Source organism: Leuresthes tenuis, unplaced genomic scaffold (assembly GCF_036924035.1).
Source record: "Leuresthes tenuis unplaced genomic scaffold, fLeuTen1.0.hap1 SCAF_10, whole genome shotgun sequence".
Taxonomy (NCBI): Eukaryota; Metazoa; Chordata; class Actinopteri; order Atheriniformes; family Atherinopsidae; genus Leuresthes; species Leuresthes tenuis.
In genome coordinates this window covers 27,020,277-27,092,365 of record NW_027325364.1, presented here as the reverse complement: position 1 = coordinate 27,092,365, position 72,089 = coordinate 27,020,277, and the positions used below count along the sequence as shown (strand labels likewise).

At 43.0% G+C, this 72,089-nt stretch overlaps 6 non-coding genes across 6 annotated transcripts; 2 read left to right on the top strand and 4 right to left on the bottom strand.

The window, feature by feature from the left end:
• Positions 1 to 23,024: 23,024 nt before the first annotated feature.
• Positions 23,025 to 23,138, top strand: LOC140317247 (U5 spliceosomal RNA). The gene has a single exon (XR_011917578.1). It is a non-coding gene; the product is annotated as a U5 spliceosomal RNA (small nuclear RNA).
• A 3,263-nt stretch (positions 23,139 to 26,401) lies between these two features.
• Positions 26,402 to 26,585, bottom strand: LOC140317145 (U2 spliceosomal RNA). The gene has a single exon (XR_011917488.1). It is a non-coding gene; the product is annotated as a U2 spliceosomal RNA (small nuclear RNA).
• A 308-nt stretch (positions 26,586 to 26,893) lies between these two features.
• On the bottom strand, positions 26,894 to 27,007 carry LOC140317223 (U5 spliceosomal RNA). Its single transcript, XR_011917556.1, has one exon. It is a non-coding gene; the product is annotated as a U5 spliceosomal RNA (small nuclear RNA).
• Positions 27,008 to 44,740: 17,733 nt separating this feature from the next.
• LOC140317246 (U5 spliceosomal RNA) lies at positions 44,741 to 44,854 on the top strand. Its single transcript, XR_011917577.1, has one exon. It is a non-coding gene; the product is annotated as a U5 spliceosomal RNA (small nuclear RNA).
• A 3,256-nt stretch (positions 44,855 to 48,110) lies between these two features.
• LOC140317144 (U2 spliceosomal RNA) lies at positions 48,111 to 48,294 on the bottom strand. Its single transcript, XR_011917487.1, has one exon. It is a non-coding gene; the product is annotated as a U2 spliceosomal RNA (small nuclear RNA).
• A 308-nt stretch (positions 48,295 to 48,602) lies between these two features.
• On the bottom strand, positions 48,603 to 48,716 carry LOC140317222 (U5 spliceosomal RNA). The gene has a single exon (XR_011917555.1). It is a non-coding gene; the product is annotated as a U5 spliceosomal RNA (small nuclear RNA).
• Between the last annotated feature and the right edge of the window lie 23,373 nt (positions 48,717 to 72,089).

Below are 72,089 nucleotides of genomic sequence, written 5' to 3'. Positions count from 1 at the left end.
TGCCAAAAGCGGGTAAGCTGCGAATGACCTACTAAATATCAACAAAAGTGGGGGCGGAGGTCTTCGGATGCAAGTGGGTGTGAATATCCCACCATACAAGTATGGTGGAGAGGAAGCTGTGAATGGCCGACCATAGTAAAAAGCGGGTGAGAAAAGGTGCGAATGTCCAATCATACATGATCAAAACAGGGAGCGGAGGTGTTTGGCTGCGACAAGGTGTGTATGTCCACCCATAATTAATAAAAAGCGGGCAACAAGTAGGTTTGAATACCCATCATCAAAAGCAGGAGTGGATGTGTTCGGCTACAAGAAGGTTTGAATGTCTGACCATAGTTTGTAAAAAGCGGGTAAGAAAAGGTTCGAGTGCCCGAACATACACCATCAAAAGAGGGAGCGGAGGTGTTCCGCTGTAAGACGGTGTGAATGTCCAACAATAGTTGGTAAAAAGCGGGTAAGAAAAGGTTAAAATACCCGACTGTACACAATCAATAGCGGGAGCGGAGTTGTTCGGCTACTAAAAGGTGTGAAAGTCCGACCATGGTTTGTAAAAAGCGGGTAAGAAAAGGTGCGAATGCCCGACAATGTATGATCAAAAGAGGGAGTGGAGGTTTTCGGCTGCAAGAAGGTCTGAATGTCCAACCATAATTTGTAAAAACCGGGGAAGAAAAGGCTCGAAAGCCCGACTATACACCATCAAAAGTGGGAGAGGAGGTGTTCAGCTTCAAGACGGTCTGAATGTCCATCAATAATTGCTAGAAAACATGAAAGAAAATTTTCGAATATCAAACTGCACATGATCATAAGCAGGAGAGGAGGTGTTCAGCTGCAAGAAGGTGTGAATGTCTACCCATAATTACTGAAAAATGGGTAAGAAAAGGTGCGAATGCCTAACCATACATCATCAAAAGAGGGAGCGGAGGTGTTCCGCTGTAAGACGGTGTGAATGTCCGACCATAGATGGTAAAAAGCGGGTAAGAAAAGGTTAAATTACCCGACTGTACACAATCAAAAGAGGGAGCGGAGTTGTTCAGCTAAGAGAAGGTGTGAAAGTCCGACCTTGGTTTGTAAAAAGCGGGTAAGAAAAGGTTTGTATGCCCGAATATACACCATCAAAAGCGGAAGCGGAGGTGTTCGGCTGCAAGATATTGTGAACGTCCGACCAAAGTTTGTAAAAAGCAGTTACGAAAAGGTTCGAATATCTAACCAAACATAAGAATGAGTCTTTTCCGCTGTAGAATGCCCGACTATAGACCATCAAATGCGGGAGCGGAGGTGTTCGGCTCTGAGTAGGTGTGAATGTCCGACCATAATTGCTGAAGAATGTGTTAGAAAAGGTAAGAATGCTGGACCATACATCATCAAAAGCGGTAGAGGTGGTGTTCGGCTGCAAAAAGGTGTGACTGTTCGACTAAAGTTTGTAAAAAGTGGGTAAGACAAGGTGCGAATGCCTGACAATGTATGATCAAAAGCGGGAGCGGAGGTGTTCAGCTGCAAGAAGGTCTACATGTCCATCAATAATTGCTAGAAAACATGAAAGAAAATTTTCGAAAATCAAACCGCACATGATCATAAATGGGATAGGAGGTGTTCAGCTGCAAGGTGTGAATGTCCACCCATAATTCCTGAAAAATGGGCAAAAAAAAGGTGTGAATGCCCAACCATACATCATCAAAAGCAGGAGTGGAAGTGTTCGGCTACAAGAAGGTGTGAACGTCCAACCAAAATATGTAAAAAGAAGTTAAGAAAAGGTTCGAATATCCAACCAAACATAATCAAAAGCGGGAGCAGAGCTGTTCGACTGCAAGTAGGTGTGAATGTCAGATCATAATTTGCAAAAAGCTGATGAGAAAGGGTGAGAATGCCCGACTATACATCATCAAATGCGGGAGCGGAGTTGTTCGGCTGTGAGTAAGTGTGAATCTCCGACCATAATTGCTGAAAAATGTGTTAGAAAAGGTAAGAATGCCGGTCCATACATCATCAAAAGCGAGAGAGGTTGTGTTCGGCTGCAAGTAGGTGTGAATGTCCAGCCATAATTACTCACAAACGGGTAAGAAAAGGTAGTATTGCCAGACCATATATGATCAAAACAGGGAGCGGAGGTGGTTCAGCTGCAAGAAGGTTTGAATGTCAAACTAAATTTCAAATATATTAACAAAAGCGGGAGGAGAGGTCTTCGGATGAAAGTGGTTGAAAATTTCCAACCATAATGTATAAAATGCGGTGAAAAAAAAGGTGTGATAGAACACTAAAAGGTGGAGCGGAAGTGTTCGGCTGCAAGAAGGTGTGAATGTCCGACTATATTTGGTGAAAAGCAGGTGAAGCAAGGTCTGAATGCCCAACCTTACATCATCAAAAGCAAGATCAGAGTTGTTAGGCTGCAAGAAGGCCATAGTTTGCCAAAAGCGGGTAAGGTGCGAATGTCCGACTAAATATCAACCAAATTTGGGGCGGAGGTTTTCGGATGCAAGTGGGTGTGAATAGCCGACCATAGTTTGGAAAAAGCGGGTAAGAAAAGGTTTGAATGCCCGAACATACACCATCAAAAGAGGGAGCGGAGGTGTTCCGCTGTACGAAGGTGCGAATGTCCGACCATACTTGGTAAAAAGCGGGTAAGAAAAGGTTAAAATACCCGACTGTACACAATCAATAGCGGGAGCGGATGTGTTCGGCTACAAGAAGGTGTGACAGTCCGACCATGGTTTGTAAAAAGCGGGTAAGAAATGTGGGTAAGGTGTGAATGTCCGACCATAATTGCTGAAAAATGTGTTAGAAAAGGTAAGAATACTGGACCATACATCATCAAAAGCTTGAGAGGTGGTGTTCGGCTGCAAGAAGGTGTGAAAGTCCGACAATGGTTTGTAAAAAGCGGGTAAAAAAAGGTTCGAATGCCCGAATATACATCATCAAAAGCGGAAGCGGAGGTGTTCAGATGCAAGAAGGTGTGAACGTTGTTGAGGTCAACCTGTACCTCTTTCCGAGTCCGTTGATGCAGTGAAGGAGGAAGACAGATGCGACGATATAAAAATCAACACAGTTTTATTTGCGCAGTTTGCAAAGTGCGGAGAGCAGTTCAGTACACCACATGCGAACAGCACAAAGTACGGAAAAGCTCTGTCTTTGTCTAGGAGTGTGATGTTATATACACTTGTATTCAGTCTCCTCCTTATGAAATGTGTGTGCGTCAATATCTTGTCTCTTCCTCTATGTGTGTGCGTGTGTGTGCCTGTATAAGGCGTTACTTTCAGAAGACCGTTGTGTGTGCGGTCCTAGTTTCACCACATGTCTTTCTCAGAGATATCTCCTTATAAAGCTGCTGTTCAAGCACAGAAATGAGCAAGCCGGTTATACAGGATATCACCTTATACAGCTATCCTCACTCACAATACCCCCTTTTGATCTCTATTAAGAGATCACACAAATGGCTGAGTAACAATACATGACTAAAAATAAATTGAAAAACCCCACGCCCCCTTTTGATAACAACAAGATGATCACACAATCTCCGACATTCTGATGATATCATCTTCATCTGTATCAGGATCGGGAGGGTTCAGCAGTGGCATTACCAAAGGGGAGGGAGCCTTCCCCTCTATAGTGGTAGTTATAAGTCTAATGGCAAGTGAACGGATACATGGGATACAGCAGCAACCACAAGTCACCAAAATAGCGACGAATATAGCAAGAGATACAAAAAGTGACATTATCAGAGTCTTCCATTTCCCAAACACCTTGGTCAGCCATTCATCCAGCGGATTGTCAATCCCCGAGTGTTCATGCATTGTTTTGGAGAGCGTACGCAATCCTTCTAGGGCCTTTGATACCGAACCATCTGGAGCCGTATTATTGGGGATAAATGTGCAACACATGTCACCAAACATGGCACAAACACCACCTTTTTCCGCTAACAACATGTCTAAGGCCATCCTATTTTGCACCGCCATGAGCGAGGTGGGAGCTGTCTGTTCTGCCAAACCTGCAACAGCATCCCTGGTCAAATTGGTCAGTCGCAACACGTTATAATGTACATAATTAATCCGATCCACATTTTTATTCGGAGTCACCGGAAAGAAGGCCGCTATAATAGGAATATTCTCGAATCCTGCCGCAACTTGATCAGCCAATTTAAATTCGTTAGGAACTCCACGTGGTACTCCTATAGCATCCATGTAGGTGGGGTTATCAACTGATAAATCAAAATTGTGTGTGCTGCGCCGTGTAAGAATATGGCGACGTCGTCGGCGAGTCAAAGCCGCACTGCTGTCCCGTTCCCCATGTAAATGTCTTAACCTATCTCCTAACAGGATAAGAGGAGTACGTAATCTGACCATCGCGCAAACCCCCGTGCTGTGAGGTGGGACCCTGACATGTAATTTAGGTTGTCCACAATAGAAATACAATCCTGCTCTCGCCCACCCTCCTAATTCATTACCTGGCCTCATCCCCCGACACCATGAGGGATCTATAGCGCCTAACTGAACATCGGGTGATGGCTTGGTATGATTAACCGTGCAGCGTGGGGTTGTAATGTTAAAGCACACATAAGAACCATTACCCTTCTCTGGCGTAAATGGGCCAACTATAGTCTTGTTGCTAATTGGTGGGAAAAGACTGCCCAGAGTCTGGCAGCTTGTCTCTCTGCCCCAAGTGAGATTCATCATACATTGATACCCTGATGTGTCATTAGTGATGAGAGGAGCTGGGACGGTAACCAGTTTAGGGCGCGCAGACGCACAGGCCACGCAATCTCCTTTACTATTTTCCTGAGCAGTTTGAGCTACCCAAGATAGCCATAAATTTTCCTCTGAGACGCCAGTGGCCATACGCACTACATCTGCGGGTTTCAGTTGAGAAAAGTCAATTACCTTAAACTTAGAATTGCTGTCTTGGATTACCGATTCGGCCAGTTTCTTATCCTGTCCAACTGGTGGGTTTACAGTTGTGTCTGGCGAAGGGGTGCTAGTTAAATTGACTGGTGGTGTGATGAAATTGACTTTTACAAAAGCCTGAGGGTCATTACCTGGGGTCTCCACCCCGAGAATGAAATACACTGTTTTGTCATGATTTTGCCCTTCCGGGTGAAATCCGCCTGTCATTTTATCAATTGATAACATGAGAGGGTTCAGACCTTGCTTATCATTAACCCATCCTTCTCTGGCTAAGGCGACTTTCGCAGCTTTGGTTGCATTCCCATACGTATAAGTGGGCGTCCATGGCCCTGTATAACCCACCGCCTGACCCCACGAGTGGCACAGACGCTTCCACCACGTGGAGCCACCTGGCGTTCGGCGCCTTGCGCAATCTTCACTTACAAAGGAGTCAGCACAGAGATAAACATCATATCCTCTCCAACCCGCTGCATTGCCTCCGCATTTAATAACGTCGCACAAATCGAATTGAAACGCTGTGGTGGAGCCTACTGTGTAATTCAACTCCAAGCCGCCATATTGGTTCAAACAAAAATCTTGTTTTTGAGTTTGTCGTTTGGGTCGTTTGTGTTCAGGACTGGGTTCACATAACCAGAAGATCAGGGGGACAATCACGCACGCGATGGCTGCACAACATGTGAGAATTTTCCAACTCCCAAACAATAACATTCTAATATGTTTCACTGTGTCTCAAGTATGATAAAAATAGCAAGCAAAACTTTCTTGGTAAGTCAGACCTTATCTATCAGAGTGCTCTAGGCGGGGTTACCCCTAGAGGAGCTTAAAACCTTATAGTTTGTCAACATTACCCAACTCCTTAGCAAATAGCAAACCTTAACATGATTATAATTTGGTATGACCTGTAAGAGCAAGTTTAAGCAAAGCCCAAGCAAACACGATTATGATTAAAACAAATCCAAAAATAACACAATTCAACTGAGATGCCGTCATCTGGAGTCGTTCTTCGGAGGAGATTTCACTTTCTCCCGATGAGGGTTGAGTTGGAGCCCGGGTCTGACACCCGTCCTGCTCGTCAATGATGTCGTTGCAAGGAGGCAGAAGTGTACTACTTCTGCCTGCAAAATGCCACCAGGGGATTATTCTGCCCCTTGTTGGTTGGTGGTCTTTTCCTCTGTACCAGCCGGTACAGTGTGCAAATCTTTCAGCGCCTGGTGAGTCGCTGCTAGGGAGCGTTGAGGTTCCTCGGCTGCCGCACACTGGCTCCAATGGAACCACGTATCACCTTTCCCTTTGACTCGGACTGCGTGGGAGGTCCTCTCGGTCACCTGATAGGGCCCTGTCCACCTTGGCTCCGACCACTTTCTTTTGATGACCCTCAGCAATACCCACTCAGCCTCTGGAGCCGGCGCTGGTTGGCCCTCTCCTCTGCTACTCGCCACCTGCTTTGAAAATTCTGCAACGAGACTTTGGAGTTCATGGAAATACATTTTGTGGGTTAGGTGTTGTTCAATATGTCCTGTTCCTGGCAACTTAGATTGAGGTCCAGGAAAAGCTCTCCCTGTCTGGAGCTCATGTGGTGTAAACCTTGTGGACTGATTAACAGAGCTCCTGATGGACATTAAGGCTAAGGGCAACGCATCTAGCCAATTCATTTTGGTCTGTGCACAGATTTTAGCCAATTTGCTCTTCACTGTCTGATTCATTCTCTCAACCTTACCCTGTGATTGTGGATGGTAGACAGTACCAAACTTGTGTTTTAGCCCTAGCATGGCCTCAACCTGTTGCAACTCTTGGTTTTTGAAGTGAGTGCCGTTGTCTGACCTGATCCTTTCTGGAAATCCATGCCTGGGGATATAATGGTTGATCAGAAATTTTATTACCGACTTACCATCCTCTTTCTTGGTAGGCCATGCTTCAGGCCATCCTGAATATGCGTCCACACACATCAGAATATACCTATACCCTTTCACCGGTGTGATCATGTCTGTGTAATCAATGATGATTTCTTTCCCTGGCTTTACCTCCAATGGATAACGTCCAGGGTGTGGTTTCACTGTTGGTCTGACATTGTACTTTAGACACTCCTCGCATGACCCCACAAAATGTTTGGCCATGTCCTTTAGGTATGGATGCCACCAGTGCTCTAGATTTCTCATCATTTGAGCTACCCCCACATGTCCTACTCCATGTGCCTCCGCCAACGCTGTCTGTCTGATCCCTGGAGGTAGTATAGGTCGTCCATCTGGGCCCCTCCAGAGGCCGTGTACTTCTGTCGCCCCTCTCGCTTTCCATAATGTCTTTTCTTGTGGAGAGGCCGCAGCTTGCTCAGCTATCAGTGCGGTCATGTCTGTGTCTTTCTCTGTCTCAGCGCACATGAGGATCGCCTTCACCACATATCCTGCCGCGGTTTTAGCTGCCCTATCTGCTGCGTCGTTTCCCTTTTTTGTAATTGAGTCATTTTTCTCATGGCCCTTACATTTGATAACAGCTACTTTGCTCGGGAGTAGTAGGGCCTCCGCTAGCTCTTTCATTTCTGCCTCATGTCTGATGGGTTTATTTGTTGCGGTTAGAAATCCAGCCCTCAACCACTGTTTCAGTTCCACATGTACTGCTCCTGCTGCATAGGCTGAATCTGTGTAAATGTTTACTTCCTGCCCTTCCCCTAGCCTCAGTGCTGCTATTACTGCCAGTACTTCTGCTCTTTGTGCTGACTGCTGTCCTTCCAGTCTCTCTGCTTGTCGTGTGATCAGTTCCCCTTGGACGTCCTCTACAACTGCATATGCTGCTTTCAGTCCTTCTCGTTCATCCCTGAAGCAACAGCCGTCTGTGTACAGTTCTCTGGCCCCTGGTATCGGTTCTGTTTGTAGGTCCAGTCGTACTTTCTCCTCTTTCTGCACTCTGTCCGTACACTCATGTGGCTCACCTGTTCCTAGCTGATCTGCCATGTTTATGCCTTCATGAGTGAAAGTCAGGTTTGGTGCCTCGAGAATTTTGCTCAGTCGTCTTTGTCTCAGAGCAGTCAGCGTAAAAGTCTGTGAGTTCACATAGGCCACAACGCTATGTGTGGTCAGAATGTGCAGTTGATGTCCCATGACAATGTGTGCAGTTTTTTGAATGAGCTTTGCTATCCCTGCTGCCTGTTGTGTACACATAGGATGGCGCTTTTCCATATTGTCTAGCATCACACTGATATACATTAGTACTACTCTCTCACCTCCTTTTCTCTGGAACAGGACGCCATTAGTGCAAAGTTCTGTTCCAGAGACATCCAAGTAGAATGGTAAGCTATAATCGGGTATAGCTAGGTCTGCTGCTGTGGAGAGGGCCTGTTTTAGTGCAATAAAGGCTTCCTCCGCCTCCTGAGTCCAATTCAGGGTCGCTGACAGGTTGCGCATGCCTTGTTCTTTCACTAGGGCCCGCAGAGGTCTAGTTAAGCCGGTGTAATTGGCTATGTAAGTCCTACTATAGCCCGTCAACTCTAAGAAAGACAACATGTCCTTTACCTTCACTGGCTTAGAGTGATGGAGAATAGTAGACCTGTGCTGAGGGGAGAGCCCTGCTCCTTTTTGGGAAATTTGCCTGCCCAAAAACGCTACCTGCCGCCGTGCAACCTGAAGTTTGGCTTTGCTGACCTTGAACCCTGTTCTTGCAAGATGTAAAAGGACATTTTTAGTTGCTTCCAAACACAGAGCCGCAGTGGGCGCTGCCAACAACAAATCATCTACATACTGAACGAGAGTCACCTGCTCTGGTAGTGGGCAATCACTCAGGATATCTTTTAGAACCTGGTTAAAAATCCCTGGGGACAAAGCGAACCCTTGTGGCAGCCTGGTGTACTGTAGCTGCTTGTGCTGATACGAAAACGAGAAAATGTGCCTGCAGTCTTCCGCCAAGGGAAGACAAAAGAATGCATTAGCCAAGTCAATGCAGGTAAACCACTAAATTTTCCTGATACCAATCTGTCTGTAACCCATCATAAAATAGAGTAACATGGGGGGAATCTGGAGGTGAGACATAGGGTTCGAGTTGGGAAATCCAGGGTTTCCACTGGAGGTAAGCCGAGAGGATACCACGCCGCTCAGATGTTTCCGGCTGTAATAGACCCCAGTATATGTCCGCGTATTGTTCATTCACTGGCTGCACAAGATATTGACCAGTGATGTTCTCCATCGGTCCAGAGCACGGCAAATGAGATCCATCAGGCATGACAACAACCAGGCCATCGGCGCTGCAGAGTATCGTGGCCCCCAGTTTTATCAGGAGATCTCTTCCCAGCAAGTTCATCGGTACAGAAGGTGAATGTACAAATGGATGTGTCACAGTCTGTTTTCCCACCTGGGTGAGTAGCGGCTTAGTGAACGGCAGTGTCTTTTTCTCCCCAGAGAAGCCCATAAGCGTGATGGTATGCGATGACAGGGAACCAGATGGTACAACTTTCAATGTGGAACATGTGGCTCCAGTGTCAACCAAGAAAGGCAGATCTTTTTTCTCAATCTGAACTGACAGCATCGGTTCTGCCGTAGTGATGCTGTCTGAGAGTCTCTGTGGGGTGTGTCAATACTGACCGGACTGGTCAGAGTTCTCCCCATTGTCCCACAATGGGAACTGACCAGCAGCAGCTGCTCCCCAAGGCTGCTGAGGATACATAGGTGCAGTAACAGGAGGTCCGGAGCCGCGACCCCTGCCTCTCCCAGGAGGACCACTATCCACACCTTTCTGTGCTCTTGGATTATGTGGGCAGTTTCTTATCCAGTGATTAGGGTCTCCACAGAGATAACAACAACGAGTCTCCCCTGACTGTCCTCTTCCTGTACCGCCCCTTAGTCCCCGACCTCTTGCCCCAAAGCCTCCACCCCGCATTGGTCCTCCCCCATGTCTTCTCCCGCCTGATGGGGGCTGCGGTACCCATGGTGGGACCGGAAATAAATCAGGAACCTGTGGTGGCTCGGCAGCTAACATGACCTTCGCAGCTTCCCCTTTTTGTTTTTTATTTTTATCATTACATTTCTGTCTAGCTTCCGTTAACTGTAATTTTAACAGCTGAACCTGCAATTCTTTTAAGTCATCCTGTTCCTTCTGCGTATTATCTTGAGCACGGGTGAGGTGGTGTATTAAGTGTTTCTCCCAGACATGGGATTCACTACCGAGCATGTCCGGGTTATTAACCATGGCTGTTTTGACATTCTCCGGCACTCCTTCCAGTATAGCCTGTCTAAACCACTCTCTCTGAGCTCCAGCTTTCCCTGGGTGGCATCCTGTGTGTTTCAACCATAAATCCTTGCTCTGATCCACATACTCCCTGGGATTTTGTTTGGGGTCCCATCTCATCTTTGGCATTACGGTGGCGTTAGGTAGTGGATATTTTTCTCTCATTGCTTTCCCTATTTCAGTGCTATGATGCGTGAAGGGGGTGCCATCTGTCACCCTGTCTGTATGAGCGATAGTCTCAATTTCTCTCATGTCCCCACCCGTCATGCATCGTCCTGCAATAGCTCTAAAGTCCCCTAATGCCAATTTCTGTCCTGCCGTCAGAGAATCCAATTTGCTGAGCCACAAATTTCCACCCTCGGCTACAGGTGGTAATTTCTCCACTATGGCCTGTATGTCCCCTATAGTGAATGGTCGGTACTGGTCACCTTGTCCTGGTACTGCTGTTAGTGGGTACATTGTGACCGGAAGGATTGTCCCACCACGTCGGCGCTGGCTAACTCTTCTGCCTATCGTATCTGTCAGTTCCTCTGCCACCTTCATTCCTTTCTCTACACTTCTCACCAGTCCGTCCCTTTTTTGACAGAGCTCTTCTATCTCTCTCCGACATAACTCATCTAGCTCTCTCTCTTTCCTGACGGCTGAATCTTCCTCCTCTTCCCTCCATGATCCTGCCAAGCTAAAACTTACTGGTACTTCTTGTCTTTCACCTTCCCACTGTCCCTTTCCTTGAAAAGAAGCTGTCCCTGCTGCTTCTGCTTCCTCCTCACAATCTGAAATCTCACTTCCCCTCATGACCTGCCTCCGTGGCTGTGGTGTGACTTTTCGTTTTACCGTGTGCTGTGGAGCCTGTTCTCTTGCCTGTCTCTGCGAGAATGGGTCTGGGGGCGCCGAAAGGTTATCACCTGTGAAGGGGTTATATGAGGATTTGGACGTCGTCCCTGTCCTTACGGACGTCTCAGAGATTGATGCTGTAGGAGTGGCTGCACCTGCTTCAGTCACACTGTCACTTACAAGTGTCTCTTCTGAGGCTCCAACCTGAAGTGTACCACTAGTCACATATAGTGTGGGATATAACCCTGGTGTCGGTGCAGCAGGCGGTGCATATGGAGGTGGGCATGTAGGAGTGTCAGGTGCAGTTACCATTTGTTTGCCTCCTGGTTTTCCTGCGTTCTCATGGAGATGTCTCACACTTTACCAGAAGACCGCCAGCTCAGACCAGCCCCGTCGTCGCTCCTCCTGCTCTTTCGCCTCCTTTTTTAATTTTGAACGTTGCAGCACACCTGCCTTTTGTCCCTGCTCTGCCAGCTCTTCTTTCCTCACCTTACATTCTTTCTCCTTTTCCCACAACCAGGCCCCTAACGGACCGGGGTCTGACATTTTCTTGCCCTTATATCTCACCAATTGTTCCACTTGTCCCTTCATGTCGGCTAATTTCCTGTCCCTACCCTTTTTAGGTAACACTGCCCCTGCTGCTTTTAACGTATTCTCTAACTGCAGCTCGAGGGGCCTCCAGGCACCCGTACCTGGGCCCCATCCCCCATCATCTATTTCCCTGTCAAACTCTCCCTCCATTTTACTTCTCTTTTTCTAAATTCTGAGGCCAGCCGGTTTGTATGACGTACGTCCGAGCAACAGGCCTTGTAAGGTGATGATTTATTAACGGCCAGTCAGTTTGTATGGCATAACACCTGAGCAACTGACCCTTTTGACAAACCAAGCCACTTGTGTTAACACCGCTAGGTTTCAATGGCTCAGACAGATTACGTTATCACCGTTAGGTTTCCTCTGTCTGATTGTCGAGTTTGTCAAGACACCGTTTTATGTACCCATTCACCTTTAGACACCTCAGAATTTTATTCTTCCCACAGCCCGCTTCTCCTTATTTCTCTCAAACAAATACAAAACACACAAAACACGTTAAAATCTTCACACACTCTTTCAAAATGCACTTATAGAAAAAATACCTCAGGAACCCTGTTCCTGTACTCTAGTATAGGGGACTCTAGCCCCAAACAGACTTCAAGAATTTATGAGGAGTATAACCTCAAGGGACTCTAACCCAACTCCGTAGAGTATACTACTTTAGGGGACTCTAACCCCAGGGACTCAAACCCAGTAGAATTCGGGGTGTCTTCACCTCCCCGGGACTCTAACCCAGCAGCCTCTCAGGCTTCCGGTTCCTCGTCAGGCAACCGGTGGGGTCCGCCACGACCAAAGACAGTCTGTTTTATCCTCTTTTTATATTCACTTTTCTCTTATAATTTCACGCAGTTATCAACATTAACTCTTATCGTCTTTTGCTGATTCAATCACCAGTTTCAGGACAGGACACGTTGTTTTAAGATATTCAATATGCAGAGTTTGATAAAACAGGTTCTGCTTACCTCTGTGTTAACGTGCCGGCTCGTGTCCCGTCTCTGTCACCGTGAAGGAATCTTTTATCTGAATGAACTCCGTCCTCTCCTCACCACATCCCGGACGAGCCCCCAAAATTGTTGAGGTCAACCTGTACCTCTTTCCGAGTCCGTTGATGCAGTGAAGGAGGAAGACAGATGCGACGATATAAAAATCAACACAGTTTTATTTGCGCAGTTTGCAAAGTGCGGAGAGCAGTTCAGTACACCACATGCGAACAGCACAAAGTACGGAAAAGCTCTGTCTTTGTCTAGGAGTGTGATGTTATATACACTTGTATTCAGTCTCCTCCTTATGAGATGTGTGTGCGTCAATATCTTGTCTCTTCCTCTATGTGTGTGCGTGTGTGTGCCTGTATAAGGCGTTACTTTCAGAAGACCGTTGTGTGTGCGGTCCTAGTTTCACCACATGTCTTTCTCAGAGATATCTCCTTATAAAGCTGCTGTTCAAGCACAGAAATGAGCAAGCCGGTTATACAGGATATCACCTTATACAGCTATCCTCACTCACAACGTCCGACCAAAGTTTGTAAAAAGCAGTGAAAAGCGAGAAAAAGCATTTCGTGAGTTCTGCATGATTTGGGATTTTGCTTATAAAATGCATTACTTCACTCAAACTATGTTAAAACTGATTTGTCCTTCATATTTACCATGTCTAGAAATATTTAAACAAAAAAACAACGTTGTACTTTGCAGTAAAAGAAAGAGCAAATCTAAAGTTTCAGGAATCCGAGTATAAGCCTGCTTTCATGAGTTCTGCACGATTTCGGATTTTGCTATAAAATGAATTGCTTTGCTCAAACCAAGTTAAAACTGCTTTGTCCTTCCATATTCATCAATGTCTAGATCGACTTCAACAAAGAAAAACATTGGACTTTGCAGTAGAAGAAGTTGAAATCCATCTACACATTGATAAATATGAAGGACAAAGCAGTTCCCACTTGCCCATAAGAAAATAAGCTTATTCTCGGATTCCTGATCCTTCAGTGTTGCTCTTTCTTCTACTGCAAAATACAATGTTGTTCTTTGTTGAAGTCGATCTAGACATTGATAAATATGAAGGAAAAAGCAGTTTTAACTTGGTTTGAGTGAATGAATTCATTTTATACATAAAATCCGAAATCGTGCAGAACTCATGAAAATAAGCTTATTCTCGGATTCCTAAAACTTTTGATTGGCTCTTTCTTTTACTGCAAAGTACAACGTTGTTTTTTTGTTTAAATCTATCGAGACATTGATAAATGTGAAGGTAAAAGCCGTTTTAACATAGTTTGAGTGAAGGAATTGATTTTATAGATAAAATCCCAAATCATGCAGAACTCCTCAAAAGGGAGGTATGGCTTAATCACAAGTGTGGCTCTTTCTCATTCAGGGTAATATGAGGAAGTTTATGCTTGAAATATATGTAGAAATGGGTACATATGAAGGACAAAGCAGTGTTAACTTAGTTTGCGTGAAGAAATTCATTTTATACATAAAATCCGAAATCGTGCAGAACTCATGAAAATAAGCTTATTCTCGGATTCCTAAAACTTTTGATTTGCACTTTCTTTTACTGCAAAGTACAACGTTGTTTTTTGTTGAAATCTATCTAGACATTGATAAATACCAGCCGAAACTCTGCTGCCGCTTTTGATAATTTATGGTTGGGCATTCTTACCTTTTCTTACCCGCTTTTTACAAATTATGATCTTACATTCACACCTACTTGCAGTCGAACACCTTCTCATCCACTTATGATCATGTGCGGTTGGGCTTTCGCACCTTTTCTTACCCATTTTTCAGTAATTATGGGTGGACGTTCAGACCTTCTTGCAGCCGAAAACCTCCGCTCCTCTTTTGATCATACATTGTCGGGCATTCACACCTTGTCTTACCCGCTTTTTACAAACTTTAGTCAGACATTCAAACCTTCTTGCAGCTGAACCGCCTCCGCTCCCTGTTTTGATCATATATGGTCTGGCAATACTACCTTTTCTTACCCGTTTGTGAGTAATTATGGCTGGACATTCACACCTTCTTGCAGCCGAACACAACCTCTCCCGCTTTTGATGATATATGGTCCGGCATTCTTACCTTTTCTAACACATTTTTCAGCAATTATGGTCGGACATTCACACCTACTCACAGACGAACACCTCCGCTCCCACATTTGATAGTGTATAGTCGGGCATTCTCACCCTTTCTCATCAGCTTTTTGCAAATTATGATCTGATATTCACACCTACTTGAAGTCGAATAGCTCTGCTCCCGCTTTTGATTATGTTTGGTTGGATATTCGAACATTTTCTTAATGCTTTTTACAAACTTTGGTTGGACGTTCACACCGTCTTCCAGCCGAACACCTCCGCTTCCGCTTTTGATGATGTATAGTCGGGCATTCGAGCCTTTTCTTACCCACCTATTACTTACTATGGTTGGACATTCAAACCTTCTTGTAGCCGAACACATCCGCTCCTGCTTTTGATGATGTATGATTTGGCATTCGCACCTTTTCTTACCCATTTTTCAGTAATTATTGGTTGGACATTCAGACCTTCTTGCACCTGAACACCTCTGCTCCCGCTTTTGATGGTGTATAGTCGGGCTTTCGAGCCTTTTCTTCCCCGATTTTTACAAATTATCGTTGGACATTCAGACCTTGCAGCCGAAAACCTCCGCTCCCTCTTTTGATCATACATTGTCGGGCATTCGCCCCTTGTCTTACACGGTTTTTACAAACTTTAGTCAGACATTCACACCTTGCAGCTGAACCACCTCCATTCCCTGTTTTGATCATGTGTGGTCTGGAAATACTACCTTTTCTTCCCCCGTTTGTGAGTAATTATGGCTGGACATTCACACCTACTTGCAGCCGAAAAACCACCTCTCCCGCTTTTGATGATGTATTTTCCGGCATTCTAGTCTTTTCTATCACATTTTTCAGCAATTATGATCTGACATTCACACCTACTTGCAGTCGAACAGCTCTGCTCCCGCTTTTGATTATGTTCGGTTGGATATTCAAACCTTTTCTTAACTGCTTTTTACAAACTTTGGTCGGACGTTCACACCTTCTTGCAGCCGAACACCCCCGCTTCCGCTTTTGATGGTATATATTCGGGTATTCGAACCTTCTCTTACCCGCTTTTTACAAACCATGGTTGGACTTTCATACCTTCTTGTAGCCGAACAACTCCACTCCTGCTTTTGATGATTTATGGTTGGACATTCGCATCTTTTCCTACCCATTTTTCAGTAATTATGGGTGGATATTCACATCTTCTTGCAGCTGAACACCTCCTCTCCCGCTAATGATCATGTAAGGTTTGATATTCGAAAATTTTCTTTCATGTTTTAAAGCAATTATTAATGGACATTCACACCTACTTGCAGCCGAACACCACCTCTCCCGCTTTTGATGATGTATGGACCGGCATTCTTACCTTTTCTAACACATTTTTCAGCAATTATGATCTGACATTCACACCTACTTGCAGTCGAACAGCTCTGCTCCCGCTTTTGATTATGTTTGGTTAGATATTCGAACCTTTTCTTAACTGCTTTTTTACAAACTTTGGTCGGACGTTCACACCTGCTTGCAGCCCAACACCTACACTTCCGGTTTTGATAGTGTATATTCGGGCATACGAACCTTTTCTTACCCGCTTTTTACAAACCATGGTCGGACTTTCACACCTTCTCTTAGCTGAACAACTACGCTCCCTCTTTTGATTGTGTACAGTCGGGTATTTTAACCTTTTCTTACCCGCTTTTTACCAACTATGATCGGACATTCACACCGTCTTACAGCGGAACACCTCCGCTCCCTCTTTTGATGGTGTATGTTCGGGCATTCGAACCTTTTCTTACCCGCTTTTTACAAACCAGGGTCGGACTTTCACACCTTTTAGTAGCCGAACAACTCCGCTCCCGCTATTGATTGTGTACAGTCGGGTATTTTAACCTTTTCTTACCCGCTTTTTACCAACTATGGTCGGACATTCACACCGTCTTACAGCGGAACACCTCCTCTCCCGCTTATGATCATGTACGGTTTGATATTCGAAAATTTACTTTCTTGTTTTAAAGCAATTATTGATGGACATTCAAACCTTCTTTTTGATGGTGTATAGTCGGGCTTTCGAGCCTTTTCTTCCCGGTTTTTACAAACCATTGTCGGACTTTCACACCTTCTTGTAGCCGAACAACTCCGCTCCCGCTATTGATTGTGTACAGTCGGGTATTTTAACCTTTTCTTACCCGCTTTTTACCAACTATGGTCGGACATTCACAATATCTTGCAGCCGAACACCTCCGCTTCCGCTTTTGATGGTGTATATTCGGGCATACGAACCTTTTCTTACCCGCTTTTTACAAACCAAGGTCGGACTTTCACACCTTCTCTTAGCTGAACAACTCCGCTCCCTCTTTTGATTGTGTACAGTCGGGTAATTTAACCTTTTCTTACCCGCTTTTTACCATCTATGGTCGGACATTCACACCGTCTTACAGCGGAACACCTCCGCTCCCTCTTTTGATGATGTATGGTTAGGCATTCGCACCGTTTCTTACCCATTTTTCAGTAATTATGGGTAGACATTCACACCTTCTTGCAGCTGAACACCTCCTCTCCCGCTTATGATCATGTGCAGTTTGATATTCGAAAATTTTCTTTCATGTTTTCTAGCAATTATTGATGGACATTTAGACCTTCTTGCAGCTGAACACCTCCGCTCCCACTTTTGATGGTGTATAGTCGGGCTTTCGAGCCTTTTCTTCCCCGGTTTTTACAAATTATGGTTGGATATTCAGACCTTCTTGCAGCCGAAAACCTCCACTCCCTCTTTTGATCATACATTGTCGGGAATTCGCACCTTTTCTTACCCGCTTTTTACAAACCATGGTCGGACTTTCACACCTTTTAGTAGCCGAACAACTCCGCTCCCGCGATTGATTGTGTACAGTCGGGTATTTTAACCTTTTCTTACCCGCTTTTTACCAACTATGGTTGGACATTCACACCTTCTTACAGCAGAACACCTCCGCTCCCTGTTTTGATTATGTATGGTTTGACATTCGCACCTTCTCTCACCCGCCTTTTACTATGGTCGGCCATTCACAGCTTCCTCTCCACCATACTTGTATGGTGGGATATTCACACCCACTTGCATCCGAAGACCTCCGCCCCCACTTTTGTTGATATTTAGTCGGTCATTCGCACCTTACCCGCTTTTGGCAAACTATGGCCTTCTTGCAGCCAAACACCTCTGATCTCGCTTTTGATGATTTAAGGTTGGGCATTCAGACCTTGCTTCACCTGCTTTTCACCAAATATAGTCGGACATTCACACCCACTTGCATCCGAAGACCTCCGCCCCAAATTTTGTTGATATTTAGTCGGACATTCGCACCTTACCCGCTTTTGGCAAACTATGGCCTTCTTGCAGCCAAACACCTCTGATCTCGCTTTTGATGATGTAAGGTTGGGCATTCAGACCTTGCTTCACCTGCTTTTCACCAAATATAGTCGGACATTCACACCTTCTTGCAGCCGAACACTTCCGCTCCACCTTTTAGTGTTCTATCACACCTTTTTTTCACCGCATTTTATACATTATGGTTGGAAATTTTCAACCATTCTCATCCGAAGACCTCTCCTCCCGCTTTTGTTAATATATTTGAACTTTAGTCGGACATTCAAACCTTCTTGCAGCTGAACCACCTCCGCTCCCTGTTTTGATCATATATGGTCTGGCAATACTACCTTTTCTTACCCGTTTGTGAGTAATTATGGCTGGACATTCACACCTACTTGCAGCCGAACACAACCTCTCTCGCTTTTGATGATGTATGGACCGGCATTCTTACCTTTTCTAACACATTTTTCAGCAATTATGGTCGGAGATTCACACCTACTCACAGCCGAACAACTCCGCTCCCGCATTTGATGGTGTATAATCGGGCAATTCTCACCCTTTCTCATCAGCTTTTTGCAAATTATGATCTGACATTCACACCTACTTGCAGTCGAACAGCTCTGCTCCCGCTTTTGATAATGTATGGTTGGATATTCGAACCTTTTCTTAACTGCTTTTTACAAACTTTGGTTGGACGTTCACACCTTCTTGTAGCCGAACACATGCACTCCTGCTTTTGATGATGTATGGTTGGGCATTCGCACCTTTTTTTTACCCATTTTTCAGGTATTATGGGTGGACATTCACACCTTCTTGCAGCTGAACACCTCCTCTCCCACTTATGATCATGTGTGGTTTGATTTTTGAAAATTTTCTTTCATGTTTTCTAGCAATTATTGATGGACATTTAGACCTTCTTGCAGCTGAACACCACCTCTCCCGATTTTGATCATGTATGGACCGGCATTTTTACCTTTTCTAACACATTTTTCAGCAATTATGGTTGGAGATTCACACCTACTCACAGCCGAACAACTCCGCTACCGCATTTGATGGTGTATAGTCGGGCATTCTCACCCTTTCTCATCAGCTTTTTGCAAATTATGATCTGACATTCACACCTACTTGCAGTCGAACAGCTCTGCTCCCGCTTTTGATTATGTATGGTTGGCTATTCGAACCTTTTCTTAACTGCTTTTTACAAACTTTGGTTGGATGTTCACACCTTCTTGTAGCTGAACACATGCACTCCTGCTTTTGATTATGTATGGTTGGGCATTCGCACCTTTTTTTTTACCCATTTTTCAGGTATTATGGGTGGACATTCACACCTTCTTGCAGCTGAACACCTCCTCTCCCACTTATGATCATGTGTGGTTTGATTTTCGAAAATTTTCTTTCATGTTTTCTAGCAATTATTGATGGACATTTAGACCTTCTTGCAGCCGAACACCACCTCTCCCGATTTTGATTATGTATGGACCGACATTTTTACCTTTTCTAACACATTTTTCAGCAATTATGGTTGGAGATTCACACCTACTCACAGCCGAACAACTCCGCTACCGCATTTGATGGTGTATAGTCGGGCATTCTCACCCTTTCTCATCAGCTTTTTGCAAATTATGATCTGACATTCACACCTACTTCCAGTCGAACAGCTCTGCTCCCGCTTTTGATTATGTTTGGTTAGATATTCGAACCTTTTCTTAACTGCTTTTTACAAACTTTGGTCGGACGTTCACAATATCTTGCAGCCGAACACCTCCGCTTCCGCTTTTGATGGTGTATATTCGGGAATACGAACCTTTTCTTACCCGCTTTTTACAAACCAAGGTCGGACTTTCACACCTTCTATTAGCTGAACAACTCCGCTCCCTCTTTTGATTGTGTACAGTCGGGTAATTTAACCTTTTCTTACCCGCTTTTTACCATCTATGGTCGGACATTCACACCGTCTTACAGCGGAACACCTCCGCTCCCTCTTTTGATGATGTATGGTTGGGCATTCGCACCTTTTCTTACCCATTTTTCAGTAATTATGGGTAGACATTCACACCTTCTTGCAGCTGAACACCTCCTCTCCCGCTTATGATCATGTACAGTTTGATATTCGAAAATTTTCTTTCATGTTTTCTAGCAATTATTGATGGACATTTAGACCTTCTTGCAGCTGAACACCTCCGCTCCCACTTTTGATGGTGTATAGTCGGGCTTTCGAGCCTTTTCTTCCCCGGTTTTTACAAATTATGGTTGGATATTCAGACCTTCTTGCAGCCGAAAACCTCCACTCCCTCTTTTGATCATACATTGTCGGGCATTCGCACCTTTTCTTACCCACTTTTTACAAACCATGGTCGGACTTTCACACCTTTTAGTAGCCGAACAACTCCGCTCCCGCGATTGATTGTGTACAGTCGGGTATTTTAACCTTTTCTTACCCGCTTTTTACCAACTATGGTTGGACATTCACACTTTCTTACAGCAGAACACCTCCGCTCCCTGTTTTGATTATGTATGGTTTGACATTCGCACCTTCTCTCACCCGCCTTTTACTATGGTCGGCCATTCACAGCTTCCTCTCCACCATACTTGTATGGTGGGATATTCACACCTACTTGCATCCGAAGACCTCCGACCCCACTTTTGTTGATATATAGTCGGTCATTCGCACCTTACCCGCTTTTGGCAAACTATGGCCGTCTTGCAGCCAAACACCTCTGATCTCGCTTTTGATGATGTAAGGTTGGGCATTCAGACCTTGCTTCACCTGCTTTTCACCAAATATAGTCGGACATTCACACCTTCTTGCAGCCGAACACTTCCGCTTTTAGTGTTCTATGAGGCATTCACATATTTTTTTTCACCGTATTTTATAGATTATGGTTGGAAATTCTCACCCACTCTCATCCGAAGACCTCTCCTCCCGCTTTTGTTAATATATAGTCGGGCATTCGAACCTTTTCTTACCCGCTTTTTACAAATTATGGTCGAACATTCACACCTACTTGCAGCTGAATACTTCCGCTCCACCTTTTAGGTATGTATGGTTGGCATTTGCACCTCTTTTTATACTGATTGCTGAAGATTAAGTTGTTCTTTCTCAAACTACAAAATTTTTTTAATTGTTGAAACTTGATTTGAAGTGGATAAATAAGGAGGACAAACAGTTTTAAGTCAGGCTGATAGAAGGAATTAATTTTATAGCAAAATCTGTATTTCGTCATATGTCGAGAGATGCTTATTGCTGAAGAAGTTCTTTCTCATTCTACAAAGTACAACGTTGTTTATCGTTGAAACTTGAAAAGACATGAATAAATATGAAGGACAAAGCAGTCTTAACTTGGTTTGAGTTAATGAATTCGTTTTATAGGAGAATCCGAATTCGTGCATAACTCATAAAATAGAGCTTATTTTCGGATTCCTGAAGAATGAGTCTGGTTCTTTCTCATAATACAAAGTTTGTTGTTTATTGTTGAAACTTCATCAGAAGTGAAGAAATAAATGAATGTCTATCAACAAATGTGGGATCTAAACTCTAGTGCTTCCTCTAAAACAATTTCCTTTCTCAATTTAGAAATGTGTGTGTGTAAGTCACAACACCCGTGACACCAAAACGGCTTTCTTTTCTCTACACTCTTTTCACTATGAGCACACACACCAAATCAGAAAGGCTTTTTTCTCTCTTTTCTACATTATGGACTGTGGGGACACAAAACCGCTCTCTCTCTTTTTTTTTTTTTATCGTGTGCCAGGGCGTTGTCTCACGTATTAGATTATGCTTAAGATACGAATGGGTTTATCAGTCACATCAGAATCCATACATACTGATCCTCCCGTAATAAAATGGTCGGATCTTATCAAACACACTTTGTTTCTTGTGACAATCAAGTCAGCGAAACAGCGTATACACGTCAAGACACTGAATCAAGTTTGCCACAAGAACTCATAAGTTTGGCAGTATTGCTCTGCCGTCAGCAATCATACACCCATTTTATTTTCGTGAGACATGTGCAAGCACCTGTTCATCTACTGTTCTATCACTATGAATTAGTGATCTATTATCAATAAGGATACTTCTACAACTACTATCAAAGTATGTCCGGACTTCTTATGTTGTCAGTTGCTATATATGAATAAGTGGGTAGCTACTGACAAGCATTAAGCATGTCACACAGCCCAAACATATAACATTTCAGGACACACCACACAGTTAACAACCACAGTGAAGCGTGTCAAAGCCCAAACATGTAACATTCAACAGGACACTTACACAACACATTCAAATCAAACAGTCAGACAACATACAAGAACATATACCCCAGCCGGCATTGCTCCCTGCCTATTTTCGTACAGCACACTATGTGTGCGCACACCTTTATTCACAAACTCTTCAACTTATACTCTTTTACCGAAGCTGCTACAGCTCGATAGGCCGAATACCCTTTGATCCTATTTCGGTGAATTTGACATCTGCCTTACATGTAACAGATTAGCGGTTTAGCAGTTTTAATTTAGTATGAGTGAAGGAATTCATTTTATAGCAAAATCCGAAATCGTGAAGAACTCATGAAAGTAAGCTTATTCTCGGATTCCTGAAACTTTAGATTTGCTCTTTCTTTTACTACAAAGTACAACGTTGTTTTTTTTGTTTAAATCTTTCTAGACATGGTAAATATTAAGGACAAAGCAGTTTTCACATAGTTTGAGTGAAGGAATTCATTTTATAGATAAAATCCAAGAGTCTGCTGAGAAAAGAGAGTGAATGCGAAGTAGACTTTAACACGGCTATGGGAGCGAGCCGAGTGTGGGCTAACCGGGAGAATTGCTTGAAAGAAACGCGACACCGAATGAGCGATCAGAACAAAGCCTCAATACGGGATTCTCGTGGTGTTTTTGTTGCTGCCTTGTCTTTTGCACAGAGTAAAAGACAAGGTAGCCATCGAATAGGGCCCGATTGTTCCTAGTTGGTCAGCCGAGGAGCAGGGGGGGGGGGTGGGGGGGGGGGGTGGGGGGGGGGGGAGCAAGCGTCTCAACCAAGCAAAGCTCACCATGGGGAAGGTGGCTATGCCAACTAGCCTGATGCCCTGCTCCCGCAGTGACGGATAATCGTACTCTGGTTTCTCTTCATAACGTACAAGTCTTTCGCCTTTTACTAAAGATTTCTGTGGAGAGCAGCACTAATGAGTTGTTTCTATTTTTGGCAGGCTTTACCTTTGCGGGTGAAGCCCTTTCTGTCTGTGCAAAAGAAATCTTCTTACTGTGCAGAGTGACTTCTCTGAGTAGAGTCGCCTTACTTGTTGCGACTGTGCCGATGTTCGAAGCTGGAGTGCAAAGTTGTTGCTTGAATGGTGCTTGCTGGAGCGTGCGGGAGTGCAAAGTTATACCATTTAAAAGGGCTGAAGAGTGCTCAGTGCAGCGGGTGGGCGACACTCTGGCCACCTTGAAAACCGAGGTTACATCCACTACCAGGGGCAGCCCAAGTTCTGCCGCAAGTGTGATGAGCATGGGCACCTGGTTGAGGCTTGTACCAAGGTGTTATGTGGGAAGAGCAGAGAAATTGGGCAAACTTTTGGAGAGTGTCCAAATGGCAGGAAATGTAATCTCTGTGGAGAATTAAATCACCTCTTCAGAGATTGCCCTAAATCTTTTGCCAACAAATTAAAGACGGTAAAGCCACAGTCAAGCCAACAAAGAGAAGGACCAAAGGTGGCAGTTGGTGAACAAAGTGAAGAGGTTGACCCAATAAATTCAAACTTCCCGCCAAAAGCTTGGATTGGAAGTGAGGAGCAAAAAGGGGAGGGGCCTGTAGAGGCCTCACCACTCAGTGTTGAAGTCTGTGAGAATTCACAGGCAGAGGGTGGAGCTACGCTAAATGAGGAGGAAGAGCAGACAGGTGAGTCTAGTGAAGATACTCACCTCCCCGAAGGTCAACAGCCGAAGAGGACGGCATCTGAGCCTCTGATTCCCCAGTGGTATCAGAGAAGAGGGGAAGGGTTAGGTCCCTTTCAGACTCTCAGACTCTAGGTTCTTCAGTGGAAGAACCTAGAGTCTTCCCCTCCGACTCACCAAATGAGGTCTCCTTTTTAACTTCAGCTCTGCAATCAACCCCCAGGGACTCAAAGTTAAATGCAACATTGCGTCAGAGGCCAACACCGAGAGTCCGAAAAGGAAATATAGATCACCCTACTCACTTTTCACCTAAAGAAATGAAGGAAGAGCTAGTTTCCCAAGAAATAACCTGTGTGTAATTTGTTTTGATAACTTCGAAAAACGAAAATGACATACCTACTTTCCTTTATGCTTTTAATGGTTCTCACCTTCTCAACACTAAATGTGAGAAGTGTGAAATCAAAGACAAGAGCCCAGAGTATTTTATCCTTCTTAGACTCCATAAAATCAGATGTGTTTTTAATACAAGAATGTGGACTACCTTTTTTAAAAAACCATAGACAATGGGAGGAAATGTGGCCCCATTTATCGATATGGAGTGGCTCAAATCAAAATAAAAATGATGGTGTGGCCATTCTAATTAAAAATCCGCATGTTCTGGTGAAAGGTAGCACAGTGGTGAGAGACGGACGGGCACTTTTAGCACACTTGAATTTTATGGGGCAAGACTTTAACCTCTTAAATATTTATGGTTTCAATGGAAAAAATGAAAGGTATGACCTTTTAGAAGATATACAGCTTTACATGCTAGGGCAAGTACCTTTAGTTGTAGGAGGGGATTTTAACTGTATCTTGAGCAGGAAAGATAGAAAAAGAGCAGGGGTAGATTTTAATGTGGATAAGACTTCGATTTTACTTCAGGGCATATGCAGGGATTTTAAGCTTACTGACTGTTTTAAAACCATACAACCCAGAGAGGAGGGCTTCACCTGGTTTAGTCATGATGGCACCAGAGCCTCTCGCATTGATTATTTCTTTACTAGAGATTGCCCACCCACTGATGTTAGATTAACCCCTGTTTTCTTTTCAGACCACCTTATGCTCTCCTGCACCCTTTCACCCCCTTCTGGTGTGACGGTAGGAAGTGGTCTGTGGAAACTCAACTGTTCCCTGTTGGAGGATGAAATCATAGTCAGTCAGTACAGGGAATGTTATAAAGAGTGGCAGACCCTTCAAGACCTCTACGAAACACATGCACAATGGTGGGAAATGGTGAAGGAAACGACCCAGACATTTTTAAACAGCAAGGTAAACGTAAAAAAAGGAAAGAGAATAGATGTATGATGGGACTACATAAACGCTTACAGCGCTACTTTAAACTAAATCAGTGTGGCATAGACTTTAAAGAAGAAATCAAAGATGTCAAAAAGGAAATGTCAGTTTTAGCAGAAATAAAGAGTAAAGGAATTTTTGTAAGAAGCAGGGAGCAGGAAATTGAGGAAGATGAAAAAGAAAGAAAGTTATAAATAAAAAGGAGTGTATTCAAAATCTAAAAAGAGAAGATGGGTTTTTAACAAAATCCACACAAGAGATGATTGAAACTGTACATACCTTTTATAGTAACATGTACAAAGAGAAACCAGTGCCCTTGGAAACATCGGCAGAAATCTTAAAATTCGTTGACAAAACCGTAAAAGAGAATGCACACTTGACAGAATTTTACTGCTTTAGAGTTAAAAAAATGCCTAACAGGTTTTAAGAGAAGTCGAGCTCCGGGTTTAGACGGGCTTCCTGCAGAATTCTATCTGACCTATTGGGACCTTTTATCATCAGACATTTTAGATGTTTTTAAAGATTTTGAAAAACTCGACCGACTGCCTGACAGTTTTAGAGTGGGAATAGTGACTCTACTTTATAAAAAAAATGATAAGACTGACCTAAAGAATTGGAGGCCCATCACACTTTTAAACTTTGACTGTAAACTTTTTAGCAAGGTTTTAGCGACACGGATGTCCTCTGTTTTAGAGGAGGTAATTCACCCAGACCAAGCTTGTGCCATCTCAGGGAGACAACTCACCGACAGCCTCGTACTGATTCGAGACATCATTGATTACGCTAGAGACAGAAACACCCGGCTTGTCATCTTAAATTTAGACTTTGAAAAAGCATTTGATCGGGTCTCGCATCAATATCTCTTTCAGGTGTTGCAGCCATCGAAAAGGGCCCGATTGTTCCTACTTGGTGAGCTTTGCTTGGTTGAGACGCTTGCCCCCCCCCCCCCCCCCCCCCTGCTCCTCGGCTGACCAAGTAGAAACAATCTATTCGATGGCTGCCTTGTCTTTTACTCTGTGCAAAAGACAAGGCAGCCACAAACACCACGGGAACACCGTATTGAGGCTTTGTTCTGACCACTCATTCGGTGTCGCGTTTCTTTCAAGCAATTCTCCCGGTTAGCCCGCACTCGGCTCGCTCCCAGAGCCGTGTTAAAGTCCACTTCGCATTCACTCTCTTTTCTCAGCAGATTAAAAGAAAGTTTCATCTTGGGCTCCCTGAAACTTCCATCCTGCACCGCTGTTTGCTTTTTCACAAGAGCAGAGGAGAGCGCACCGTTCCCAGCGGCACTGCAGTACCGGGTCGAGGCTTGGAGTGAACGGAGCAAGCTTCTTTTTCAACTCCTATTCTTAAAAATCCATTTAATATGTTGTCCTCGTATAGAGGACATATTAAACTGATAAGAACAGATATTACACTTGATCTTAGCCAAAAGGCCGAGAAGCGATAACTTTCCACTGTTTGAGGTCCGAGGGCCCTTGCTGGCACAATGCGCACTTGTAGCAGTGTTCTTTTTATGGCCATAGGTGGCCAGAGTGTCACGTTGCACCTCCGCCCACCCGCTGCACTGAGCACTCTTCAGCCCTTTTAAATGGTATAACTTTGCACTCCCGCATGCTCCAGCAAGCACCATTCAAGCAACAACTTTGCACTCCAGCTTCGAACATCGGCACAGTCGCAACAAGTAAGGCGACTCTACTCGGAGAAGTAACTCTGCAAAGTAGCAAGATTTCTTTTGCACAGACAGAAAGGGCTTCACCCGCAAAGGTAAAGCCTGCCAATAATAGAAACAACTCATTAGTGCTGCTCTCCACGGAAGTCTTTAGTAAAAGGCGAAAGACTTGTATGTTATGAAGAGAAACCAGAGTACGATTATCCGTCACTGCGGGAGCAGGGCATCAGGCTAGTTGGTATAGCCACCTTCCCCATGGTGAGCTTTGCTTGGTTGAGACGCTTGTTCTGACCGCTCATTCGGTGTCGCGTTTCTTTCAAGCAATTCTCCCGGTTAGCCGACACTCGGCTCGCTCCCATAGCCGTGTTAAAGTCTACTTCGCATTCACTCTCTTTTCTCAGCAGACCCTTGGGATTTTATCTATAAAATGAATTCCTTCACTCAAACTATGTGAAAACTGCTTTGTCCTTAATATTTACCATGTCTAGAAAGATTTAAACAAAAAAAACAACGTTGTACTTTGCAGTAAAAGAAAGAGCAAATCTAAAGTTTCAGGAATCCGAGAATAAGCTTACTTTCATGAGTTCTTCACGATTTCGGATTTTGCTATAAAATGAATTCCTTCACTCAAACTAAATTAAAACTGCTAAACCGCTAATCTGTTACATGTAAGGCAGATGTCAAATTCACCGAAATAGGATCTAAGGGTATTCGGCCAATCGAGCTGTAGCAGCTTCGGTAAAAGAGTATAAGTTGAAGAGTTTGTGAATAAAGGTGTGCGCACACATAGTGAGCTGTAGGAAAATAGGCAGGGAGCAATGCCGGCTGGGGTATATGTTCTTGTATGTTGTCTGACTGTTTGATTTGAATGTGTTGTGTAAGTGTCCTGTTGAATGTTTGGGCTTTGACACTTCACTGTGGTTGTTAACTGTGTGGTGTGTCCTGAAATGTTATATGTTTGGGCTGTGTGACATGCTTAATGCTTGTCAGTAGCTACCCACTTATTCATATATAGCAACTGACAACATAAGAAGTCTGGACATACTTTGATAGTAGTTGTAGAAGTATCCTTATTGATAATAGATAAACTAATTCATAGTGATAGAACAGTAGATGAACAGGTGCCTGCACGTCTCACGAAAATAAAATGGGTGTATGATTGCTGACGGCAGAGCAATACTGCCAAACTTATGAGTTCTTGTGGCAAACTTGATTCAGTGTCTTGACGTGTATACGCTGTTTTGCTGACTTGATTGTCACAAGAAACAAAGTGTGTTTGATAAGATCCGACCATTTTATTACGGGAGGATCAGTATGTATGGATTCTGATGTGACTGATAAACCCATTCGTATCTTAAGCATAATCTAATACGTGAGACAACGCCCTGGCACACAATCAAAAAAAAAAAGAGAGAGCGGTTTTGTGTCCCCACAGTCCATAATGTAGAAAAGAGAGAAAAAAGCCTTTCTGATTTGGTGTGTGTGCTCATAGTGCAGAGTGTAGAGAAAAGAGAGAAAAGAAAGCCGTTTTGGTGTCACGGGTGTTGTGACTTACACACACACATTTCTGAATTGAGAAAAGAAATTATTTTAGAGGAAGCAGTAGAGTTTAGATCCCACATTTGTTGATAGGCATTCATTTATTTCTTCACTTCTGATGAAGTTTCAACAATAAACAACAAACTTTGTATTATGAGAAAGAACCAGACTCATTCTTCAGGAATCCGAAAATAAGCACGAATTCGGATTCTCCTATAAAACGAATTAATTAACTCAAACCAAGTTAAGACTGCTTTGTCCTTCATATTTATTCATGTCTAATCAAGTTTCAACGATAAACAACGTTGTACTTTGTAGAATGAGAAAGAACTTCTTCAGCAATAAGCATCTCTCGACATATGACGAAATACAGATTTTGCTATAAAATTAATTTCTTCTATCAGCGTGACTTAAAACTGTTTGTCCTCCTTATTTATCCACTTCAAATCAAGTTTCAACAATTAAAAAAAAATTGTAGTTTGAGAAAGAACAACTTAATCTTCAGCAATCAGTATAAAAAGAGGGTAACAAAAGGTGCAAATGCCAACCATACATCACTAAAAGGTGGAGCGGAAGTATTCAGCTGCAAGTAGGTGTGAATGTTCGACCATAATTTGTAAAAAGTGGGTAAGAAAAGGTTCGAATGCCCGACTAAATATTAACAAAAGCGGGAGGAGAGGTCTTCGGATGAGAGTGGGTGAGAATTTCCTACCATACAAGTATGGTGGAGAGGAAGCTGTGATTGGCCGACAATAGTAAAAAGCAGGTGAGAAAAGGTGCGAATGTCAAAACATACATGATCAAAACAGGGAGCGGAGGTGTTTGGCTGCGACAAGGTGTGAATGTCCACCCATAATTAATGAAAAACGGGCAACAAGTAGGTTCGAATGCCCAACCATACATCATCAAAAGCAGGAGTGGATGTGTTCGGCTTCAAGAAGGTATGAATGTCCATAAATAATTGCTATAAAACATGAAAGAAAATTTTCGAATATCAAACCGCACATAATCATAAGCGGGAGAGGAGGTGTTCCGCTGCAAGAAGGTGTGAATATCCACCCATAAATACTGAAAAATGGGTAAGAAAAGGTGCGAATGCCTTACCATACATCATCAAAAGCAGGAGTGGATGTGTTCGGCTACAAGAAGGTTTGAATGTCCGACCATAGTTTGTAAAAAGCGGGTAAGAACAGGTTCGTATGCCCGAATATACACCATCAAATGCAGGAGCGGAGGTGTTCGGCTGTGAGTAGGTGTGAATCTCCAACCATAATTGCTGAAAAATGTGTTAGAAAAGGTAAGAATGCCGGTCCATACATCATCAAAAGCGGGAGAGGTGGTTTTCGGCTGCAAGTAGGTGTGAATGTCCAGCCATAATTACTCACAAATGGGTAAGAAAAGGTAGTATTGCCAGACCATACATGATCAAAACAGGGAGCGGAGGTGGTTAAGCTGCAAGAAGGTGTTAATGTCCGACTAAAGTTTGTAAAAAGCGGGTAAGAAAAGGTGCGAATGCCCGACAATGTATGATCAAAAGAGGGAGCGGAGGTTTTCGGCTGAAAGAAGGTCTGAATGTCCAACCATAATTTGTAAAAACCGGGGAAGAAAAGGCTCGAAAGCCCGACTATACACCATCAAAAGCTGGAGCGGAGGTGTTCAGCTGCAAGAAGGTCTGAATGTCCATCAATAATTGCTAGAAAACATGAAAGAGAATTTTCGAATATCAAACCGCACATGATAATAAGCGGGAGAGGAGGTGTTCAGCTGCAAGAAGGTGTGAATGTCCACCCATAATTACTGAAAAATGGGTAAGAAAAGGTGCGAATTCCCAACCATACATCATCAAATGCACGAGTGGATGTGTTCGGCTACAAGAAGGTTTGAATGTTCGACCATAGTTTGTAAAAAGCGGGTAAGAAAAGGTTCGAATGCCCAAACATACACCATCAAAAGAGGGAGCCGAGGTGTTCCGCTGTAAGAAGGTGTGAATGTCCGACCATAGTTGGTAAAAAGCGGGTAAGAAAAGGTTAAAATACCCGACTGTACACAATCAATAGCGGGAGCGGAGTTGTTCGGCTACTAAAAGGTGTGAAAGTCCGACCCTGGTTTTAAAAAGCGGGTAAGAAAAGGTTCGAATGCCCGAACAAACACCATCAAAAGAGGTAGCGGAGGTGTTCCGCTGTAAGACGGTGTGAATGTCCGATCATAGTTGGTAAAAAGCGGGTAAGAAAAGGTTAAAATACCCGACTGTACACAATCAAAAGAGGGAGCGGAGTTGTTCAGCTAAGAGAAGGTGTGAAAGTCCGACCATGGTTTGTAAAAAGCGGGTAAGAAAAGGTTCGTATGCCCGAATATACACTATCAAAACCGGAAGCGTAGGTGTTCGGTTGCAAGAAGGTGTGAACGTCCGACCAAAGTTTGTGAAAAAGCAGTTAAGAAAAGGTTCGAATATCTAACCAAACATAATCAAAAGCAGGAGCAGAGCTGTTCGACTGCAAGTAGGTGTGAATGTCAGAGAATAATTTGCAAAAAGCTGATGAGAAAGGGTGAGAAATCCCGACTATACACCATCAAATGCGGTAGCGGAGTTGTTCGGCTGTGAGTAGGTGTGATTCTCCAACCATAATTGCTGAAAAATGTGTTAGAAAAGGTAAGAATGCCGGTCCATACATCATCAAAAGCGGGAGAGGTGGTGTTCGGCTGCAAGTAGGTGTGAATGTCCATTAATAATTGCTTTAAAACATGAAAGAAAATTTTCGAATATCAAACCTTACATGATCATTAGCGGGAGAGGAGGTGTTCAGCTGCAAGAAGGTGTGAATATCCACCCATAATTACTGAAAAATGGGTAGGAAAAGATGCGAATGTCCAACCATAAATCATCAAAAGCAGGAGTGGAGTTGTTCAGCTACAAGAAGGTATGAAAGTCCAACCATGGTTTGTAAAAAGCGGATAAGAGAAGGTTCGAATACCCGAATATATACCATCAAAAGCGGAAGCGGAGGTGTTCGGCTGCAAGAAGGTGTGAACGTCCGACCAAAGTTTGTAAAAAGCAGTTAAGAAAAGGTTTGAATATCCAACCGAACATAATCAAATGCGGGAGCAGAGCTGTTCGACTGCAAGTAGGTGTGAATGTCAGATCATAATTGCTGAAAAATGTGATAGAAAAGACTAGAAAGCCGGACAATACAGCATAAAAAGCGGGAGAGGTGGTTTTTCGGCTGCAAGTAGGTGTGAATGTCCAGCCATAATTACTCACAAACGGGTAAGAAAAGGTAGTATTGCCAGACCATATATGATCAAAACAGGGAGCGGAGGTGGTTCAGCTGCAAGAAGGTTTGAATGTCCGACTAAAGTTCAAATATATTAACAAAAGCGGGAGGAGAGGTCTTCGGATGAGAGTGGTTGAAAATTTCCAACCATAATGTATAAAATGCGGTGAAAAAAAGGTGTGATAGAACACTAAAAGGTGGAGCGGAAGTGTTCGGCTGCAAGAAGGTGTGAATGTCCGACTATATTTGGTGAAAAGCAGGTGAAGCAAGGTCTGAATGCCCAACCTTACATCATCAAAAGCGAGATCAGAGGTGTTTGGCTGCAAGAAGGCCATAGTTTGCCAAAAGCGGATAAGGTGCGAATGTCCGACTAAATATCAACAAAAGTGGGGGCGGAGGTCTTCGGATGCAAGTGGGTGTGAATGTCCGACTATATTTGGTGAAAAGCAGGTGAAGCAAGGTCTGAATGCCCAACCTTACATCATCAAAAGCGAGATCAGAGGTGTTGGGCTGCAAGAAGGCCATAGTTTGCCAAAAGCGGGTAAGGTGCGAATGACCGACTAAATATCAACAAAAGTGGGGGCGGAGGTCTTCGGATGCAAGTGGGTGTGAATATCCCACCATACAAGTATGGTGGAGAGGAAGCTGTGAATGGCCGACCATAGTAAAAGGCGGGTGAGAGAAGGTGCGAATGTCAAACCATACATAATCAAAACAGGGAGCGGAGGTGTTCTGCTGTAAGAAGGTGTGAATGTCCAACCATAGTTGGTAAAAAGCGGGTAAGAAAAGGTTAAAATACCCGACTGTACACAATCAATAGCGGGAGCGGAGTTGTTCGGCTACTAAAAGGTGTGAAAGTCCGACCATGGTTTGTAAAAAGCGGGTAAGAAAAGGTGCGAATGCCCGACAATGTATGATCAAAAGAGGGAGTGGAGGTTTTCGGCTGCAAGAAGGTCTGAATGTCCAACCATAATTTGTAAAAACCGGGGAAGAAAAGGTAAAAAGCCCGACTATACACCATCAAAAGTGGGAGCGGAGGTGTTCAGCTGCAAGACGGTCTGAATGTCCATCATTAATTGCTAGAAAACATGAAAGAAAATTTTCGAATATCAAACTGCACATGATCATAAGCGGGAGAGGAGGTGTTCAGCTGCAAGAAGGTGTGAATGTCTACCCATAATTACTGAAAAATGGGTAAGAAAAGGTGCGAATGCCTAACCATACATCATCAAAAGAGGGAGCGGAGGTGTTCCGCTGTAAGACGGTGTGAATGTCCGACCATAGATGGTAAAAAGCGGGTAAGAAAAGGTTAAATTACCCGACTGTACACAATCAAAAGAGGGAGCGGAGTTGTTCAGCTAAGAGAAGGTGTGAAAGTCCGACCTTGGTTTGTAAAAAGCGGGTAAGAAAAGGTTCGTATGCCCGAATATACACCATCAAAAGCGGAAGCGGAGGTGTTCGGCTGCAAGATATTGTGAACGTCCGACCAAAGTTTGTAAAAAGCAGTTAAGAAAAGGTTTGAATATCCAACCGAACATAATCAAAAGCGGGAGCAGAGCTGTTCGACTGCAAGTAGGTGTGAATGTCAGATCATAATTGCTGAAAAATGTGATAGAAAAGACTAGAATGCCGGACAATACATCATCAAAAGCGGGAGAGGTGGTTTTTCGGCTGCAAGTAGGTGTGAATGTCCAGCCATAATTACTCACAAACGGGGGAAGAAAAGGTAGTATTTCCAGACCACACATGATCAAAACAGGGAATGGAGGTGGTTCAGCTGCAAGGTGTGAATGTCTGACTAAAGTTTGTAAAAACCGTGTAAGACAAGGGGCGAATGCCCGACAATGTATGATCAAAAGAGGGAGCGGAGGTTTTCGGCTGCAAGGTCTGAATGTCCAACCATAATTTGTAAAAATCGGGGAAGAAAAGGCTCGAAAGCCCGACTATACACCATCAAAAGCGGGAGCAGAGGTGTTCAGGTGCAAGAAGGTCTGAACGTCCGACCAATAATTACTGAAAAATGGGTAAGAAAAGGTGCGAATGCCAAATCATACATCATCAAAAGCAGGAGCGGATGTGTTCGGCTACAAGAAGGTTTGAATGTCCAACCATAGTAAGTAATAGGTGGGTAAGAAAAGGCTCGAATGCCCGACTATACACCATCAAAAGCGGAAGCGGAGGTGTTCGGCTGCAAGACGGTGTGAACGTCCGACCAAAGTTTGTAAAAAGCATTAAGAAAATGTTCGAATATCCAACCAAACATAATCAAAAGCGGGAGCAGAGCTGTTCGACTGCAAGTAGGTGTGAATATCAGATCATAATTTGCAAAAAGCTGATGAGAAAGGGTGAGAATGCCCGACTATACACTATCAAATGTGGGAGCGGAGGTGTTCGTCTGTGAGTAGGTGTGAATGTCCGACCATAATTGCTGAAAAATGTGTTAGAAAAGGTAAGAATGCCGGACCATATATCATCAAAAGCGGGAGAGGTTGTGTTCGGCTGCAAGAAGGTGTGAATGTCCAGCCATAATTACTCACAAACGGGTAAGAAAAGGTACTATTGCCAGACCATATATGATCAAAACAGGGAGCGGAGGTGGTTCAGCTGCAAGAAGGTTTGAATGTCCGACTAAAGTTTGTAAAAAGCGGGTAAGACAAGGTGTGAATGCCCGACAATGTATGATCAAAAGAGGAGCGGAGGTTTTCGGCTGCAAGAAGGTCTGAATGTCCACCCATAATTACTGAAAAATGGGTAAGAAAAGGTGCGAAAGCCCAACCGCACATGATCATAAGTGGATGAGAAGGTGTTCGACTGCAAGTAGGTGTGAATGTAAGATCATAATTTGTAAAAAGCGGGTAAGAAAAGGTAAGAATGCCCAACCATAAATTATCAAAAGCGGCAGCAGAGTTTCGGCTGGTATTTATCAATGTCTAGATAGATTTCAACAAAAAACAACGTTGTACTTTGCAGTAAAAGAAAGTGCAAATCAAAAGTTTTAGGAATCCGAGAATAAGCTTATTTTCATGAGTTCTGCACGATTTCGGATTTTATGTATAAAATGAATTTCTTCACGCAAACTAAGTTAACACTGCTTTTTCCTTCATATGTACCCATTTCTACATATATTTCAAGCATAAACTTCCTCATATTACCCTGAATGAGAAAGAGCCACACTTGTGATTAAGCCATACCTCCCTTTTGAGGAGTTCTGCATGATTTGGGATTTTATCTATAAAATTAATTCCTTCACTCAAACTATGTTAAAACGGCTTTTACCTTCATATTTATCAATGTCTCGATAGATTTAAACAAAAAAACAACGTTGTACTTTGCAATAAAAGAAAGAGCAAATCAAAAGTTTTAGGAATCCGAGAATAAGCTTATTTTCATGTGTTCTGCACGATTTCGGATTTTATGTATAAAATGAATTCATTCACTCAAACCAAGTTAAAACTGCTTTTTCCTTCATATTTATCAATGTCTAGATCGACTTCAACAAAGAACAACATTGTATTTTGCAGTAGAAGAAAGAGCAAAACTGAAGGATCAGGAATCCGAGAATAAGCTTCTTTTCATACGTTCTGCATGATTTGGGATTTTATGTATAAAATGAATTCCTTCACTCAAACTAAGTTAACACTGCTTTGTCCTTCATATGTACCCATTTCTACATATATTTCAAGCATAAACTTCCTCATACTACCCTGAATGAGAAAGAACCACACTTGTGATTAAGCCATACGCCCCTTTTGAGGAGTTCTGCATGATTTGGGATTTTATCTATAAAATCAATTCCTTCACTCAAACTATGTTAAAACGGCTTTTACCTTCATATTTATCAATGTCTCGATAGATTTAAACAAAAAAACAACGTTGTACTTTGCAGTAAAAGAAAGAGCCAATCAAAAGTTTTAGGAATACGAGAATAAGCTTATTTTCATGAGTTCTGCACGATTTCGGATTTTATGTATAAAATGAATTCATTCACTCAAACCAAGTTAAAACTGCTTTTTCCTTCATATTTATCAATGTGTAGATGGATTTCAACTTCTTCTACTGCAAAGTCCAATGTTTTTCTTTGTTGAAGTCAATCTAGACATTGATGAATATGGAAGGACAAAGCAGTTTTAACTTGGTTTGAGCAAAGCAATTTTATAGCAAAATCCGAAATCGTGCAGAACTCATGAAAGCAGGCTTATACTCGGATTCCTGAAACTTTAGATTTGCTCTTTCTTTTACTGCAAAGTACAACGTTGTTTTCTTGTTTAAATATTTCTAGACATGGTAAATATGAAGGACAAATCAGTTTTAACATAGTTTGAGTGAAGTAATGCATTTTATAAGCAAAATCCCAAATCATGCAGAACTCACGAAATGCTTTTTCTCGCTTTTCACTGCTTTTTACAAACTTTGGTCGGACGTTCACATCTTCTTGCATCCGAACACCTCCGCTTCCGCTTTTGATGATGTATATTCGGGCATTCGAACCTTTTTTTACCCGCTTTTTACAAACCATTGTCGGACTTTCACACCTTCTTGCAGCCGAACACCACCTCTCCCGCTTTTGATGATGTATGGTCCAGTATTCTTACCTTTTCTAACACATTTTTCAGCAATTATGGTCGGACATTCACACCTACTCACAGCTGGACACCTCCGCTCCCGCTTTTGATCATACAATGTCGGGACATCGCTCCTTGTCTTACCAGCTTTTTACAAACTTTAGTTGAACATTCACACCTTCTTGCAGCTGAACACCTCCGCTCCCGCTTTTGATGATGTATAGTCGGGCTTTCGAGCCTTTTCTTACCCGGTTTTTACAAATTATGGTTGGACATTCAGACCTTGCAGCCGAACACCTCCGCTCTCTCTTTTGATCATACATTGTTGGGCATTCGCACCTTGTCTTACCCGCTTTTTACAAACTATAGTCAGACATTCACACCTTGCAGCTGAACCTCCGCTCCCTGTTTTGATCATGTATGGTCTGGCAATACTACCTTTTCTTCCCCCTTTTGTGAGTAATTATGGCTGGACATTCACACCTACATGCATTCGAACAGCTCTGCTCCCGCTTTTGATTATGTTTGGTTGGATATTCGAACCTTTTCTTAACTGCTTTTTACAAACCATGGTCGGACTTTCACACCTTCTTGTAGCCGAACAACTCCGCTCCCGCTATTGATTGTGTACAGTCGGGTATTTCAACCTTTTCTTACCCGCTTTTTACCAACTATGGTCGGACATTCACACCTTCGTACAGCGGAACACCTCCGCTCCCTCTTTTGATGGTGTATAGTCGTGCATTCAAACCTTTTCTTACCCGCTATTTAAAAACTATGGTAGGACATTCAAACCTTAGTGTATCCGAAAACCTCCGCTCTTTCTTTTGATCATACATTGTCGGACTTTCGCACCTTTTCTTACCCGCTTTTTACAAACCATGGTCAGACTGTCACACCTTCTTGTAGCCGAACACATCCGCTCCCGCTATTGATTGTGTACAGTCGGGTATTTTAACCTTTTCTTACCCGCTTTTTACCAAGTATGGTCGGACATTCACACCTTCGTACAGCGGAACACCTCCGCTCCCTCTTTTGATGGTGTATGTTCGGGCATTCAAACCTTTTCTTACCCGCTTTTTCCAAACTATGGTCGGCTATTCACAGCTTCCTCTCCACCATACTTGTATGGTGGGATATTCACACCCACTTGCATCCGAAAACCTCCGCCCCAAATTTTGTTGATATTTAGTCGGACATTCGCACCTTACCCGCTTTTGGCAAACTATGGCCTTCTTGCAGCCAAACAACTCTGATCTTGCTTTTGATGATGTAAGGTTGGGCATTCAGACCTTGCTTCACCTGCTTTTCACCAAATATAGTCAGACATTCACACCTTCTTGCAGCCGAACACTTCCGCTCCACCTTTTAGTGTTCTATCACACCTTTTTTTTCACCGCATTTTATACATTATGGTTGGAAATTTTCAACCACTTTCATCCGAAGACCTCTCCTCCCGCTTTTGTTAATATATTTGAACTTTAGTTTGACATTCAAACCTTCTTGCAGCTGAACCACCTCCGCTCCCTGTTTTGATCATATATGGTCTGGCAATATTACCTTTTCTTACCCGTTTGTGAGTAATTATGGCTGGACATTCACACCTACTTGCAGCCGAACACAACCTTTCTCGCTTTTGATGATGTATGGACCGGCATTTTTACCTTTTCTAACACATTTTTCAGCAATTATGGTCGGAGATTCACACCTACTCACAGCCGAACAACTCCGCTCCCGCATTTGATGATGTATAGTCGGGCATTCTCACCCTTTCTCATCAGCTTTTTGCAAATTATGATCTGACATTCACACCTACTTGCAGTCGAACAGCTCTGCTCCCGCTTTTGATTATGTTTGGTTGGATATTCGAACCTTTTCTTAACTTCTTTTTACATATTTTGGTTGGACGTTCACACCTTCTTGTAGCCGAACACTTCCACTCCTGCTTTTGATGATGTATGGTTGGGCATTCACACCTTTTTTTTGCCCATTTTTCAGGAATTATGGGTGGACATTCACACCTTGCAGCTGAACACCTCCTATCCCACTTATGATCATGTGCGGTTTGATTTTCGAAAAGTTTCTTTCATGTTTTCTAGCAATTATTGATGGACATGTAGACCTTCTTGCAGCTGAACACCTCCGCTCCCGCTTTTGATCATACATTGTCAGGCATTCGCACCTTGTCTTACCCACTTTTTACAAACTTTAGTCGAACAGTCACACCTTTTTGCAGCCGAACACCACCTCTACCGCTCCCGCTTTTGATTATGTTTGGTTAGATATTCGAACCTTTTCTTAACTGCTTTTTACAAACTTTGGTCGGACGTTCACAATATCTTGCAGCCGAACACCTCCGCTTCCGCTTTTGATGGTGTATATTCGGGCATACGAACCTTTTCTTACCCGCTTTTTACAAACCAAGGTCGGACTTTCACACCTTCTCTTAGCTGAACAACTCCACTCCCTCTTTTGATTGTGTACAGTCGGGTAATTTAACCTTTTCTTACCCGCTTTTTACAATCTATGGTCGGACATTCACACCGTCTTACAGCGGAACACCTCCGCTCCCTCTTTTGATGATGTATGGTTAGGCATTCGCACCTTTTCTTACCCATTTTTCAGTAATTATGGGTAGACATTCACACCTTCTTGCAGCTGAACACCTCCTCTCCCGCTTATGATCATGTGCAGTTTGATATTCGAAAATTTTCTTTCATGTTTTCTAGCAATTATTGATGGACATTCAAACCGTCTTGCAGCTGAACACCTCCGCTCCCACTTTTGATGGTGTATAGTCGGGCTTTCGAGCCTTTTCTTCCCCGGTTTTTACAAATTATGGTTGGACATTCAGACCTTCTTGCAGCCAAAAACCTCCACTCCCTCTTTTGATCATACATTGTCGGGCATTCGCACCTTTTCTTACCCGCTTTTTACAAACCATGGTCGGACTATCACACCTTTTAGTAGGCGAACAACTCCGCTCCCGCTATTGATTGTGTACAGTCGGGTATTTTAACCTTTTCTTACCCGCTTTTTACCAACTATGGTTGGACATTCACACCTTCTTACAGCAGAACACCTCCGCTCCCTGTTTTGATTATGTATGGTTTGACATTCGCACCTTCTCTCACCCGACTTTTACTATGGTCGGCCATTCACAGCTTCCTCTCCACCATACTTGTATGGTGGGATATTCACACCCACTTGCATCCGAAGACCTCCGCCCCCACTTTTGTTGATATTTAGTCGGTCATTCGCACCTTACCCGCTTTTGGCAAACTATGGCCTTCTTGCAGCCAAACACCTCTGATCTCGCTTTTGATGATGTAAGGTTGGGCATTCAGACCTTGCTTCACCTGCTTTTCACCAAATATAGTCGGACATTCACACCCACTTGCATCCGAAGACCTCCGCCCCAAATTTTGTTGATATTTAGTCGGACATTCGCACCTTACCCGCTTTTGGCAAACTATGGCCTTCTTGCAGCCAAACACCTCTGATCTCGCTTTTGATGATGTAAGGTTGGGCATTCAGACCTTGCTTCACCTGCTTTTCACCAAATATAGTCGGACATTCACACCTTCTTGCAGCCGAACACTTCCGCTCCACCTTTTAGTGTTCTATCACACCTTTTTTTCACCGCATTTTATACATTATGGTTGGAAATTTTCAACCACTCTCATCCGAAGACCTCTCCTCCCGCTTTTGTTAATATATTTGAACTTTAGTCGGACATTCAAACCTTCTTGCAGCTGAACCACCTCCGCTCCCTGTTTTGATCATATATGGTCTGGCAATACTACCTTTTCTTACCCGTTTGTGAGTAATTATGGCTGGACATTCACACCTACTTGCAGCCGAACACAACTTCTCTCGCTTTTGATGATGTATGGACCGGCATTCTTACCTTTTCTAACACATTTTTCAGCAATTATGGTCGGAGATTCACACCTACTCACAGCCGAACAACTCCGCTCCCGCATTTGATGGTGTATAATCGGGCAATTCTCACCCTTTCTCATCAGCTTTTTGCAAATTATGATCTGACATTCACACCTACTTGCAGTCGAACAGCTCTGCTCCCGCTTTTGATAATGTATGGTTGGATATTCGAACCTTTTCTTAACTGCTTTTTACAAACTTTGGTTGGACGTTCACACCTTCTTGTAGCCGAACACATGCACTCCTGCTTTTGATGATGTATGGTTGGGCATTCGCACCTTTTTTTTACCCATTTTTCAGGTATTATGGGTGGACATTCACACCTTCTTGCAGCTGAACACCTCCTCTCCCACTTATGATCATGTGTGGTTTGATTTTTGAAAATTTTCTTTCATGTTTTCTAGCAATTATTGATGGACATTTAGACCTTCTTGCAGCTGAACACCACCTCTCCCGATTTTGATCATGTATGGACCGGCATTTTTACCTTTTCTAACACATTTTTCAGCAATTATGGTTGGAGATTCACACCTACTCACAGCCGAACAACTCCGCTACCGCATTTGATGGTGTATAGTCGGGCATTCTCACCCTTTCTCATCAGCTTTTTGCAAATTATGATCTGACATTCACACCTACTTGCAGTCGAACAGCTCTGCTCCCGCTTTTGATTATGTATGGTTGGCTATTCGAACCTTTTCTTAACTGCTTTTTACAAACTTTGGTTGGACGTTCACACCTTCTTGTAGCTGAACACATGCACTCCTGCTTTTGATGATGTATGGTTGGGCATTCGCACCTTTTTTTTTACCCATTTTTCAGGTATTATGGGTGGACATTCACACCTTCTTGCAGCTGAACACCTCCTCTCCCACTTATGATCATGTGTGGTTTGATTTTCGAAAATTTTCTTTCATGTTTTCTAGCAATTATTGATGGACATTTAGACCTTCTTGCAGCCGAACACCACCTCTCCCGATTTTGATTATGTATGGACCGACATTTTTACCTTTTCTAACACATTTTTCAGCAATTATGGTTGGAGATTCACACCTACTCACAGCCGAACAACTCCGCTACCGCATTTGATGGTGTATAGTCGGGCATTCTCACCCTTTCTCATCAGCTTTTTGCAAATTATGATCTGACATTCACACCTACTTCCAGTCGAACAGCTCTGCTCCCGCTTTTGATTATGTTTGGTTAGATATTCGAACCTTTTCTTAACTGCTTTTTACAAACTTTGGTCGGACGTTCACAATATCTTGCAGCCGAACACCTCCGCTTCCGCTTTTGATGGTGTATATTCGGGAATACGAACCTTTTCTTACCCGCTTTTTACAAACCAAGGTCGGACTTTCACACCTTCTATTAGCTGAACAACTCCGCTCCCTCTTTTGATTGTGTACAGTCGGGTAATTTAACCTTTTCTTACCCGCTTTTTACCATCTATGGTCGGACATTCACACCGTCTTACAGCGGAACACCTCCGCTCCCTCTTTTGATGATGTATGGTTAGGCATTCGCACCTTTTCTTACCCATTTTTCAGTAATTATGGGTAGACATTCACACCTTCTTGCAGCTGAACACCTCCTCTCCCGCTTATGATCATGTACAGTTTGATATTCGAAAATTTTCTTTCATGTTTTCTAGCAATTATTGATGGACATTTAGACCTTCTTGCAGCTGAACACCTCCGCTCCCACTTTTGATGGTGTATAGTCGGGCTTTCGAGCCTTTTCTTCCCCGGTTTTTACAAATTATGGTTGGATATTCAGACCTTCTTGCAGCCGAAAACCTCCACTCCCTCTTTTGATCATACATTGTCGGGCATTCGCACCTTTTCTTACCCACTTTTTACAAACCATGGTCGGACTTTCACACCTTTTAGTAGCCGAACAACTCCGCTCCCGCGATTGATTGTGTACAGTCGGGTATTTTAACCTTTTCTTACCCGCTTTTTACCAACTATGGTTGGACATTCACACTTTCTTACAGCAGAACACCTCCGCTCCCTGTTTTGATTATGTATGGTTTGACATTCGCACCTTCTCTCACCCGCCTTTTACTATGGTCGGCCATTCACAGCTTCCTCTCCACCATACTTGTATGGTGGGATATTCACACCTACTTGCATCCGAAGACCTCCGACCCCACTTTTGTTGATATATAGTCGGTCATTCGCACCTTACCCGCTTTTGGCAAACTATGGCCTTCTTGCAGCCAAACACCTCTGATCTCGCTTTTGATGATGTAAGGTTGGGCATTCAGACCTTGCTTCACCTGCTTTTCACCAAATATAGTCGGACATTCACACCTTCTTGCAGCCGAACACTTCCGCTTTTAGTGTTCTATGAGGCATTCACATATTTTTTTTCACCGTATTTTATAGATTATGGTTGGAAATTCTCACCCACTCTCATCCGAAGACCTCTCCTCCCGCTTTTGTTAATATATAGTCGGGCATTCGAACCTTTTCTTACCCGCTTTTTACAAATTATGGTCGAACATTCACACCTACTTGCAGCTGAATACTTCCGCTCCACCTTTTAGGTATGTATGGTTGGCATTTGCACCTCTTTTTATACTGATTGCTGAAGATTAAGTTGTTCTTTCTCAAACTACAAAATTTTTTTAATTGTTGAAACTTGATTTGAAGTGGATAAATAAGGAGGACAAACAGTTTTAAGTCAGGCTGATAGAAGGAATTAATTTTATAGCAAAATCTGTATTTCGTCATATGTCGAGAGATGCTTATTGCTGAAGAAGTTCTTTCTCATTCTACAAAGTACAACGTTGTTTATCGTTGAAACTTGATTAGACATGAATAAATATGAAGGACAAAGCAGTCTTAACTTGGTTTGAGTTAATGAATTCGTTTTATAGGAGAATCCGAATTCGTGCATAACTCATAAAATAGAGCTTATTTTCGGATTCCTGAAGAATGAGTCTGGTTCTTTCTCATAATACAAAGTTTGTTGTTTATTGTTGAAACTTCATCAGAAGTGAAGAAATAAATGAATGTCTATCAACAAATGTGGGATCTAAACTCTAGTGCTTCCTCTAAAACAATTTCCTTTCTCAATTTAGAAATGTGTGTGTGTAAGTCACAACACCCGTGACACCAAAACGGCTTTCTTTTCTCTACACTCTTTTCACTATGAGCACACACACCAAATCAGAAAGGCTTTTTTCTCTCTTTTCTACATTATGGACTGTGGGGACACAAAACCGCTCTCTCTCTTTTTTTTTTTTATCGTGTGCCAGGGCGTTGTCTCACGTATTAGATTATGCTTAAGATACGAATGGGTTTATCAGTCACATCAGAATCCATACATACTGATCCTCCCGTAATAAAATGGTCGGATCTTATCAAACACACTTTGTTTCTTGTGACAATCAAGTCAGCGAAACAGCGTATACACGTCAAGACACTGAATCAAGTTTGCCACAAGAACTCATAAGTTTGGCAGTATTGCTCTGCCGTCAGCAATCATACACCCATTTTATTTTCGTGAGACATGTGCAAGCACCTGTTCATCTACTGTTCTATCACTATGAATTAGTGATCTATTATCAATAAGGATACTTCTACAACTACTATCAAAGTATGTCCGGACTTCTTATGTTGTCAGTTGCTATATATGAATAAGTGGGTAGCTACTGACAAGCATTAAGCATGTCACACAGCCCAAACATATAACATTTCAGGACACACCACACAGTTAACAACCACAGTGAAGCGTGTCAAAGCCCAAACATGTAACATTCAACAGGACACTTACACAACACATTCAAATCAAACAGTCAGACAACATACAAGAACATATACCCCAGCCGGCATTGCTCCCTGCCTATTTTCGTACAGCACACTATGTGTGCGCACACCTTTATTCACAAACTCTTCAACTTATACTCTTTTACCGAAGCTGCTACAGCTCGATAGGCCGAATACCCTTTGATCCTATTTCGGTGAATTTGACATCTGCCTTACATGTAACAGATTAGCGGTTTAGCAGTTTTAATTTAGTATGAGTGAAGGAATTCATTTTATAGCAAAATCCGAAATCGTGAAGAACTCATGAAAGTAAGCTTATTCTCGGATTCCTGAAACTTTAGATTTGCTCTTTCTTTTACTACAAAGTACAACGTTGTTTTTTTTGTTTAAATCTTTCTAGACATGGTAAATATTAAGGACAAAGCAGTTTTCACATAGTTTGAGTGAAGGAATTCATTTTATAGATAAAATCCCAAGAGTCTGCTGAGAAAAGAGAGTGAATGCGAAGTAGACTTTAACACGGCTATGGGAGCGAGCCGAGTGTGGGCTAACCGGGAGAATTGCTTGAAAGAAACGCGACACCGAATGAGCGATCAGAACAAAGCCTCAATACGGGATTCTCGTGGTGTTTTTGTTGCTGCCTTGTCTTTTGCACAGAGTAAAAGACAAGGTAGCCATCGAATAGGGCCCGATTGTTCCTAGTTGGTCAGCCGAGGAGCAGGGGGGGGGGGGGGGGGGGGGGGGGAGCAAGCGTCTCAACCAAGCAAAGCTCACCATGGGGAAGGTGGCTATGCCAACTAGCCTGATGCCCTGCTCCCGCAGTGACGGATAATCGTACTCTGGTTTCTCTTCATAACGTACAAGTCTTTCGCCTTTTACTAAAGATTTCTGTGGAGAGCAGCACTAATGAGTTGTTTCTATTTTTGGCAGGCTTTACCTTTGCGGGTGAAGCCCTTTCTGTCTGTGCAAAAGAAATCTTCTTACTGTGCAGAGTGACTTCTCTGAGTAGAGTCGCCTTACTTGTTGCGACTGTGCCGATGTTCGAAGCTGGAGTGCAAAGTTGTTGCTTGAATGGTGCTTGCTGGAGCGTGCGGGAGTGCAAAGTTATACCATTTAAAAGGGCTGAAGAGTGCTCAGTGCAGCGGGTGGGCGACACTCTGGCCACCTTGAAAACCGAGGTTACATCCACTACCAGGGGCAGCCCAAGTTCTGCCGCAAGTGTGATGAGCATGGGCACCTGGTTGAGGCTTGTACCAAGGTGTTATGTGGGAAGAGCAGAGAAATTGGGCAAACTTTTGGAGAGTGTCCAAATGGCAGGAAATGTAATCTCTGTGGAGAATTAAATCACCTCTTCAGAGATTGCCCTAAATCTTTTGCCAACAAATTAAAGACGGTAAAGCCACAGTCAAGCCAACAAAGAGAAGGACCAAAGGTGGCAGTTGGTGAACAAAGTGAAGAGGTTGACCCAATAAATTCAAACTTCCCGCCAAAAGCTTGGATTGGAAGTGAGGAGCAAAAAGGGGAGGGGCCTGTAGAGGCCTCACCACTCAGTGTTGAAGTCTGTGAGAATTCACAGGCAGAGGGTGGAGCTACGCTAAATGAGGAGGAAGAGCAGACAGGTGAGTCTAGTGAAGATACTCACCTCCCCGAAGGTCAACAGCCGAAGAGGACGGCATCTGAGCCTCTGATTCCCCAGTGGTATCAGAGAAGAGGGGAAGGGTTAGGTCCCTTTCAGACTCTCAGACTCTAGGTTCTTCAGTGGAAGAACCTAGAGTCTTCCCCTCCGACTCACCAAATGAGGTCTCCTTTTTAACTTCAGCTCTGCAATCAACCCCCAGGGACTCAAAGTTAAATGCAACATTGCGTCAGAGGCCAACACCGAGAGTCCGAAAAGGAAATATAGATCACCCTACTCACTTTTCACCTAAAGAAATGAAGGAAGAGCTAGTTTCCCAAGAAATAACCTGTGTGTAATTTGTTTTGATAACTTCGAAAAACGAAAATGACATACCTACTTTCCTTTATGCTTTTAATGGTTCTCACCTTCTCAACACTAAATGTGAGAAGTGTGAAATCAAAGACAAGAGCCCAGAGTATTTTATCCTTCTTAGACTCCATAAAATCAGATGTGTTTTTAATACAAGAATGTGGACTACCTTTTTTAAAAAACCATAGACAATGGGAGGAAATGTGGCCCCATTTATCGATATGGAGTGGCTCAAATCAAAATAAAAATGATGGTGTGGCCATTCTAATTAAAAATCCGCATGTTCTGGTGAAAGGTAGCACAGTGGTGAGAGACGGACGGGCACTTTTAGCACACTTGAATTTTATGGGGCAAGACTTTAACCTCTTAAATATTTATGGTTTCAATGGAAAAAATGAAAGGTATGACCTTTTAGAAGATATACAGCTTTACATGCTAGGGCAAGTACCTTTAGTTGTAGGAGGGGATTTTAACTGTATCTTGAGCAGGAAAGATAGAAAAAGAGCAGGGGTAGATTTTAATGTGGATAAGACTTCGATTTTACTTCAGGGCATATGCAGGGATTTTAAGCTTACTGACTGTTTTAAAACCATACAACCCAGAGAGGAGGGCTTCACCTGGTTTAGTCATGATGGCACCAGAGCCTCTCGCATTGATTATTTCTTTACTAGAGATTGCCCACCCACTGATGTTAGATTAACCCCTGTTTTCTTTTCAGACCACCTTATGCTCTCCTGCACCCTTTCACCCCCTTCTGGTGTGACGGTAGGAAGTGGTCTGTGGAAACTCAACTGTTCCCTGTTGGAGGATGAAATCATAGTCAGTCAGTACAGGGAATGTTATAAAGAGTGGCAGACCCTTCAAGACCTCTACGAAACACATGCACAATGGTGGGAAATGGTGAAGGAAACGACCCAGACATTTTTAAACAGCAAGGTAAACGTAAAAAAAGGAAAGAGAATAGATGTATGATGGGACTACATAAACGCTTACAGCGCTACTTTAAACTAAATCAGTGTGGCATAGACTTTAAAGAAGAAATCAAAGATGTCAAAAAGGAAATGTCAGTTTTAGCAGAAATAAAGAGTAAAGGAATTTTTGTAAGAAGCAGGGAGCAGGAAATTGAGGAAGATGAAAAAGAAAGAAAGTTATAAATAAAAAGGAGTGTATTCAAAATCTAAAAAGAGAAGATGGGTTTTTAACAAAATCCACACAAGAGATGATTGAAACTGTACATACCTTTTATAGTAACATGTACAAAGAGAAACCAGTGCCCTTGGAAACATCGGCAGAAATCTTAAAATTCGTTGACAAAACCGTAAAAGAGAATGCACACTTGACAGAATTTTACTGCTTTAGAGTTAAAAAAATGCCTAACAGGTTTTAAGAGAAGTCGAGCTCCGGGTTTAGACGGGCTTCCTGCAGAATTCTATCTGACCTATTGGGACCTTTTATCATCAGACATTTTAGATGTTTTTAAAGATTTTGAAAAACTCGACCGACTGCCTGACAGTTTTAGAGTGGGAATAGTGACTCTACTTTATAAAAAAAATGATAAGACTGACCTAAAGAATTGGAGGCCCATCACACTTTTAAACTTTGACTGTAAACTTTTTAGCAAGGTTTTAGCGACACGGATGTCCTCTGTTTTAGAGGAGGTAATTCACCCAGACCAAGCTTGTGCCATCTCAGGGAGACAACTCACCGACAGCCTCGTACTGATTCGAGACATCATTGATTACGCTAGAGACAGAAACACCCGGCTTGTCATCTTAAATTTAGACTTTGAAAAAGCATTTGATCGGGTCTCGCATCAATATCTCTTTCAGGTGTTGCAGCCATCGAAAAGGGCCCGATTGTTCCTACTTGGTGAGCTTTGCTTGGTTGAGACGCTTGCCCCCCCCCCCCCCTGCTCCTCGGCTGACCAAGTAGAAACAATCTATTCGATGGCTGCCTTGTCTTTTACTCTGTGCAAAAGACAAGGCAGCCACAAACACCACGGGAACACCGTATTGAGGCTTTGTTCTGACCACTCATTCGGTGTCGCGTTTCTTTCAAGCAATTCTCCCGGTTAGCCCGCACTCGGCTCGCTCCCAGAGCCGTGTTAAAGTCCACTTCGCATTCACTCTCTTTTCTCAGCAGATTAAAAGAAAGTTTCATCTTGGGCTCCCTGAAACTTCCATCCTGCACCGCTGTTTGCTTTTTCACAAGAGCAGAGGAGAGCGCACCGTTCCCAGCGGCACTGCAGTACCGGGTCGAGGCTTGGAGTGAACGGAGCAAGCTTCTTTTTCAACTCCTATTCTTAAAAATCCATTTAATATGTTGTCCTCGTATAGAGGACATATTAAACTGATAAGAACAGATATTACACTTGATCTTAGCCAAAAGGCCGAGAAGCGATAACTTTCCACTGTTTGAGGTCCGAGGGCCCTTGCTGGCACAATGCGCACTTGTAGCAGTGTTCTTTTTATGGCCATAGGTGGCCAGAGTGTCACGTTGCACCTCCGCCCACCCGCTGCACTGAGCACTCTTCAGCCCTTTTAAATGGTATAACTTTGCACTCCCGCATGCTCCAGCAAGCACCATTCAAGCAACAACTTTGCACTCCAGCTTCGAACATCGGCACAGTCGCAACAAGTAAGGCGACTCTACTCAGAGAAGTAACTCTGCAAAGTAGCAAGATTTCTTTTGCACAGACAGAAAGGGCTTCACCCGCAAAGGTAAAGCCTGCCAATAATAGAAACAACTCATTAGTGCTGCTCTCCACGGAAGTCTTTAGTAAAAGGCGAAAGACTTGTATGTTATGAAGAGAAACCAGAGTACGATTATCCGTCACTGCGGGAGCAGGGCATCAGGCTAGTTGGTATAGCCACCTTCCCCATGGTGAGCTTTGCTTGGTTGAGACGCTTGTTCTGACCGCTCATTCGGTGTCGCGTTTCTTTCAAGCAATTCTCCCGGTTAGCCGACACTCGGCTCGCTCCCATAGCCGTGTTAAAGTCTACTTCGCATTCACTCTCTTTTCTCAGCAGACCCTTGGGATTTTATCTATAAAATGAATTCCTTCACTCAAACTATGTGAAAACTGCTTTGTCCTTAATATTTACCATGTCTAGAAAGATTTAAACAAAAAAAACAACGTTGTACTTTGCAGTAAAAGAAAGAGCAAATCTAAAGTTTCAGGAATCCGAGAATAAGCTTACTTTCATGAGTTCTTCACGATTTCGGATTTTGCTATAAAATGAATTCCTTCACTCAAACTAAATTAAAACTGCTAAACCGCTAATCTGTTACATGTAAGGCAGATGTCAAATTCACCGAAATAGGATCTAAGGGTATTCGGCCAATCGAGCTGTAGCAGCTTCGGTAAAAGAGTATAAGTTGAAGAGTTTGTGAATAAAGGTGTGCGCACACATAGTGAGCTGTAGGAAAATAGGCAGGGAGCAATGCCGGCTGGGGTATATGTTCTTGTATGTTGTCTGACTGTTTGATTTGAATGTGTTGTGTAAGTGTCCTGTTGAATGTTTGGGCTTTGACACTTCACTGTGGTTGTTAACTGTGTGGTGTGTCCTGAAATGTTATATGTTTGGGCTGTGTGACATGCTTAATGCTTGTCAGTAGCTACCCACTTATTCATATATAGCAACTGACAACATAAGAAGTCTGGACATACTTTGATAGTAGTTGTAGAAGTATCCTTATTGATAATAGATAAACTAATTCATAGTGATAGAACAGTAGATGAACAGGTGCCTGCACGTCTCACGAAAATAAAATGGGTGTATGATTGCTGACGGCAGAGCAATACTGCCAAACTTATGAGTTCTTGTGGCAAACTTGATTCAGTGTCTTGACGTGTATACGCTGTTTTGCTGACTTGATTGTCACAAGAAACAAAGTGTGTTTGATAAGATCCGACCATTTTATTACGGGAGGATCAGTATGTATGGATTCTGATGTGACTGATAAACCCATTCGTATCTTAAGCATAATCTAATACGTGAGACAACGCCCTGGCACACAATCAAAAAAAAAAAGAGAGAGCGGTTTTGTGTCCCCACAGTCCATAATGTAGAAAAGAGAGAAAAAAGCCTTTCTGATTTGGTGTGTGTGCTCATAGTGCAGAGTGTAGAGAAAAGAGAGAAAAGAAAGCCGTTTTGGTGTCACGGGTGTTGTGACTTACACACACACATTTCTGAATTGAGAAAAGAAATTATTTTAGAGGAAGCAGTAGAGTTTAGATCCCACATTTGTTGATAGGCATTCATTTATTTCTTCACTTCTGATGAAGTTTCAACAATAAACAACAAACTTTGTATTATGAGAAAGAACCAGACTCATTCTTCAGGAATCCGAAAATAAGCACGAATTCGGATTCTCCTATAAAACGAATTAATTAACTCAAACCAAGTTAAGACTGCTTTGTCCTTCATATTTATTCATGTCTAATCAAGTTTCAACGATAAACAACGTTGTACTTTGTAGAATGAGAAAGAACTTCTTCAGCAATAAGCATCTCTCGACATATGACGAAATACAGATTTTGCTATAAAATTAATTTCTTCTATCAGCGTGACTTAAAACTGTTTGTCCTCCTTATTTATCCACTTCAAATCAAGTTTCAACAATTAAAAAAAAATTGTAGTTTGAGAAAGAACAACTTAATCTTCAGCAATCAGTATAAAAAGAGGGTAACAAAAGGTGCAAATGCCAACCATACATCACTAAAAGGTGGAGCGGAAGTATTCAGCTGCAAGTAGGTGTGAATGTTCGACCATAATTTGTAAAAAGTGGGTAAGAAAAGGTTCGAATGCCCGACTAAATATTAACAAAAGCGGGAGGAGAGGTCTTCGGATGAGAGTGGGTGAGAATTTCCTACCATACAAGTATGGTGGAGAGGAAGCTGTGATTGGCCGACAATAGTAAAAAGCAGGTGAGAAAAGGTGCGAATGTCAAAACATACATGATCAAAACAGGGAGCGGAGGTGTTTGGCTGCGACAAGGTGTGAATGTCCACCCATAATTAATGAAAAACGGGCAACAAGTAGGTTCGAATGCCCAACCATACATCATCAAAAGCAGGAGTGGATGTGTTCGGCTTCAAGAAGGTATGAATGTCCATAAATAATTGCTATAAAACATGAAAGAAAATTTTCGAATATCAAACCGCACATAATCATAAGCGGGAGAGGAGGTGTTCCGCTGCAAGAAGGTGTGAATATCCACCCATAAATACTGAAAAATGGGTAAGAAAAGGTGCGAATGCCCAACCATACATCATCAAAAGCAGGAGTGGATGTGTTCGGCTACAAGAAGGTTTGAATGTCCGACCATAGTTTGTAAAAAGCGGGTAAGAACAGGTTCGTATGCCCGAATATACACCATCAAATGCAGGAGCGGAGGTGTTCGGCTGTGAGTAGGTGTGAATCTCCAACCATAATTGCTGAAAAATGTGTTAGAAAAGGTAAGAATGCCGGTCCATACATCATCAAAAGCGGGAGAGGTGGTTTTCGGCTGCAAGTAGGTGTGAATGTCCAGCCATAATTACTCACAAATGGGTAAGAAAAGGTAGTATTGCCAGACCATACATGATCAAAACAGGGAGCGGAGGTGGTTAAGCTGCAAGAAGGTGTTAATGTCCGACTAAAGTTTGTAAAAAGCGGGTAAGAAAAGGTGCGAATGCCCGACAATGTATGATCAAAAGAGGGAGCGGAGGTTTTCGGCTGAAAGAAGGTCTGAATGTCCAACCATAATTTGTAAAAACCGGGGAAGAAAAGGCTCGAAAGCCCGACTATACACCATCAAAAGCTGGAGCGGAGGTGTTCAGCTGCAAGAAGGTCTGAATGTCCATCAATAATTGCTAGAAAACATGAAAGAGAATTTTCGAATATCAAACCGCACATGATAATAAGCGGGAGAGGAGGTGTTCAGCTGCAAGAAGGTGTGAATGTCCACCCATAATTACTGAAAAATGGGTAAGAAAAGGTGCGAATTCCCAACCATACATCATCAAATGCACGAGTGGATGTGTTCGGCTACAAGAAGGTTTGAATGTTCGACCATAGTTTGTAAAAAGCGGGTAAGAAAAGGTTCGAATGCCCAAACATACACCATCAAAAGAGGGAGCCGAGGTGTTCCGCTGTAAGAAGGTGTGAATGTCCGACCATAGTTGGTAAAAAGCGGGTAAGAAAAGGTTAAAATACCCGACTGTACACAATCAATAGCGGGAGCGGAGTTGTTCGGCTACTAAAAGGTGTGAAAGTCCGACCCTGGTTTTAAAAAGCGGGTAAGAAAAGGTTCGAATGCCCGAACAAACACCATCAAAAGAGGTAGCGGAGGTGTTCCGCTGTAAGACGGTGTGAATGTCCGATCATAGTTGGTAAAAAGCGGGTAAGAAAAGGTTAAAATACCCGACTGTACACAATCAAAAGAGGGAGCGGAGTTGTTCAGCTAAGAGAAGGTGTGAAAGTCCGACCATGGTTTGTAAAAAGCGGGTAAGAAAAGGTTCGTATGCCCGAATATACACTATCAAAACCGGAAGCGTAGGTGTTCGGTTGCAAGAAGGTGTGAACGTCCGACCAAAGTTTGTGAAAAAGCAGTTAAGAAAAGGTTCGAATATCTAACCAAACATAATCAAAAGCAGGAGCAGAGCTGTTCGACTGCAAGTAGGTGTGAATGTCAGAGAATAATTTGCAAAAAGCTGATGAGAAAGGGTGAGAAATCCCGACTATACACCATCAAATGCGGTAGCGGAGTTGTTCGGCTGTGAGTAGGTGTGATTCTCCAACCATAATTGCTGAAAAATGTGTTAGAAAAGGTAAGAATGCCGGTCCATACATCATCAAAAGCGGGAGAGGTGGTGTTCGGCTGCAAGTAGGTGTGAATGTCCATTAATAATTGCTTTAAAACATGAAAGAAAATTTTCGAATATCAAACCTTACATGATCATTAGCGGGAGAGGAGGTGTTCAGCTGCAAGAAGGTGTGAATATCCACCCATAATTACTGAAAAATGGGTAGGAAAAGATGCGAATGTCCAACCATAAATCATCAAAAGCAGGAGTGGAGTTGTTCAGCTACAAGAAGGTATGAAAGTCCAACCATGGTTTGTAAAAAGCGGATAAGAGAAGGTTCGAATACCCGAATATATACCATCAAAAGCGGAAGCGGAGGTGTTCGGCTGCAAGAAGGTGTGAACGTCCGACCAAAGTTTGTAAAAAGCAGTTAAGAAAAGGTTTGAATATCCAACCGAACATAATCAAATGCGGGAGCAGAGCTGTTCGACTGCAAGTAGGTGTGAATGTCAGATCATAATTGCTGAAAAATGTGATAGAAAAGACTAGAAAGCCGGACAATACAGCATAAAAAGCGGGAGAGGTGGTTTTTCGGCTGCAAGTAGGTGTGAATGTCCAGCCATAATTACTCACAAACGGGTAAGAAAAGGTAGTATTGCCAGACCATATATGATCAAAACAGGGAGCGGAGGTGGTTCAGCTGCAAGAAGGTTTGAATGTCCGACTAAAGTTCAAATATATTAACAAAAGCGGGAGGAGAGGTCTTCGGATGAGAGTGGTTGAAAATTTCCAACCATAATGTATAAAATGCGGTGAAAAAAAGGTGTGATAGAACACTAAAAGGTGGAGCGGAAGTGTTCGGCTGCAAGAAGGTGTGAATGTCCGACTATATTTGGTGAAAAGCAGGTGAAGCAAGGTCTGAATGCCCAACCTTACATCATCAAAAGCGAGATCAGAGGTGTTTGGCTGCAAGAAGGCCATAGTTTGCCAAAAGCGGATAAGGTGCGAATGTCCGACTAAATATCAACAAAAGTGGGGGCGGAGGTCTTCGGATGCAAGTGGGTGTGAATGTCCGACTATATTTGGTGAAAAGCAGGTGAAGCAAGGTCTGAATGCCCAACCTTACATCATCAAAAGCGAGATCAGAGGTGTTGGGCTGCAAGAAGGCCATAGTTTGCCAAAAGCGGGTAAGGTGCGAATGACCGACTAAATATCAACAAAAGTGGGGGCGGAGGTCTTCGGATGCAAGTGGGTGTGAATATCCCACCATACAAGTATGGTGGAGAGGAAGCTGTGAATGGCCGACCATAGTAAAAGGCGGGTGAGAGAAGGTGCGAATGTCAAACCATACATAATCAAAACAGGGAGCGGAGGTGTTCTGCTGTAAGAAGGTGTGAATGTCCAACCATAGTTGGTAAAAAGCGGGTAAGAAAAGGTTAAAATACCCGACTGTACACAATCAATAGCGGGAGCGGAGTTGTTCGGCTACTAAAAGGTGTGAAAGTCCGACCATGGTTTGTAAAAAGCGGGTAAGAAAAGGTGCGAATGCCCGACAATGTATGATCAAAAGAGGGAGTGGAGGTTTTCGGCTGCAAGAAGGTCTGAATGTCCAACCATAATTTGTAAAAACCGGGGAAGAAAAGGCTCAAAAGCCCGACTATACACCATCAAAAGTGGGAGCGGAGGTGTTCAGCTGCAAGACGGTCTGAATGTCCATCAATAATTGCTAGAAAACATGAAAGAAAATTTTCGAATATCAAACTGCACATGATCATAAGCGGGAGAGGAGGTGTTCAGCTGCAAGAAGGTGTGAATGTCTACCCATAATTACTGAAAAATGGGTAAGAAAAGGTGCGAATGCCTAACCATACATCATCAAAAGAGGGAGCGGAGGTGTTCCGCTGTAAGACGGTGTGAATGTCCGACCATAGATGGTAAAAAGCGGGTAAGAAAAGGTTAAATTACCCGACTGTACACAATCAAAAGAGGGAGCGGAGTTGTTCAGCTAAGAGAAGGTGTGAAAGTCCGACCTTGGTTTGTAAAAAGCGGGTAAGAAAAGGTTCGTATGCCCGAATATACACCATCAAAAGCGGAAGCGGAGGTGTTCGGCTGCAAGATATTGTGAACGTCCGACCAAAGTTTGTAAAAAGCAGTTAAGAAAAGGTTTGAATATCCAACCGAACATAATCAAAAGCGGGAGCAGAGCTGTTCGACTGCAAGTAGGTGTGAATGTCAGATCATAATTGCTGAAAAATGTGATAGAAAAGACTAGAATGCCGGACAATACATCATCAAAAGCGGGAGAGGTGGTTTTTCGGCTGCAAGTAGGTGTGAATGTCCAGCCATAATTACTCACAAACGGGGGAAGAAAAGGTAGTATTTCCAGACCACACATGATCAAAACAGGGAATGGAGGTGGTTCAGCTGCAAGGTGTGAATGTCTGACTAAAGTTTGTAAAAACCGTGTAAGACAAGGGGCGAATGCCCGACAATGTATGATCAAAAGAGGGAGCGGAGGTTTTCGGCTGCAAGGTCTGAATGTCCAACCATAATTTGTAAAAATCGGGGAAGAAAAGGCTCGAAAGCCCGACTATACACCATCAAAAGCGGGAGCAGAGGTGTTCAGGTGCAAGAAGGTCTGAACGTCCGACCAATAATTACTGAAAAATGGGTAAGAAAAGGTGCGAATGCCAAATCATACATCATCAAAAGCAGGAGCGGATGTGTTCGGCTACAAGAAGGTTTGAATGTCCAACCATAGTAAGTAATAGGTGGGTAAGAAAAGGCTCGAATGCCCGACTATACACCATCAAAAGCGGAAGCGGAGGTGTTCGGCTGCAAGACGGTGTGAACGTCCGACCAAAGTTTGTAAAAAGCATTAAGAAAATGTTCGAATATCCAACCAAACATAATCAAAAGCGGGAGCAGAGCTGTTCGACTGCAAGTAGGTGTGAATATCAGATCATAATTTGCAAAAAGCTGATGAGAAAGGGTGAGAATGCCCGACTATACACTATCAAATGTGGGAGCGGAGGTGTTCGTCTGTGAGTAGGTGTGAATGTCCGACCATAATTGCTGAAAAATGTGTTAGAAAAGGTAAGAATGCCGGACCATATATCATCAAAAGCGGGAGAGGTTGTGTTCGGCTGCAAGAAGGTGTGAATGTCCAGCCATAATTACTCACAAACGGGTAAGAAAAGGTACTATTGCCAGACCATATATGATCAAAACAGGGAGCGGAGGTGGTTCAGCTGCAAGAAGGTTTGAATGTCCGACTAAAGTTTGTAAAAAGCGGGTAAGACAAGGTGTGAATGCCCGACAATGTATGATCAAAAGAGGAGCGGAGGTTTTCGGCTGCAAGAAGGTCTGAATGTCCACCCATAATTACTGAAAAATGGGTAAGAAAAGGTACGAAAGCCCAACCGCACATGATCATAAGTGGATGAGAAGGTGTTCGACTGCAAGTAGGTGTGAATGTAAGATCATAATTTGTAAAAAGCGGGTAAGAAAAGGTAAGAATGCCCAACCATAAATTATCAAAAGCGGCAGCAGAGTTTCGGCTGGTATTTATCAATGTCTAGATAGATTTCAACAAAAAACAACGTTGTACTTTGCAGTAAAAGAAAGTGCAAATCAAAAGTTTTAGGAATCCGAGAATAAGCTTATTTTCATGAGTTCTGCACGATTTCGGATTTTATGTATAAAATGAATTTCTTCACGCAAACTAAGTTAACACTGCTTTTTCCTTCATATGTACCCATTTCTACATATATTTCAAGCATAAACTTCCTCATATTACCCTGAATGAGAAAGAGCCACACTTGTGATTAAGCCATACCTCCCTTTTGAGGAGTTCTGCATGATTTGGGATTTTATCTATAAAATTAATTCCTTCACTCAAACTATGTTAAAACGGCTTTTACCTTCATATTTATCAATGTCTCGATAGATTTAAACAAAAAAACAACGTTGTACTTTGCAATAAAAGAAAGAGCAAATCAAAAGTTTTAGGAATCCGAGAATAAGCTTATTTTCATGTGTTCTGCACGATTTCGGATTTTATGTATAAAATGAATTCATTCACTCAAACCAAGTTAAAACTGCTTTTTCCTTCATATTTATCAATGTCTAGATCGACTTCAACAAAGAACAACATTGTATTTTGCAGTAGAAGAAAGAGCAAAACTGAAGGATCAGGAATCCGAGAATAAGCTTCTTTTCATACGTTCTGCATGATTTGGGATTTTATGTATAAAATGAATTCCTTCACTCAAACTAAGTTAACACTGCTTTGTCCTTCATATGTACCCATTTCTACATATATTTCAAGCATAAACTTCCTCATACTACCCTGAATGAGAAAGAACCACACTTGTGATTAAGCCATACGCCCCTTTTGAGGAGTTCTGCATGATTTGGGATTTTATCTATAAAATCAATTCCTTCACTCAAACTATGTTAAAACGGCTTTTACCTTCATATTTATCAATGTCTCGATAGATTTAAACAAAAAAACAACGTTGTACTTTGCAGTAAAAGAAAGAGCCAATCAAAAGTTTTAGGAATCCGAGAATAAGCTTATTTTCATGAGTTCTGCACGATTTCGGATTTTATGTATAAAATGAATTCATTCACTCAAACCAAGTTAAAACTGCTTTTTCCTTCATATTTATCAATGTGTAGATGGATTTCAACTTCTTCTACTGCAAAGTCCAATGTTTTTCTTTGTTGAAGTCAATCTAGACATTGATGAATATGGAAGGACAAAGCAGTTTTAACTTGGTTTGAGCAAAGCAATTTTATAGCAAAATCCGAAATCGTGCAGAACTCATGAAAGCAGGCTTATACTCGGATTCCTGAAACTTTAGATTTGCTCTTTCTTTTACTGCAAAGTACAACGTTGTTTTCTTGTTTAAATATTTCTAGACATGGTAAATATGAAGGACAAATCAGTTTTAACATAGTTTGAGTGAAGTAATGCATTTTATAAGCAAAATCCCAAATCATGCAGAACTCACGAAATGCTTTTTCTCGCTTTTCACTGCTTTTTACAAACTTTGGTCGGACGTTCACATCTTCTTGCATCCGAACACCTCCGCTTCCGCTTTTGATGATGTATATTCGGGCATTCGAACCTTTTTTTACCCGCTTTTTACAAACCATTGTCGGACTTTCACACCTTCTTGCAGCCGAACACCACCTCTCCCGCTTTTGATGATGTATGGTCCAGTATTCTTACCTTTTCTAACACATTTTTCAGCAATTATGGTCGGACATTCACACCTACTCACAGCTGGACACCTCCGCTCCCGCTTTTGATCATACAATGTCGGGACATCGCTCCTTGTCTTACCAGCTTTTTACAAACTTTAGTTGAACATTCACACCTTCTTGCAGCTGAACACCTCCGCTCCCGCTTTTGATGATGTATAGTCGGGCTTTCGAGCCTTTTCTTACCCGGTTTTTACAAATTATGGTTGGACATTCAGACCTTGCAGCCGAACACCTCCGCTCTCTCTTTTGATCATACATTGTTGGGCATTCGCACCTTGTCTTACCCGCTTTTTACAAACTATAGTCAGACATTCACACCTTGCAGCTGAACCTCCGCTCCCTGTTTTGATCATGTATGGTCTGGCAATACTACCTTTTCTTCCCCCTTTTGTGAGTAATTATGGCTGGACATTCACACCTACATGCATTCGAACAGCTCTGCTCCCGCTTTTGATTATGTTTGGTTGGATATTCGAACCTTTTCTTAACTGCTTTTTACAAACCATGGTCGGACTTTCACACCTTCTTGTAGCCGAACAACTCCGCTCCCGCTATTGATTGTGTACAGTCGGGTATTTCAACCTTTTCTTACCCGCTTTTTACCAACTATGGTCGGACATTCACACCTTCGTACAGCGGAACACCTCCGCTCCCTCTTTTGATGGTGTATAGTCGTGCATTCAAACCTTTTCTTACCCGCTATTTAAAAACTATGGTAGGACATTCAAACCTTAGTGTATCCGAAAACCTCCGCTCTCTCTTTTGATCATACATTGTCGGACTTTCGCACCTTTTCTTACCCGCTTTTTACAAACCATGGTCAGACTGTCACACCTTCTTGTAGCCGAACACATCCGCTCCCGCTATTGATTGTGTACAGTCGGGTATTTTAACCTTTTCTTACCCGCTTTTTACCAAGTATGGTCGGACATTCACACCTTCGTACAGCGGAACACCTCCGCTCCCTCTTTTGATGGTGTATGTTCGGGCATTCAAACCTTTTCTTACCCGCTTTTTCCAAACTATGGTCGGCTATTCACAGCTTCCTCTCCACCATACTTGTATGGTGGGATATTCACACCCACTTGCATCCGAAAACCTCCGCCCCAAATTTTGTTGATATTTAGTCGGACATTCGCACCTTACCCGCTTTTGGCAAACTATGGCCTTCTTGCAGCCAAACAACTCTGATCTTGCTTTTGATGATGTAAGGTTGGGCATTCAGACCTTGCTTCACCTGCTTTTCACCAAATATAGTCAGACATTCACACCTTCTTGCAGCCGAACACTTCCGCTCCACCTTTTAGTGTTCTATCACACCTTTTTTTTCACCGCATTTTATACATTATGGTTGGAAATTTTCAACCACTTTCATCCGAAGACCTCTCCTCCCGCTTTTGTTAATATATTTGAACTTTAGTTTGACATTCAAACCTTCTTGCAGCTGAACCACCTCCGCTCCCTGTTTTGATCATATATGGTCTGGCAATATTACCTTTTCTTACCCGTTTGTGAGTAATTATGGCTGGACATTCACACCTACTTGCAGCCGAACACAACCTTTCTCGCTTTTGATGATGTATGGACCGGCATTTTTACCTTTTCTAACACATTTTTCAGCAATTATGGTCGGAGATTCACACCTACTCACAGCCGAACAACTCCGCTCCCGCATTTGATGATGTATAGTCGGGCATTCTCACCCTTTCTCATCAGCTTTTTGCAAATTATGATCTGACATTCACACCTACTTGCAGTCGAACAGCTCTGCTCCCGCTTTTGATTATGTTTGGTTGGATATTCGAACCTTTTCTTAACTTCTTTTTACATATTTTGGTTGGACGTTCACACCTTCTTGTAGCCGAACACTTCCACTCCTGCTTTTGATGATGTATGGTTGGGCATTCACACCTTTTTTTTGCCCATTTTTTAGGAATTATGGGTGGACATTCACACCTTGCAGCTGAACACCTCCTATCCCACTTATGATCATGTGCGGTTTGATTTTCGAAAAGTTTCTTTCATGTTTTCTAGCAATTATTGATGGACATGTAGACCTTCTTGCAGCTGAACACCTCCGCTCCCGCTTTTGATCATACATTGTCAGGCATTCGCACCTTGTCTTACCCACTTTTTACAAACTTTAGTCGAACAGTCACACCTTTTTGCAGCCGAACACCACCTCTACCGCTCCCGCTTTTGATTATGTTTGGTTAGATATTCGAACCTTTTCTTAACTGCTTTTTACAAACTTTGGTCGGACGTTCACAATATCTTGCAGCCGAACACCTCCGCTTCCGCTTTTGATGGTGTATATTCGGGCATACGAACCTTTTCTTACCCGCTTTTTACAAACCAAGGTCGGACTTTCACACCTTCTCTTAGCTGAACAACTCCACTCCCTCTTTTGATTGTGTACAGTCGGGTAATTTAACCTTTTCTTACCCGCTTTTTACAATCTATGGTCGGACATTCACACCGTCTTACAGCGGAACACCTCCGCTCCCTCTTTTGATGATGTATGGTTAGGCATTCGCACCTTTTCTTACCCATTTTTCAGTAATTATGGGTAGACATTCACACCTTCTTGCAGCTGAACACCTCCTCTCCCGCTTATGATCATGTGCAGTTTGATATTCGAAAATTTTCTTTCATGTTTTCTAGCAATTATTGATGGACATTCAAACCGTCTTGCAGCTGAACACCTCCGCTCCCACTTTTGATGGTGTATAGTCGGGCTTTCGAGCCTTTTCTTCCCCGGTTTTTACAAATTATGGTTGGACATTCAGACCTTCTTGCAGCCAAAAACCTCCACTCCCTCTTTTGATCATACATTGTCGGGCATTCGCACCTTTTCTTACCCGCTTTTTACAAACCATGGTCGGACTATCACACCTTTTAGTAGGCGAACAACTCCGCTCCCGCTATTGATTGTGTACAGTCGGGTATTTTAACCTTTTCTTACCCGCTTTTTACCAACTATGGTTGGACATTCACACCTTCTTACAGCAGAACACCTCCGCTCCCTGTTTTGATTATGTATGGTTTGACATTCGCACCTTCTCTCACCCGCCTTTTACTATGGTCGGCCATTCACAGCTTCCTCTCCACCATACTTGTATGGTGGGATATTCACACCCACTTGCATCCGAAGACCTCCGCCCCCACTTTTGTTGATATTTAGTCGGTCATTCGCACCTTACCCGCTTTTGGCAAACTATGGCCTTCTTGCAGCCAAACACCTCTGATCTCGCTTTTGATGATGTAAGGTTGGGCATTCAGACCTTGCTTCACCTGCTTTTCACCAAATATAGTCGGACATTCACACCCACTTGCATCCGAAGACCTCCGCCCCAAATTTTGTTGATATTTAGTCGGACATTCGCACCTTACCCGCTTTTGGCAAACTATGGCCTTCTTGCAGCCAAACACCTCTGATCTCGCTTTTGATGATGTAAGGTTGGGCATTCAGACCTTGCTTCACCTGCTTTTCACCAAATATAGTCGGACATTCACACCTTCTTGCAGCCGAACACTTCCGCTCCACCTTTTAGTGTTCTATCACACCTTTTTTTCACCGCATTTTATACATTATGGTTGGAAATTTTCAACCACTCTCATCCGAAGACCTCTCCTCCCGCTTTTGTTAATATATTTGAACTTTAGTCGGACATTCAAACCTTCTTGCAGCTGAACCACCTCCGCTCCCTGTTTTGATCATATATGGTCTGGCAATACTACCTTTTCTTACCCGTTTGTGAGTAATTATGGCTGGACATTCACACCTACTTGCAGCCGAACACAACCTCTCTCGCTTTTGATGATGTATGGACCGGCATTCTTACCTTTTCTAACACATTTTTCAGCAATTATGGTTGGAGAATCACACCTACTCACAGCCGAACAACTCCGCTACCGCATTTGATGGTGTATAGTCGGGATTTCTCACCCTTTCTCATCAGCTTTTTGCAAATTATTCTCTGACATTCACACCTACTTGCAGTCGAACAGCTCTGCTCCCGCTTTTGATTATGTTTGGTTAGATATTCGAACCTTTTCTTAACTGCGTTTTTACAAACTTTGATCGGACGTTCACACCTTCTTGCAGCCGAACACCTACACTTCCGGTTTTGATAGTGTATATTCGGGCATACAAACCTTTTCTTACCCGCTTTTTACAAACCATGGTCGGACTTTCACACCTTCTCTTAGCTGAACAACTCCGCTCCCACTATTGATTGTGTACAGTCGGGTATTTTAACCTTTTCTTACCCGCTTTTTATCAACTATGGTCGGACATTCACACCGTCTTACAGCGGAACACCTCCTCTCCCGCTTATGATCATGTACGGTTTGATATTCGAAAATTTACTTTCTTGTTTTAAAGCAATTATTAATGGACATTCAAACCTTCTTTTTGATGGTGTATAGTCGGGCTTTCGAGCCTTTTCTTCCCGGTTTTTACAAACCATGGTCGGACTTTCACACCTTCTTGTAGCCGAACAACTCCGCTCCTGCTATTGATTGTGTACAGTCGGGTATTTTAACCTTTTCTTACCCGCTTTTTACCAACTATGGTCGGACATTCACACCGTCTTACAGCGGAACACCTCTGCTCCCGCTTTTGATGGTGTATAGTCGGGCATTCGAACCTTTTCTTACCCGCTTTTTACAAACTATGGTGGGACATTCAAACCTTCTTGTATCCGAAAACCTCCGCTCTCTCTTTTGATCATACATTGTCGGACATTCGCACCTTTTCTTACCCGCTTTTTACAAACCATGGTCGGACTTTCACACCTTCTTGTAGCCGAACACATCCGCTCCCGCTATTGATTGTGTACAGTCGGGTATTTTAACCTTTTCTTACCCGCTTTTTACCAACTATGGTCGGACATTCACACCTTCGTACAGCGGAACACCTCCGCTCCCTCTTTTGATGGTGTATGTTCGGGTATTCAAACCTTTTCTTACACGCTTTTTCCAAACTATGGTAGGCTATTCACAGCTTCCTCTCCACCATACTTGTATGGTTGGATATTCACACCCACTTGCATCCGAAGACCTCTGCCCCAAATTTTTTTGATATTTAGTCGGACATTCGCACCTTACCCGCTTTTGGCAAACTATGGCCTTCTTGCAGCCAAACACCTCAGATCTCGCATTTGATGATGTAAGGTTTGGCATTCAGACCTTGCTTCACCTGCTTTTCACCAAATATAGTCGGACATTCACATCTTCTTGCAGCCGAACACTTCCGCTCCACCTTTTAGTGTTCTATCACACCTTTTTTTCACCGCATTTTATACATTATGGTCGGAAATTTTCAACCACTCTCATCCGAAGACCTCTCCTCCCGCTTTCTTTAATATATTTGAACTTTAGTCGGACATTCAAACCTTCTTGCAGCTGAACCACCTCCGCTCCCTGTTTTGATCATATATGGTCTGGCAATACTACCTTTTCTTACCCGTTTGTGAGTAATTATGGCTGGACATTCACACCTACTTGCAGCCGAACACAACCTCTCTCGCTTTTGATGATGTATGGACCGGCATTTTTACCTTTTCTAACACATTTTTCAGCAATTATGGTTGGAGAATCACACCTACTCACAGCCGAACAACTCCGCTACCGCATTTGATGGTGTATAGTCGGGATTTCTCACCCTTTCTCATCAGCTTTTTGCAAATTATGATCTGACATTCACACCTACTTGCAGTCGAAAAGCTCTGCTCCCACTTTTGATTATGTTTGGTTGGATATTCGAACCTTTTCTTAACTGTTTTTTACATATTTTGGTTGGACGTTCACACCTTCTTGTAGCCGAACACTTCCACTCCAGCTTTTGATGATGTATGGTTGGGCATTCACACCTTTTTTTTGCCCATTTTTCAGGAATTATGGGTGGACATTCACACCTTGCAGCTGAACACCTCCTATCCCACTTATGATCATGTGCGGTTTGATTTTCGAAAAGTTTCTTTCATGTTTTCTAGCAATTATTGATGGACATGTAGACCTTCTTGCAGCTGAACACCTCCGCTCCCGCTTTTGATCATACATTGTCAGGCATTCGCACCTTGTCTTACCCACTTTTTACAAACTTTAGTCGAACAATCACACCTACTTGCAGCCGAACACAACCTCTCTCGCTTTTGATGATGTATGGACCGGCATTCTTACCTTTTCTAACACATTTTTCAGCAATTATGGTTGGAGATTCACACCTACTCACAGCCGAACAACTCCGCTCCCGCATTTGATGGTGTATAGTCGGGCATTCTCACCCTTTCTCATCAGCTTTTTGCAAATTATGATCTGACATTCACACCTACTTGCAGTCGAACAGCTCTGCTCCTGCTTTTGATTATGTTTGGTTGGATATTCGAACCTTTTCTTAACTGCTTTTTACAAACTTTGGTTGGACGTTCACACCTTCTTGTAGCCGAACACATGCACTCCTGCTTTTGATGATGTATGGTTGGGCATTCGCACCTTTTTTTTACCCATTTTTCAGGTATTATGGGTGGACATTCACACCTTCTTGCAGCTGAACACCTCCTCTCCCACTTATGATCATGTGTGGTTTGATTTTCGAAAATTTTCTTTCATGTTTTCTAGCAATTATTGATGGACATTTAGACCTTCTTGCAGCTGAACACCACCTCTCCCGATTTTGATGATGTATAGACCGGCATTTTTACCTTTTCTAAAACATTTTTCAGCAATTATGGTTGGAGATTCACACCTACTCACAGCCGAACAACTCCGCTCCCGCATTTGATGGTGTATAGTCGGGCATTCTCACCCTTTCTCATCAGCTTTTTGCAAATTATGATCTGACATTCACACCTACTTCCAGTCGAACAGCTCTGCTCCCGCTTTTGATTATGTTTGGTTAGATATTCGAACCTTTTCTTAACTGCTTTTTACAAACTTTGGTCGGACGTTCACAATATCTTGCAGCCGAACACCTCCGCTTCCGCTTTTGATGGTGTATATTCGGGCATACGAACCTTTTCTTACCCGCTTTTTACAAACCAAGGTCGGACTTTCACACCTTCTCTTAGCTGAACAACTCCACTCCCTCTTTTGATTGTGTACAGTCGGGTAATTTAACCTTTTCTTACCCGCTTTTTACCATCTATGGTCGGACATTCACACCGTCTTACAGCGGAACACCTCCGCTCCCTCTTTTGATGATGTATGGTTAGGCATTCGCACCTTTTCTTACCCATTTTTCAGTAATTATGGGTAGACATTCACACCTTCTTGCAGCTGAACACCTCCTCTCCCGCTTATGATCATGTGCAGTTTGATATTCGAAAATTTTCTTTCATGTTTTCTAGCAATTATTGATGGACATTCAGACCGTCTTGCAGCTGAACACCTCCGCTCCCACTTTTGATGGTGTATAGTCGGGCTTTCGAGCCTTTTCTTCCCCGTTTTTTACAAATTATGGTTGGACATTCAGACCTTCTTGCAGCCGAAAACCTCCACTCCCTCTTTTGATCATACATTGTCGGGCATTCGCACCTTTTCTTACCTGCTTTTTACAAACCATGGTCGGACTTTCACACCTTTTAGTAGCCGAACAACTCCGCTCCCGCTATTGATTGTGTACAGTCGGGTATTTTAACCTTTTCTTACCCGCTTTTTACCAACTATGGTTGGACATTCACACCTTCTTACAGCAGAACACCTCCGCTCCCTGTTTTGATTATGTATGGTTTGACATTCGCACCTTCTCTCACCCGCCTTTTACTATGGTCGGCCATTCACAGCTTCCTCTCCACCATACTTGTATGGTGGGATATTCACACCCACCTGCATCCGAAGACCTCCACCCCCACTTTTGTTGATATTTAGTCGGTCATTCGCACCTTACCCGCTTTTGGCAAACTATGGCCTTCTTGCAGCCAAACACCTCTGATCTCGCTTTTGATGATGTAAGGTTGGGCATTCAGACCTTGCTTCACCTGCTTTTCACCAAATATAGTCGGACATTCACACCCACTTGCATCCGAAGACCTCCGCCCCAAATTTTGTTGATATTTAGTCGGACATTCGCACCTTACCCACTTTTGGCAAACTATGGCCTTCTTGCAGCCAAACACCTCTGATCTCGCTTTTGATGATGTAAGGTTGGGCATTCAGACCTTGCTTCACCTGCTTTTCACCAAATATAGTCGGACATTCACACCTTCTTGCAGCCGAACACTTCCGCTCCACCTTTTAGTGTTCTATCACACCTTTTTTTCACCGCATTTTATACATTATGGTTGGAAATTTTCAACCACTCCTATCCGAAGACCTCTCCTCCCGCTTTTGTTAATATATTTGAACTTTAGTCGGACATTCAAACCTTCTTGCAGCTGAACCACCTCCGCTCCCTGTTTTGATCATATATGGTCTGGCAATACTACCTTTTCTTACCCGTTTGTGAGTAATTATGGCTGGACATTCACACCTACTTGCAGCCGAACACAACCTCTCTCACTTTTGATGATGTATGGACCGGCATTCTTACCTTTTCTAACACATTTTTCAGCAATTATGGTCGGAGATTCACACCTACTCACAGCCGAACAACTCCGCTCCCGCATTTGATGGTGTATAGTCGGGCATTCTCACCCTTTCTCATCAGCTTTTTGCAAATTATGATCTGACATTCACACCTACTTGCAGTCGAACAGCTCTGCTCCTGCTTTTGATTATGTTTGGTTGGATATTCGAACCTTTTCTTAACTGCTTTTTACAAACTTTGGTTGGACGTTCACACCTTCTTGTAGCCGAACACATGCACTCCTGCTTTTGATGATGTATGGTTGGGCATTCGCACCTTTTTTTTACCCATTTTTCAGGAATTATGGGTGGACATTCACACCTTGCAGCTGAACACCTCCTCTCCCACTTATGATCATGTGTGGTTTGATTTTCGAAAATTTTCTTTCATGTTTTCTAGCAATTATTGATGGACATTTAGACCTTCTTGCAGCTGAACACCACCTCTCCCGATTTTGATTATGTATGGACCGGCATTTTTACCTTTTCTAACACATTTTTCAGCAATTATGGTTGGAGATTCACACCTACTCACAGCCGAACAACTCCGCTACCGCATTTGATGGTGTATAGTCGGGATTTCTCACCCTTTCTCATCAGCTTTTTGCAAATTATGATCTGACATTCACACCTACTTGCAGTCGAACAGCTCTGCTCCCGCTTTTGATTATGTATGGTTGGATATTCGAACCTTTTCTTAACTGCTTTTTACAAACTTTGGTTGGACGTTCACACCTTCTTGTAGCCGAACACATGCACTCCTGCTTTTGATGATGTATGGTTGGGCATTCGCACCTTTTTTTTACCCATTTTTCAGGTATTATGGGTGGACATTCACACCTTCTTGCAGCTGAACACCTCCTCTCCCACTTATGATCATGTGTGGTTTGATTTTCGAAAATTTTCTTTCATGTTTTCTAGCAATTATTGATGGACATTTAGACCTTCTTGCAGCTGAACACCACCTCTCCCGATTTTGATTATGTATGGACCGGCATTTTTACCTTTTCTAACACATTTTTCAGCAATTATGGTTGGAGATTCACACCTACTCACAGCCGAACAACTCCGCTACCGCATTTGATGGTGTATAGTCGGGCATTCTCACCCTTTCTCATCAGCTTTTTGCAAATTATGATCTGACATTCACACCTACTTGCAGTCGAACAGCACTGCTCCCGCTTTTGATTATGTATGATTGGATATTCGAACCTTTTCTTAACTGCTTTTTACCATCTATGGTCGGACATTCACACCGTCTTACAGCGGAACACCTCCGCTCCCTCTTTTGATGATGTATGGTTAGGCATTCGCACCTTTTCTTACCCATTTTTCAGTAATTATGGGTAGACATTCACACCTTCTTGCAGCTGAACACCTCCTCTCCCGCTTATGATCATGTGCAGTTTGATATTCGAAAATTTTCTTTCATGTTTTCTAGCAATTATTGATGGACATTCAGACCGTCTTGCAGCTGAACACCTCCGCTCCCACTTTTGATGGTGTATAGTCGGGCTTTCGAGCCTTTTCTTCCCCGGTTTTTACAAATTATGGTTGGACATTCAGACCTTCTTGCAGCCGAAAACCTCCACTCCCTCTTTTGATCATACATTGTCGGGCATTCGCACCTTTTCTTAGCCGCTTTTTACAAACCATGGTCGGACTTTCACACCTTTTATTAGCCGAACAACTCCGCTCCCGCTATTGATTGTGTACAGTCGGGTATTTTAACCTTTTCTTACCCGCTTTTTACCAACTATGGTTGGACATTCACACCTTCTTACAGCAGAACACCTCCGCTCCCTGTTTTGATTATGTATGGTTTGACATTCGCACCTTCTCTCACCCGCCTTTTACTATGGTCGGCCATTCACAGCTTCCTCTCCACCATACTTGTATGGTGGGATATTCACACCCACCTGCATCCGAAGACCTCCGCCCCCACTTTTGTTGATATTTAGTCGGTCATTCGCACCTTACCCGCTTTTGGCAAACTATGGCCTTCTTGCAGCCCAACACCTCTGATCTCGCTTTTGATGATGTAAGGTTGGGCATTCAGACCTTGCTTCACCTGCTTTTCACCAAATATAGTCGGACATTCACACCCACTTGCATCCGAAGACCTCCGCCCCCACTTTTGTTGATATTTAGTCGGACATTCGCACCTTACCCGCTTTTGGCAAACTATGGCCTTCTTGCAGCCAAACACCTCTGATCTCGCTTTTGATGATGTAAGGTTGGGCATTCAGACCTTGCTTCACCTGCTTTTCACCAAATATAGTCGGACATTCACACCTTCTTGCAGCCGAACACTTCCGCTCCACCTTTTAGTGTTCTATCACACCTTTTTTTCACCGCATTTTATACATTATGGTTGGAAATTTTCAACCACTCTCATCCGAAGACCTCTCCTCCCGCTTTTGTTAATATATTTGAACTTTAGTCGGACATTCAAACCTTCTTGCAGCTGAACCACCTCCGCTCCCTGTTTTGATCATATATGGTCTGGCAATACTACCTTTTCTTACCCGTTTGTGAGTAATTATGGCTGGACATTCACACCTACTTGCAGCCGAACACAACCTCTCTCGCTTTTGATGATGTATGGACCGGCATTCTTACCTTTTCTAACACATTTTTCAGCAATTATGGTCGGAGATTCACACCTACTCACAGCCGAACAACTCCGCTCCCGCATTTGATGGTGTATAGTCGGGCATTCTCACCCTTTCTCATCAGCTTTTTGCAAATTATGATCTGACATTCACACCTACTTGCAGTTGAACAGCTCTGCTCCCGCTTTTGATTATGTATGGTTGTATATTCGAACCTTTTCTTAACTGCTTTTTACAAACTTTGGTTGGACGTTCACACCTTCTTGTAGCCGAACACATGCACTCCTGCTTTTGATGATGTATGGTTGGGCATTCGCACCTTTTTTTTTACCCATTTTTCAGGTATTATGGGTGGACATTCACACCTTCTTGCAGCTGAACACCTCCTCTCCCACTTATGATCATGTGTGGTTTCATTTTCGAAAATTTTCTTTCATGTTTTCTAGCTATTATTGATGGACATTTAGACCTTCTTGCAGCTGAACACCACCTCTCCCGATTTTGATTATGTATGGACCGGCATTTTTTACCTTTTCTAACACATTTTTCAGCAATTATGGTTGGAGATTCACACCTACTCACAGCCGAACAACTCCGCTACCGCATTTGATGGTGTATAGTCGGGCATTCTCACCCTTTCTCATCAGCTTTTTGCAAATTATGATCTGACATTCACACCTACTTGCAGTCGAACAGCTCTGCTCCCGCTTTTGATTATGTATGGTTGGATATTCGAACCTTTTCTTAACTGCTTTTTACAAACTTTGGTTGGACGTTCACACCTTCTTGTAGCCGAACACATGCACTCCTGCTTTTGATGATGTATGGTTGGGCATTCGCACCTTTTTTTTACCCATTTTTCAGGTATTATGGGTGGACATTCACACCTTCTTGCAGCTGAACACCTCCTCTCCCACTTATGATCATGTGTGGTTTGATTTTCGAAAATTTTCTTTCATGTTTTCTAGCAATTATTGATGGACATTTAGACCTTCTTGCAGCTGAACACCACCTCTCCCGATTTTGATTATGTATGGACCGGCATTTTTACCTTTTCTAACACATTTTTCAGCAATTATGGTTGGAGATTCACACCTACTCACAGCCGAACAACTCCGCTACCGCATTTGATGGTGTATAGTCGGGCATTCTCACCCTTTCTCATCAGCTTTTTGCAAATTATGATCTGACATTCACACCTACTTGCAGTCGAACAGCTCTGCTCCCGCTTTTGATTATGTATGGTTGGATATTCGAACCTTTTCTTAACTGCTTTTTACAAACTTTGGTCGGACGTTCACAATATCTTGCAGCCGAACACCTCCGCTTCCGCTTTTGATGGTGTATATTCGGGCATACGAACCTTTTCTTACCCGCTTTTTACAAACCAAGGTCGGACTTTCACACCTTCTCTTAGCTGAACAACTCCGCTCCCTCTTTTGATTGTGTACAGTCGGGTAATTTAACCTTTTCTTACCCGCTTTTTACCAACTATGATCGGACATTCACACCGTCTTACAGCGGAACACCTCCGCTCCCTCTTTTGATGATGTATGGTTAGGCATTCGCACCTTTTCTTACCCATTTTTCAGTAATTATGGGTAGACATTCACACCTTCTTGCAGCTGAACACCTCCTCTCCCGCTTATGATCATGTGCAGTTTGATATTCGAAAATTTTCTTTAATGTTTTCTACCAATTATTGATGGACATTCAGACCGTCTTGCAGCTGAACACCTCCGCTCCTACTTTTGATGGTGTATAGTCGGGCTTTCGAGCCTTTTCTTCCCCGGTTTTTACAAATTATGGTTGGACATTCAGGCCTTCTTGCAGCCGAAAACCTCCACTCCCTCTTTTGATCATACATTGTCGGGCATTCGCACCTTTTCTTACCCGCTTTTTACAAACCATGGTCGGACTTTCACACCTTTTAGTAGCCGAACAACTCCGCTCCCGCTATTGATTGTGTACAGTCGGGTATTTTAACCTTTTCTTACCCGCTTTTTACCAACTATGGTTGGACATTCACACCTTCTTACAGCAGAACACCTCCGCTCCCTGTTTTGATTATGTATGGTTTGACATTCGCACCTTCTCTCACCCGCCTTTTACTATGGTCGGCCATTCACAGCTTCCTCTCCACCATACTTGTATGGTGGGATATTCACACCCACCTGCATCCGAAGACCTCCGCCCCCACTTTTGTTGATATTTAGTCGGTCATTCGCACCTTACCCGCTTTTGGCAAACTATGGCCTTCTTGCAGCCCAACACCTCTGATCTCGCTTTTGATGATGTAAGGTTGGGCATTCAGACCTTGCTTCACCTGCTTTTCACCAAATATAGTCGGACATTCACACCTTCTTGCAGCCGAACACTTCCGCTCCACCTTTTAGTGTTCTATCACACCTTTTTTTCACCGCATTTTATACATTATGGTTGGAAATTTTCAACCACTCTCATCCGAAGACCTCTCCTCCCGCTTTTGTTAATATATTTGAACTTTAGTCGGACATTCAAACCTTCTTGCAGCTGAACCACCTCCGCTCCCTGTTTTGATCATATATGGTCTGGCAATACTACCTTTTCTTACCCGTTTGTGAGTAATTATGGCTGGACATTCACACCTACTTGCAGCCGAACACAACCTCTCTCGCTTTTGATGATGTATGGACCGGCATTCTTACCTTTTCTAACACATTTTTCAGCAATTATGGTCGGAGATTCACACCTACTCACAGCCGAACAACTCCGCTCCCGCATTTGATGGTGTATAGTCGGGCATTCTCACCCTTTCTCATCAGCTTTTTGCAAATTATGATCTGACATTCACACCTACTTGCAGTTGAACAGCTCTGCTCCCGCTTTTGATTATGTATGGTTGTATATTCGAACCTTTTCTTAACTGCTTTTTACAAACTTTGGTTGGACGTTCACACCTTCTTGTAG